The 61364-nt window shown below is 52.0% G+C and overlaps 2 protein-coding genes across 2 annotated transcripts; both read left to right on the top strand.

Annotated features, from left to right (window-relative positions):
• Window positions 1–696: 696 nt before the first annotated feature.
• ID3 (inhibitor of DNA binding 3) lies at window positions 697–2830 on the top strand. Its single transcript, XM_006111965.3, has 3 exons — window positions 697–1181; window positions 1340–1413; window positions 2071–2830. Exons 1-2 carry the CDS (start codon window positions 861–863, stop codon window positions 1394–1396), a joined length of 378 nt encoding a protein of 125 aa, XP_006112027.1. The 5' UTR covers window positions 697–860; the 3' UTR covers window positions 1397–1413; window positions 2071–2830.
• Window positions 2831–21143: 18313 nt separating this feature from the next.
• Window positions 21144–60220, top strand: CATSPER4 (cation channel sperm associated 4). Its single transcript, XM_025187644.2, has 12 exons — window positions 21144–21249; window positions 34791–35023; window positions 35372–35455; window positions 37571–37714; window positions 41522–41623; window positions 43772–43869; window positions 48492–48612; window positions 49693–49826; window positions 50555–50747; window positions 54579–54793; window positions 58563–58725; window positions 59010–60220. The coding sequence occupies exons 2-12, from the start codon at window positions 34892–34894 to the stop codon at window positions 59124–59126; spliced, it is 1503 nt and encodes a 500-aa protein (XP_025043429.1). The 5' UTR covers window positions 21144–21249; window positions 34791–34891; the 3' UTR covers window positions 59127–60220.
• Window positions 60221–61364: the final 1144 nt, after the last annotated feature.

Genomic DNA, 61364 nt, shown 5'->3' with positions numbered 1-61364 from the left:
ATATATATATTTATATTTATAAAATCCCACCCCCTAAAAAAATGTTTCTACAGTCAGAGTTGCTGACCCAAATCTGTTTTCTCCATGTAACCTCAGCTTTACCGCAATTAATTTTTTTTCTGGTCACAAGATAATTCCTGACGCCAGAAAGTCTGGAGGTCATATGAGCAGCAAATTGAGGAACAAGGCGCCACTAATTTCTTACAAGATCCCCCTGAAAAAAAAAACTAAAACATTTTTCTCTGCTGTTGGGGGATTTATGGCTTTTGTGGGTTCTGAAGGTTTAGGGGTTGCATCATGGGAATGTGCTTTGCAAACATGCACTTTTAAAGCGGAGACGAGATTTGTCTTTTCCATCCAAAGCTGCTGCTTTTTTTTTGTTTGTTTGTTTTTGTTATTTAAAGGGGACTGGAAAAAAAAAACTCTGGAAGGGGCAATAGGAACTAGACTTTGAATTTTAAAGCGTTTTACTTGAGTAACAAAAGGGGGAGAAAGGGGGAAGGTTTGTTTGATAGCTAGGCCCGCCCCATTTGTAATCAGAGCTTCCTCATTCCTTTCATGTCCTCTGCTCTTTGGTGTCAGCCAAAGCCAATGGAAACCTGCTTTGCCATTTAACCAGCTTGTAAATGCTCAATCCCACATTTGCACCGACTGTCACCAGAGGGAGAAGGAGGGGGCGTGGAAAGCGGCGCGGCTCGTTTGCATAGAAAGGGGCGGGGCTCCTGCAGGCTTATAAAAGGCCAGAGGGGCCGAGTCGCTAGCAGCGCGTCGCACGGAGCAGTCGGGGGTGGCAGCGCGAGGCAGCTGGGGGAGGGGGATTTGCGCTCCCGAGACGCCGGCATCCCCAGCCCAGCCTGACCATGAAAGCCATCAGCCCGGTGCGGTCCGTCAGGAGCTGCTACGAAGCGGTGTGCTGCCTGTCGGACCAGAGCCTGGCCATCGCCCGGGGCAGCCACAACAAGAGCCCGGCTCTGGAGGAGCCCATGAGCCTGCTGTACGATATGAACGATTGCTACTCCAAGCTGCGCGAGCTGGTGCCGGGCATCCCGCAGGGCAGCAAGCTGAGCCAGGTGGAAATCCTGCAGCACGTCATCGACTACATCTTCGACCTGCAGATCGTGCTGGAGGAGCAGGCGAAGGGCCAGGACTCGTCCTCCGACACCTCCCTCCTCTCCCGCAAGGTAAGAGCGGGGCGCCCCTGGGGAAAGGGCTCCGGGAGGGCGCCTCTCCCCAGCCGGCTAGAGCCCTGTGCTCGCAGCCTGGCCTGCTGTTGGCTCCCTCCTCCCGCCCCGCCGGGAAAAACCATCCCTTAAAACGCCGCTTCTCTCTCTTTCTGCAGGCCGCTGAATTCGCCTCCGAACTGTGCTCGAAAGACGAGAGGCGCTTGTGCCATTAATGTCTCCTCCCCACCAGGTAAGACTCGAACACGCGCGTCCCAGCCCAGCTCCCCTTGTCACCGGGAACGTGCCCTGAGCGGCTTCTGCCCCAGCCGTGGCCGGGTGGGTTTTTTTAATTATTTTTCCGCTCCCCTTCATTGCAAACCGGGACAGCAGTCGTAGTGAGTGGCCTGATGTGCAGCGCGCTCCAAAGCTATTGTCACTCCTGCCCGCGTCGCAGCCTCTTTGCATCTCCTGCAAATGGAGGCATGATTGTTTCAATGTCATTCTTTTCAGCGCCAACTCTGCAGCTGGTTTAGACAGTCCTGTTGGAATTAGGAGAATCAAGAGGCTTTTTTTAAACCAAAAAAGAGAAGAAAATGTTTTCAGGCAGGAAGCGCCCCCCCCCCCCCCCCATGCCTCCCTCGCTTTTAATCTGTAATTTTAGACCCATCTGTGGAGAGTTAGAAACAGAAGGGCTTGTCTCTTTTTCCCCCCCCCCCCCCTTTGGTGCCAATTAGCAAACATCCAGCATGAGTGTTGGTTCCTGATTCCTTATCAGCTGGAGGTAAATAGAAGTTTCCTCTCTGGCGCCAGGATGTCTGCAGAATGCAGACCTGCCTCTGATCTGCTCTGAAACTGACATGTCTCTTTCTCTCTCATCCCCCACCCCCTCCCCTCCACTCCTATTCAGACTGCAGGTGTGGGATCACAACACTTGGTTTTCTCCAAGGAAGAAAAGAGCAGAGAGACCTTGACTTGAAAAGGATCAGACTTTAACCCCATGCATTCCAATAATGGAGGGACCTCAGCCTTTATCTTCAAGATATTGTGTCTGGAGCATATGGCACAAGGCATTGGATGCTTGGTTGGTTTTTTAGTAACTGTTTCCACTTCCCACTCTGCTTCTCTTGCCTGAAAATAAAACTCAACAGGCCAGGAAAGAAGACTTGATTCCGCCCCTCCATCCCCCAACTAAGTGGATCTGATTGAACATTTGAATTTAACCGCCTCATTGCACAACAGCAAGAAAAACTGGGGACTTCAGACTTATCTGCACTGCTGTAAGATCTGTGTTAGTAAAATCCCGTGTGTTAGGCTGGTTCCCCAGTCATTATATAGATCTCTTTAAAAATGTGGCTGGCTATAAATGAGACCACAACATGCTTTTAAAACAGACTTGCAGAGATGCAGTTGTATGTATATTTTGGATTATAGTGTGACTTTTTTTTTTAAATCAAAGGGGGCTGGGTAGGGGGTAATGCGAACAAGAACTTCAAAACAGCTGTTCTGGGGCTGTTGCCTCATGTTTATTGTTGAACTCTATAATAGAGTATAATGTTTGTACCTTTTTGCAGGAAGGTGGATTTCTGCAATCATGCATTGTACTTGCTTTATAAACTTTTTATAAAAGTTAAAAGTTTTTACATAATAAAATTAAGTTTGTTTTTTAATAGTTCTTCCTTCCCTTTCCTCAAAATTCTGACACTTGCATTGGTGGCTAGTTCCCTGAAACTTGAAACTAGCTTTGGGGAGCAAAATAACTTTACAAAAAGCAAATTGCAATACAGAGTCTTCATGGCCATATTGTGTTCTGCCCATTTCACAATGCCTGGGAGAGGAATAATGCAAGAGTTAATGACTTGAATCAAGTTGAACTTGCAGTTCAAAAATATATTCGGGGTGGGGAACCTCAGTCCTGGATTGCCTAGAGCCAGCCCCAAAAGCTTCGCATGGGGGAAGTCTGTGATGGCATTCCAGCCACCCATCTGCAGGGTTGGACCACACCATTTATGTCTTTCATGCATGGGGGGGGGGAGCGTTTCTCTTCAGAAGCTTCTGATTTGTGAGGTCTCTGACTTTTTTTTTTTTTTTCTTCCTCCTGTGGGTCAGTGGCCCTGACCCAAAAGGTTCCAACCCTTAAATGTTCTTAATGGTACTATTTTCCTGTGTCTCCTAGAATCAACCCTGTTACTTTAGCCTTTCTCTTGCAGAACAGGGTTGAGTGAGCACCATGTCAAAGTCTCCGGTCATCTGAAGAAGTGGGTTATGCCCACAAAAGCTCATGATACTATCCACATATTTTTGTTAGTCTTTAAAGCACTTCTTTTCTGAGTTAATGGTAACAAATATTTCCTACTGTTTTCATTTTGGTGGTGTGATGTGGCTAATTCTTTTTCTCCCCTCTGGTGCTAGTATAATGGCTAATGGTATCCACAATGTCACAGAAAAGGACTTGTAGGACCCCCAAGATATGTTGCTTGTCAGTCATGGCAAAGGTGTGCAAAAGATAACTGCTGGACATGCCTTAAACTTGTCTGACCTAATGTGCCAGCCTGGTTCTGGATTTGGGTCTGAAGTGCTAACAAGGGCTTGGTGAAACTATATAAAAGCGTAAAGATGATGGGTAGTACTGTCAGTTTCTGGCAAAAGTCCTATGTCGGGTTTGGCCTACAGCTCACCCTGTTAACCTACAGCATGCTTCAGGGCTTTCTCTGCCTCCTTTTCCTTGGCAACAGTTGGTGAATTGACACACAGGCAGCCGGGCATACAAATAGACCTGAGCGCAGCCACAAGATGCATGGTATAGGAAGCCAGTTCCATTAATGGAACCCTCCTCTGGTAGTGGTTTGTTTGTCATGGTGATTAGCAGGCTACAGCCTGGTGGTTGGGGTATGATCTCCCAGCTGCTGCCAAGACAAGGAACCAGGATGAATCTGATCCAGTAGGGGTGTAGTATCTCTCAAACAAGGTGTTAACAAGGCAGTCCATTCCCATGCCACTGGGACTATCTGCTGCTACATTATTTCCTGCTGTAGGTGGTTTTTGCTTTTGCTAGGGATGTAGATAGGGTCATTCTTCCACATGTACCATCTCAAGGGGGGAAAATTCTAGCATGCTGAAGTATAGGTGCTATAAGTCTTCTCTAGGCAGAAGAGTCACTACATGGGAGGAGGGGTGGTAAATGTGCTGCTTGCTGGTGCTCTGGACCCTGTCTTCTCCAGTTTTTATTGAAGACACAGTGGGCTTGTGGTAGATTGGCCCTAGCCCTTTCAAGTCAGCAGGATACAAGGTTAATTCTGTGTTGGATGTTCCTGGATCATCATCAAGCTGTTTCCAACTAAAACTGAATCCGACACCTCATGCTCCTGCAGTCTTCCAAGGATCTTAGCCCTGGGACAAGGTCAGTAATATCGTGTCCAAGTTACAGAGATGACTTATCCAAGAGCATGGAGCAAGTGCCAGAGCTGGCTAAAGGACCCAGCAGCTCTTAGGTACCTAACAGACTTGCCTGTAGCTGTGAATAGAACCCAGGGGTTCAGACTTCAAATCTTACCTGTTCTCAACCCTAGACCCCTTTCCCCAGTTATGACTAGACCCCAGCAGCCTGCTCTTGCATATCCTGCTCTAATGAGTGGGCAGCATTTCCTTCTTTTACAAAACTACTCCGTGACAGCATGCTCTCTTGTGCTCTACACAGGAGGTGCTAGTTCCCCAGCAAACTTTGGCAGTTTTCTGTTAGCCTTGAGCAGAAGTGACTTAGCGAAGCTCACCTTGCAAATCAACATAGGTAGGGTGCCCAATAGCACATGCCAACTGTGCAGTCACTTGAATGCATCCACAGCTGTGCTGTAACTGGATCTCTGATTCAAAGGTGAGTGATGGGCCTGTCAGTGCGTGAACACGCTGCTTGATTGGAGTGCTGATCACCAAAGGCCTATGTGGTTGCATAGTTCCACCCTGTCCTTGATCTACCAGCCAAAGTTCCTCTATAGTCTTATGTTCATGCTGCTGTGAGCAGGGATGTAAAATCCCCATTCAATTAGTTAACTGGTTAAACATTAAGTTTAAATGGGGCTTGGTGGGTCTGCCTGCGTGGTTAACATCCTTAGCTGTGAGAATGAATCCTCTAGTTGCCCTCTATTCCTGATGGGAGAGTTCTGTTTACTGCTGTTCCTTGCTTCCTGAGGTCAGTGTAGCGCAGTGGCCGTGGTGACCTTAGCTAGTGGGGTGGAGGTTTTGGGTTGAGAATGCAGCCAGGAAGCAGCACAGGTTGGAGAAGACAGTATGGCTCAGAGGGGAAGGGCTGAGGTGGCCTGCGGGTTGTGTGTGCATGTAGGCTGTGAAATCTTTTGCCTTTCAATCAATAGTTGAAGCACAGCCTAGCCTGGAATTGTTTGGTGTATGTGAAATGAATGTGCGATCCCTCCCAGTTCCCTGTTGGTGTGTACAGGAGTTAGCACCACAAAGCCCGACAGGTGGCTGGAGTCTCTGCTTGTTGCTGTAATATGAATAGTAGTTGTGTTGGATCAAGGGGGAAGGAATTCCTATGGTTCCTCACCAAAAATGCCCTGCTGTCAGTCATCCCTCCTACCCCACAATTAACCCAGGTCAAGGGTTACCAGCTTGCCTGCCTGCCTCAGAAGCTGTGCAATCAAACCTAGCAGGAGCTGGTTGGTCTCAGAAAAGACCAAACCATTCAGGGCATCGTAAATGGAGAGCTTACTTTCCCCTTCCTGACCACAGCCCATGTGCATGTATGGACTTACTTCCTCAGGCCTGGTGTAATTCCACTGAAGTCAGGGTGATGCAGTAGGTAGGGGATTAATTTTGGATGCTATCTTTGACTTTGCCACTAATCTGCTGGCCTTGTCCCTTCCCACCTCAGTCTGCCCATCTATAATATGGGTACAATTATACTTCCCTCCCTACAGAAAGCATATTGCAATCCTCTGAGGAAAAGAGGATGAGTTTAGCATCATGACTGGAAACACAAGATCTGTTTTCTAGGAGATGCTGTTTAAGTTGACCCTTTCCATCACTTCACAGTCTAGGAAAGAGACTGAACTTGAAACCAGGAGCATTCAATGAAGGAAAACGCTCTGTGTGCATGTGTGTGTGTGTGCATGCACACATAAAAATACGGTCTTGCAGAAATCTGGGGAAAGCGTAAATGCAAGCCCTCAAGGTCACTGGTGAAGGGGCTCCTTCATGAGCCATTAAGAACATAAGAACGACCGTACTGGGTCAGACCAAAGGTCCATCCAGCCCAGTACCTTGTCGGCCGACAGTGGCCAATGCCAGGTATCCCAGAGGGAGTGAATCAAACAGGTAACGATCAAGCGATCTCTCTCCTGCCATCCATCTCCACCCTCTCTCCTGCCATCCATCTCCACCCTCTGACAAACAGAGGCTAGGAACACCGTTCCTTAACCATGCTGGCTAATAGCCATTTATGGACTTAACCTCCATGAATTTATCTATTTCTCTTTTAAACTCTATTATAGTCCTAGCCTTCACAACCTCCTCAGGCAAGGAGTTCCACAGATTGACAATGCGCTGTGTGAAGAAGAACTTCCTTGTATTTGTTTTAAACCTGCTGCCCATTAGTTTCATGTGGTGGCCCCTAGTTCTTATATTATGGGAACAAGTAAATAACTTTTCCTTATTCACTTTCTCCACACCGCTCATAATTTTATAGACCTCTATCATACCTCCCCTTAGTCTCCTCTTTTCTAAGCTGAAAAGTCCCAGTCGCTTTAATCTCTCCTCACATGGGATCTGTTCCAAACCCCTAATCATTTTAGTTGCCCTTCTCTGAACCTTTTCTAATACCAGTATATATCTTTTTTTGAGATGAGGAGACCACTCAGTATTTCAGAAGTGGGCATACTATGGATTTATATAAGGGCAATAAGATATTCGCTGTCTTATTCTCTATCCCTTTTTTAATGATTCCTAACATCCTGTTTGCTTTTTTGACTGCCACTGCACACTGCGTGGATGTCTTCAGAGAACTATCCACGATGACGCCAAGATCTCTTTCCTGATTCGTTGTAGCTAAATTAGCCCCCATCATATTATATGTATAGTTGGAGATATTTTTTCCAATATGCATTACTTTACATTTATCCACATTGTCACTTTAGTCTCCAGTGGGCTGCATGGATTTCCCGCAGTCATACCAGAGGCCGAGTGAGATGAGCTCCAGGGTAAAAAATTAGAACTAGCTCTGTCACTTAGGGCTGTGAAAACTTGAACCCCCCGTCTGCTGCAGTTAGGTTGAGCTAATCCCCAGTGAAGAAGCGGCGAGGTGAACAGCAGAATTCTTCCCTTGATCTGCCTGCTGTCCCTCAGAAAGGTGGAATAATTTCAATAGCAAACCCTTGACTGTGAACGTAGGGTCCGCCTATGCTATGGTGCTGCAGTGACGCGCTCTAAGACTGCAGCGACTGGATCCATCCAAGAAGCCGGAGCTCTGCATCTGCTGACGTGTTTCCTTTCTGCTCACGCCTGAGTCTCCATTCCTGATCCATCCAGTTTCAGGGCTGGTTCTTGCTACAAAGTTAGGTTGGCTTAACTGCATTGCTATGAACAACTGCCCCTCCCCACACCGGCCGATGTAGTTAAACCCTCCAATGCCCCAGAACTCTATCTTGACCTACTTACTGCCTCTCAGAGGTGCATTTACTACAGCAACGGGAACCCCTGCTGTCACTGTAATACAGGTCTGCGCGGATGCAGTGGCTGTACCATTCCTAGGGTAGATGTTCTCTCGGGGCATGGCATGACTGGCCCCTGTTGCCAGCTCAGCCCATTACTCTGATGTGTACAACATGTGCTCTGCCTTGGCCAGGCTGCGAAACCCTTCCCGTGTCTTCAAGCCCCAGGAGTGCTCAGATGAGGGACTCCTCACTACTGTGCTTAGGAGGGTCACAGCCAGGGCTGGAATACCCACTAGGCAGACTAAGCATGTGCTTAGGGCATCAGCAAAGCAGGGGCACGAAAACAATAAAATAAAAGAGATTTTACGGTATAGTATTGTTTTTATTTTGAATTACATATGGGGGTCACCATAATCTTTTCAATGCTTAGGAACTCGAAAGGTCTTAATCCGGCCCTTGTCATGGCGGTCTCTTTAAAACACGCAATCACGGCGCCTGGATGAACGTAACGCCCTCCTGTTCAAAGGGCACGCCAGGTCACTTCCCCCACCCCAGGCTGGATCACAGCCGCTGCAACACCTCCAAGCTGCAACCAGAAGTGAAGAAACATCCAATGGAAACTGCCAGGGAAGACTTTTAGTAGGGCCTAATATAACCCTCTCAGTGCTTGAATGTGCAAAAGTCTCTGCAGATACTTAATAAAGAATAAACCCTAATATAAATAAATACATCTCAAGCATCTGAGCAGTGAGCTCACCGTACCAGCGTTCCCAGGGTTCTCTGGCCATGGGAGGAGATGCGCTTGCATCACTATGCTATGACACATCTCACCCTGCACCTCCACTTCTCAGCCTCTTTATGGCTTTCCCTCCCACGCCTTGCTTGCTATTGGCCCTAGTCACGTGGGGAAGACGGGTGGGTGGGGCTGGAAGCGGTGAGACACTGTTCTCTGGGCCTGTGCCTGTCACAATAGATGCATTCAAAAAAGCCATTCTGGGCAGCTGCTCAGTGACTGTGTGGGTGGGAGAGCAAGGCTCCTGGTTCTAGTCCCTGTTCTGCCCCCAGCTTGTGACTGTGTAGGTCAAATCTGGTCACTTGATTAGGCCACTAATTGAGCAGCCAGGTTCCTGCACAGCACCTGCAGCTCCCATTGGCTTCTGTGGGGAAAAAGGAGGGCTCTTGCCTGATATTGGGGTCAAATTTGTAGTCAGGGGTCTGACTTCAAGCTGTAGATTTTCTGCCATTACCTCTCTGTACTGCAGGTTTCCCCTCATGTGTAAATCAGGGCCCTTCATGCTGACTGGGTGGGGGTTAATTCCATGGTTGTAAAGCCCATGGCAGGCACTAATACTAATGGAAAGCACTGAGCCCACAGAAAACACCCTTGTCATCATTCTGGGCAAAGTTATGGGCCCAAACTGCCCCAGTGCCTTTAGAAGGAGGTTATGGTCAAGCAAACAGCCTCTTTGTAGCGAGTTGCCCGCCCCGTGTGTCTTGAGTTGACAGCTCAGTTCCTAGGAACACCTCAGTAAATAGAGCGAGGAGACGTGTGCTGCGTCTGACAAAGTGGCTTTTACCCATGGAAGTTTATGCAAATTTGACACTATCAAATTTAGACATAAACAAAGACTGTGAATGTCCAGCCAACTACAGAAGCAGTTTCTCCTCTCTTGGTGCTCATACCTCCACATCAGCTGCTAGAAGTGGGCCTCATCTTCCCTGACTGAAGACCTCGTTATCTCCAGCCTAACTCTTGATTGGCACTCTTTTCTTATGCCTATATATTTATACCTGCCTCTGGAATTTCCACTACATGCATCTGACAAAGTGGGTCCTTGCCCAGGAAAGCTCATGCTCCAATAAATCTGTTAGTCTATACGGTGCCACAGGACTTATCGTTGATTACTCAATAGCACGGTTACTGCTTTTTTAAAAGCACCGGAGAGTGGCTGGGATGGGGTTAGGGAAGGCAGGGAGGACAGGATAGGGGAAGAGGCTGGAATTTGAGTTTCTCTGTCAACTTGTTCCCTCATGTGCAGAGCCATATTATGCACATAGGGTATGTCTACACTTGCCCCCAGTTCGAACTAGGGATGCAAATGTAGGCGACCGAAATTGCTAACGAAGCAGGGATTTAAATATCCCGCGCTTCATTAGCATGATCTTGCTGGCACGTTACTCTGCTCAATAGCTGATTCGAACCAGGAAGTGCGCTCCTGGACTTTTTTGTACTCATTTTTTGAGGAGTAACATTGGTTCGAACTACCGCGTCCAGGAGCGCACTTCCTCGTTCGAATCAGCTGTTGAGCAGAGTAACGCGCCGGCAAGATCATGCTAACGAAGCGCGGGATATTTAAATTCCCGCTTCATTAGCAAGTTCGGTCGGCTAAATTTGCATCCCTAGCTCGAACTGGGAGCAAGTGTAGACGTACCCTTAGGCAGGAGGAGGAGGAGCTACGTGCGATGGGGCCCAGTCCCACTGGCAGACAAAGGGCCCATGGTGAGAAGGAATGGTTGTGTCTATCACCAGTTTAGCGTGTGTCATGGGCAAGGTGGAAGCTGCTGCACTAACCCAGCTGCGTGCCTCTCTGAACTGTTGTGTGCGTATCTGGCCCAAATGCCAAGACCGCCTCCACTTTATTCTGTTGGGTATCTTTGCTCAAGTGATCCCAAGTGTTACCCCGTCGCCTTCAAAGGAGTTACAGGAGGGTTTTCCCTTGCTGTTTGGAGGGACAGGCAAGGGCATGAGTCCAACCTGTGCCCTATGGCATTAATCAGGGTTGTTATGCTAGGGCCTAAGAGCCCACCGAGATCAGGGGCCCATGGTCCTTGGTGCTGTACAAACACAGCAGGAAACAGTCCCTGTCCTCTAGTGGTGACTGGCTGAAAAGCTAGTGTAGCTCCATGTGGGCTGTTATTTACTGCTATCTGTAAACGTATGGTGCAGAGAACAGAGAAAACAGCCGTCTCTTCTGGACAAGCTGGTGATTTGAAGGGGCCTGGAGTTTTGGACACTGGACGCCTGATATCTTAAAGGGGGGGCTGATTGTGTGCCAAGGGCCCACCCTCTGAAAATCCTCTGGAGTGTATCAGATGGAACGCTGAGGCCTCCCAACCCCTTCCAAAACCACCGGTCCCTTCGGAGCATCCCTGTGACAGGCAGTAAACCCTTAAAAGAACAACAATCTCGGGAGATCTGCACCTGCAGAGCCCCGGGCTGAATTTGCCCCGCAGCTGACGGCGCAGCGAGCTCCTTGCTTGCTCAGGTTCCTTGGCCCCAGGTTTCTGAGAGCCGAGCAGCAGGGCAAGTTGTGCTGAGAAAAACCTGCGCTCGGCGTCCCCTGCCCCCAATACCTTGAGTAGAGCTCATCCCTGCCTGGGTGATCAGTGTGAGCAGCACACAGGTGGAGAAGGGCCTATAAGGAACCAGCTCTCCTAGGTGGGGTAGGGCAGGCTCTGGCACATGGGTCAGGAGGGGTCCCTGTGGGGTCGGCAGCTCTCTGGACTGTGCGTGCTCCTCTTCCCCGCTATTAGCAGGATGGCCCAGCTAACAGCTCCGCTCCCCGAAAGCGCCAGGGAGTCCAGCGCCGGGTCTTGAGGGACCAGGTTCGAGGAGAGGGCCAAGCAGAGCAAAGCAGGAGACGGGGGCGGAGAGCCCTTCTGAAGCTTGGATGCTCGGGCGTTGCAGGAGCCACAGAACAGACTTTGCTCCAGGAGCTTGGACCCGGCTTTTAGCCCCTGGCTTGTTCTGTAGCTTCTCGTCTCCCAGGCAGGGAGCACTTTGGACTGGCCAAGGGTGTGAGAGATGTAGGGTTAATTTACAAGCTGCCTGGGAAGCAGCCTCCTGCTGCACCTAAAGGAACAACAGCCTTGTGGGTAAGGCTCAGCTCCCTGCTCAGCCCCAGAGGCTCTCTGGAGCCTGCTCTAGGCCTCGGTTCTCCAGCTGCAAAACTGGGAACCCGCCCCTTCTCCCTTGCCTGTCGAGGCTGGCCAGGGGCGGCTCTCACCGCATGTTTGCACCGTGACCAGCACAAGGGGGCCTGGTCCCTGTCAAACTCCTGGGGGCAACACGTTGCAATTAACAATAGTCCCTTGAACACAGTGATCACGGTCAAAACGGCGTCTCCCCTCGTTCTCAGTCTCACCTGGCGCTGCGTGGGCCAGACCCAGGGAGCCCCTGTCAGCGGGAGTTTGTCTGTCCGGATTCTGGTACGGGCTCTTCTCAGATCTGGTGGTATGGCTGTCAGTGGAGCTTCCCTGGGGTGGGCATGAACCGGTGTTGCTGGTCCACGGTGGTGTTATTAGCAGCTTCTCTCTGGAGCTCATGGAACGGCTCAGAATTGTAGGAGTGACTTTCGGTGGGGAGGGAATTATTGCAAAAGACTGAGTGGAGCAAACTAAAATTCCTATTCAATCCAGAGAGGTCCAGCAGTGTCAAGGTCCCGTCTGCATTCCATGTGCACCCGTATCTCACATTAAAGGCGGTGGGAGTTTCGGGGGCAGAAGGGATATGGAACCTGGCTAGTTGTTGGATGGCCACCGAATTCTAGTAGCTCAAGCTTCCTCTTAGCAGTGGCCAGACAGAGCCAGTCAGAGCTGTGAAGGAACAAGCGGTAAGGTTTCTCAGTTCTCTCCGCCCCCCCGCGCCCCCAATCGACTCCTGTCACTGTGGCCTTGGCTTCTGGGGTGTGTCTGCCATAAATACAAAGGATCCCCACGGATTCCCATGGGCACCCACAAGCCCCAAAGAGCTGGTCTGTGCGTGGAAACTGACCAGCACAGCAATTGCGGGGTAAACGATTCCACAGCAGGTATTTTGGAGGAGCTTCACGTGTAGACACGCTGTTCTGGATTAGTTCCTCCACGTGGGAAAGCTGAACTGAGGCCTCCAACTGAGAACGTCTGCACAGAGGCTAAATCCGGTTTAATTAATTCAACTTAAAGTCATGCAAAGTCTAGGTCAGAGCTACTGAACTTTGGAAGCCCTGGGGGGCCACAATGATACTCACAGCACATGCCAAAGACTTCAACTTAAGTGTGGTTGCATATAAATGCAAATGTATGCAAATTACTTCTTTCACACTGATGGGCATGAATACAAAGACGAAGCCTTACGCCGCAGCGCCGGACCCAAACCCGGTCAGCATCCCTCAAGGTTCTGCCGACGAGGCTAAGCAGCCAGCACCTCCCACAATGCCCCGGCGCTCCGGGTACCTCTTCCCTGGGGGCTAGAAATGCCAACACTCTGCATCTGTGTGTTCCAGCCAGCCCGTCCGCTTGCGTCTTTCAATGCTCACCCCACCTGGGAGACGCCTCGCCGTTGTGGGGCGTGTTCCCAGTGGAGGCCACATTCAAAGGATCCCACCTGTGGGCTGCGTGTTGAGTAAACCCAAACTGCGCCGCGGGGCACAAACAAATGGGCCACGGGCCGCCCTGGTCTAGGTTGAGTTACCTGTGCAGACAAGCCCTAAGGAAATGGGGGTGAGGAATGTACAGTCTCTGACATCCTCTCAGCCCACCAAAGGAGAAGCAGACTCATGACCAGGCCCCAAGAAGAAGAAGCAACAATCTTTTGGGGGCAATAACCGATCCCACACCTCTTGTAAACAATGCCGGGTGTGGCGCGGCAGACAGTTAAGTGGGTGATTGATGGCTACCAGGGCAGGAGTGGGGGGGGGGAGCGGAACACTCCCTTCCAACCACCTGCTGAATGCGGCACTAGACATTTGCCAGTCAGGGCAGAAAAAATTTTTGGTGACACCTCTCAGTGGCCAAGAAAAGACCCACAGAAGCACTGGCCAGTCAGCAACGCTGGTCTCCAGGGTGATTTCCTTGCCATTGGCCACCTGGCTGCAAAGGCAAATTCCAGGCACTCAAGGAAAAGGGGAGCAAGGCATTAACTACCCAGGAGGGGCAGGTGGAAAGGGTAGGTCAGCATTAGAATGGGCACACCGTGGGCAGGTGGCTGCTCCAGCCCGGCCAGGCCCACTGCACCGCGAGCCTGCATCCGCGTGGGGCTGGGAGTCAGCAGCCGGCAGCCCCACGGTTAACGTGTAACCGATAGAATGTGTATCTGTCACATCGTTAATATTTGTACGTCTCTTTGACTTCCCCCGTCAGTGTGGTTCTTTCTAGCCCTGGGCTGTGTCTAGACTGGCCAATTTTTCCGGAAAATCAGCCGCTTTTCTGGAAAAACTTGCCAGCTGTCTACACTGGCCGCTTGAATTTCTGCAAAAGCACTGACTTCCTACTGTAAGAAATCAGTGCTTTTTGCGGAAATACTATACTGCTCCCGTTCAGGCAAAAGTCCCTTTTGCGCAAAACTTTTGCGCAAAAGGGCCAGTGTAGACAGCTTAGATTTGTTTTCCGCAAAAAAGCCCCAATTGCGAAAATGGCGATCAGGGCTTTTTTGCGCAAAAGCGCGTCTAGATTGGCACGGACACTTTTCTGCAAAAAGTGCTTTTGCGGAAAAGCGTCCGTGCCAATGTAGACGTTCTGTTCCAAAAATGCTTTTAACGGAAAACTTTTCCGTTAAAAGCATTTGCGGAAAATCATGCCAGTCTAGACGTAGCCCTGGTGAGGAGGGGAGGGGAAGGGAAGGTGGCAAGAATGACCTCATGGTGCTATTGTCCAGTTTGCTGTTCCTTTCCCTGGTGTCACTGCCTTGACATCCCTGGGGCGACAGCAGATGCTGTCTCGGTGCTCTCCAGGTTGCATCCTTGCTGCGCCCCTCGGAGGCCCTCGTCTGCTGCTCCCCCAGCCTGGGGACCTGAGGCACAGGGTGGATTAAGTATCTTGCTTGATATCTTAGGCAGAGCCAGCAACTGACCCTAGGTCTCCTGAGTCTCCCATCTTGTGTGGGATCCCCCTGGGCCCATTCCTCACCGTGCCCCCGTATCTCCAGGGCTCAGCCCCAGGTGTGGCTAAACAAGCTGCTTCTCCGCCATGCTGACCCCCCCAGAGGGAGGCAGCCCCCAGGTTACCCTGCCTCCCAGCACCGTTCGAGAGCCAGCGTGACCCCAGAATGGATCTGCAACAAGCTGGCCTGCAGCATGTTCCCCGCTGGCCTGCAGCCCCAGGCCAGCCCATGATCTCAGGAGGGGCGAGGCAGCTAAGACCCAGCTGCCTCCCAAACAGCAGAGAGGAGATTCCAGCCAGGCAGAGCAGCTGAGAAGAAGCAGATCCCAAAGACAGGAGCACAATGAACAAAGGCAGCAAAACTTCCACCCTTTATCCCTGCGTTTCCTCCCCTCCCACTGCGCCACATATTCACCCCCTGGCCCTGGGGCCGAACCATGGGGCTGCCACGGCTTCCCCACAGCCGCCTGCTGTCCCTGGGCACCAGCAGGGAGAGCTGCTGAATGCCTGTGGTGTGAATCAGGCTGGCAGAAATGTACCCAAGGGAGGGAGCTGGGGGGGGGGGGGGGAGAAGGGAGGAGAGGTGGACGATTGTAGGGCTAGTGGCAGGGTAGGGGGGTTACAGCTGGAAATGATTGAGGGAGGGCAGGCAGAGAACCATCAGGTAGGACTGCACTGTGCTCTCCCCCGGTGGCACTAGAGCAGTGCTTCGCAACCTTTTTTTAATGCCGTACCCTTTAAAGAAATTATAAGTACCCCCAAAGCAAGGCAATCCAGCCCCCCCACTCTAACCCCTCCCCCAGAGCCAGGCACCCCCATACCGCTGCTCTAACCCAATGCACACACCCCTCCCCTAGAGCCAGGCTCCCCCAGACCCCTGCTCTAACCCAATGCACCCCCTCCCAGAGCCAGGCAATCCCAGCCCCCCACTCTAACCCTTCCCCCAGAGCCAGGCACCTCCAGACCCCCACTCTAACCCAATGCACCCACCCTTCCCCTTGTTCGGAGCCCCGTTGTTGGGAGCCCCGCTCTTGAGCCGTCCCCGCAGCACGGCCATCACCCTCACTCTAACCCAATGCACCCCCTCCCAGAGCCAGGCACCCCTAGACCTCCGCTCTAACCCAATGCACCCACCCCTCCCCCAGAGCCAGGCATCCCCAGAACCCCGCTCTAACCCAATGCACCCCCTCCCAGAGCCAGGCACCCCTAGACCTCCGCTCTAACCCAATGCACCCACCCCTCCCAGAGCCAGGCATCCCCAGACCCCCACTCTAACCCAATGCACCCCCTCCCAGAGCCAGGCACCCCCAGACCTCCGCTCTAACCCAATGCACCCACCCCTCCCAGAGCCAGGCATCCCCAGACCCTCACTCTAACCCAATGCACCCACCCTTCCCCTTGTTCGGAGCCCCGTTGTTGGGAGCCCCGCTCTTGAGCCGTCCCCGCAGCACGGCCATCACCCTCACTCTAACCCAATGCACCCCCTCCCAGAGCCAGGCACCCCTAGACCTCCGCTCTAACCCAATGCACCCACCCCTCCCCCAGAGCCAGGCATCCCCAGAACCCCGCTCTAACCCAATGCACCCCCTCCCAGAGCCAGGCACCCCTAGACCTCCGCTCTAACCCAATGCACCCACCCCTCCCCCAGAGCCAGGCATCCCCAGAACCCCGCTCTAACCCAATGCACCCCCTCCCAGAGCCAGGCACCCCCAGACCTCCGCTCTAACCCAATGCACCCACCCCTCCCAGAGCCAGGCATCCCCAGACCCTCACTCTAACCCAATGCACCCCCTCCCAGAGCCAGGCATCCCCAGACCCCCACTCTAACCCCTCCCCTAGAGCCAGGCACCCCCAGACCCCCACTCTAACCCAATGCACCCACCCCTCCCCCAGAGCCAGGCACCCCCAGACCCCCGCTCTAACCCAATGCACCCACCCCTCCCCCAGAGCCAGGCACCCCCAGACCCCCACTCTAACCCAATGCACCCACCCCTTCTCCAGAGCCAGGCACCCCCAGACCCTCACTCTAACCCAATCCACCCACCCCTCCCCCAGAGCCAGGCACCCCCAGACCCCCACTCTAACCCAATGCACCCACCCCTCCTCCAGAGCCAGGCACCCCCAGACCCCCGCTCTAACCCAATGCACCCACCCCTCCCCCAGAGCCAGGCACCCCCAGATCCCCACTCTAACCCAATGCACCCACCCCTCCCCCAGAGCCAGGCACCCCCAGACCCCCGCTCCAACCCAATGCACCCACCCCTCCTCCAGAGCCAGGCACCCCCAGACCCTCACTCTAACCCAATGCACCCACCCCTCCCCTAGAGCCAGGCACCCCCAGACCCTCACTCTAACCCAATGCACTCACCCTTCCCCCACATCCAGGCATCCCCAGACCCCCACTCTAACCCCTCCCCTAGAGCCAGGCACCCCCAGACCCTCACTCTAACCTAATGCACCCACCCCTCCCCCAGAGCCAGGCACCCCCAGACCCCCACTCTAACCCAATGCACCCACCCCTCCCCTAGAGCCAGGCACCCCCAGACGCCCACTCTAACCCAATGCACCCACCCCTCCCCCAGAGCCAGGCGCTGTATGTATTATAACCCTACCTTTGAAGTGACCCTCGGCGGCTTGTCTGCAGGGAACAAGTGGTCCCCCAGCGCCGGGTTCACTGCATGGGGCTGTGCACTCCCACCCCAGCCTGGCACTCTGCTAGTGTGGCACCCTGGGGCAACTGCCTCCCCCACCCTCTTCACTACACCACCGATGCGGGGGGGGGGGGGGTGTCCTTTCAAGCAAAGCTTATTGTGCCACTGCACCATCTTTTAGCTCCTCCCCGCAGCGCCACGGGGAAGGGGTGATGGGGACGTGTTGTACTGAGCTGCTGGTGGGGGCGGGGGGGAGTAACGCGTGTCTCCGGGTTCAGCCGCACTCCCCACTGGAGCACCCGGGGAGGCTGCCGGAAAGGAAACGAACAAGGGGCGGCCGTGGAAGTGATTTTTTTTCACCCCGCCCAAGCCTGCCCCCCCCGACTTGGAACTGCCCTGGGTCTCACCGGTGCCGCCGCCACGCGCTTTTCCCGCTAGGTACTGGGGCGCGTGCGCAGAGCAGCTGTTAGCGTCTGGGCACGTGGCTCTGAACGTTCCAGTTGACAGACACAAGCCACCGCCCCCTTCCTGATCCCCTTTCCTGGACAAAATCCCCGACATTTTTTGCCAAATGTCACTTGTGTTGAGGTATCCCCAGACTTCCCTCGTGTACCCACATACCACTGATTGAGAAACACTGCGCTAGAGCATGAGACACTGCAGGGCTGGCACCCGGGGCTGTGCTGGGCACTGAGGGGCACAGGCGGCAGCCGGCCTTGGACGCAGGTAGCAGACGCTGAGTAGCAGACACTGGTGTCAGCTCCCTCTGTGCTCCATGGGACGCAGCTTCACGGGTGTGTGGATCCGCCATGGCCTCCCACAGATCATGTGGTGCAGGGCCAGTGGGAGCTCGGCCACGGGGCTCCAGGAAGTGCCGGACGGTCCAGTCTGGAGCGAGCACGGAGAGGGTCCATCGCTGCCCCCCCCCACGGGACACGTCTCCTGTCCTCCCAGGCTGGGAGTGCCCCGGAGCTGTCTGCACCAGGCTGTTTGGGAAAGGGGCATTTGCGATGGTTCCATGGCGCCCCGGAGGGCGGGGTTTGCCCCAGCTGACCCCCAAAGCACTTTGCTAGCGAGGAAGGTTGCTGTCTAGTAGAGGTGCCTGCCCGAGGACCGCCAAAGGGCACTGCTCCCGAGCGACTTTGCTGGCACTTGGTGCTCAATGCCTCTGAAGATCAGGCGGAACCTTAGGCTGCCCCAATGTGGATTTCACCCCCTCTCCTTGGGCCCCCACATTGGAAGAGCGTTGCTGAGGCCTGCAAAGGAATCGGTTCATCCGCCAGTGACGTGCTGCTGGCTCGGGGTGGACCAGGTTGGCCATTTGGAGCAGGATGAGGCGCGCGTGCTGGTCGATGCAGGGGCGGTCGTCATGCCACAGGAGAGACGCTTCCTGCAGCAACGGAAGGGGCTTCTCCGGCGAGAGGCTCATCCACCCGTCTGAGTGGTGAGCGCGCTCAGTCAGTGGAAAGATTCTCCCACGGACGAAGACCTGTCTCTGCTGGGGGTGAAGCTGGAGTAGCTACAATGCTGGGTGTGCGTGTCTGGCATAGTGACAGTGCTGGGTGTGTGTGTGCATGTGTGTGTCTGGCGTAGCGACAGTGGTGTGTGTGTGTGTGTGTGTGTGTGGCATAGTGACAGTGCGGTGTGCGTGTGTGTGTCTGGCGTAGTGACTGCTTTGTGTGTGTGTCTGGCATAGTGACAGTGCTGTATATGTGTGTGTGTGTCTGGCATAGCAACAGTGCTGTGTGTGTGTGTGTGTGGCGTAGCGACAGTGCGGTGTGTGTGTCTGGTGTAGCTACAGTGCTGGGGGTGGGTGTGTGTCTGGCGTAGTGACTGCTGTGTGTGTGTGTGTGTCTGGTGTAGTGACAGTGGTGTGTGTGTGGGTGGGTGTGTGTGTGTGTGTGTGTGATCCAACTGGCTCTGAAGCAGTAGTCACTACAGTGCGAACTAGCCACACTCAACCAGACAAATAGCCACCTGTGGCTAGTGGCTGCTAGCGTGTTGGACACCAAGGCTCTAGACACTAGATAGACTGAACACAAAAAGCATTTATCATCTGCCACCCCCTCTGGCGCCCTTGTAGGTTCTGTTGACCTCAGTTTTCCATGAGTGGAGGAACACCATTTCCCTGAGTGACAGTCTCCAGGGGTGACAAAAGTGGTGCATAAACAAGGGGTTAAGTCAGTGTAGCTGCATTGCTCAGGAATAGGTGGTTTGTCACACCCCCAGTGATGTAGCTACCTCCAGCTAGTTGAAGTATAGGCTCCTCCTGGCTCACTGTGTGACTGTTAGGCAAGTCATTGCCCTCTCCCTGCCTTGTCAGTGCCTCAGTTTCCCCATGCCTAAGGACTCCTTAATGTGTTCCCCCACTCCCCCAGAGCAAACTGCATGGATGAAGTGCAGTCACTTCTGGGGTAGCACATGGCAGCTATTTAACAGTGCTACACACTTCAGGACAGGAAAGCAAGGAGGGACGTTCACTTGCTGGTAAATCCAACAGGATATTCAACTGTGTGGGATGTTATCAACCAACCTGGAATTACGCCAGGCGGCTGGGACTCACATGGCAAGGAAAACTGGGAGAAGAGGGAACACGGGATTTTTGAAAGATCCCATTTGGATTGAGAAAGACACCCTGCCCGACACTTCGGGGTCCACGCCATCAGATCAGAATCCAGAGTTCAAATATGTGGGGGAGCTGGGCGGTGGGTTAAGTCGCTCCCGGAGCAATCACACGTTCTGCTGAAGACCAGGCAAACTTTCCGCACACACCGGCTTCTGACCCCCCCAGTGGGAAAACGCCAGACCCCAGGAAGACGGCTTAGGCATGGAAATGGGGCTGACCCCCATACTTGTTGGGGGGGGGGGGTTGGCCTGATTTGCATATAAGGCTCAAAGCGAATTCTCCAGCTATTTAATGTTTGAAAGTTCTTTGGAACAGAGCAACACAGCGAGACCCCCCGCATCCACCCCCCCCCCCCCACGGCAGGAATTTGCCCGGGATTGCATTTCAAGCGTAATGGATGGGGCTTGGCGCAGGGCTGGAAAGTGTTACCGGCTCTGGGCCCTGGGCTTGTTTGCAGACGTGTGAATGGGAGAGGGAGGCGCTAAGTGGACTTGGAATTGGAAAGCCAGAGCTCCGGGGGAGGCGGGGCGGGGGAAGGAGCCGGGCCGGGAGCTCAGACAGCCTGGCGCCAGCAAACACCTGCAAAGAGCTCACAGGAACACAATGGCAAACACAGGTGGGGGAGCGCTGTCATCCCCAGCCGCTCCCCTCGGTTAATCACAGCTGATTGCATCAGTTTCCAGGCCCTGCCAAGACCCCCCCAGCGGCGGCAGGAACTGGCCGGGGTTACTCGCGGTGTCAGGCGCTTGCTTATTTAAAGCAACTTTGCATGAGTTCCCCGCTGCAGCATAAAGGGGGCGGGGGCTTAAAAGCAGGTGGGGGCGACTAGAGTAGCCCTATGGCTGCCAAGCCTGGCTTGGGAGTCAAAGCAGCCCCCATTGGCGTGGGGAGGCTTTGCCTGGCCCGGGACAATGGAAAGGGGAGGCTAGACAAAGGCCTGCTTCTGTGGCTCTCTTGCTGTCAAGTCAGGCCCAGAGGGAGGGAGCCCAGAATCCAGGCCTAGCGGGTCTGGCAGGGTCCCGGCTGGTACTTAGCCCTGGCCTGTGCTAAGCCTTCTCCCGAGGTGCCCGGGGGACAGCGAGGAGCTGTCGGGGGGGGAGACCGAGTGGCTTGTCCCCCCTCCCCCCTCCGAGGAGGAGGCGGCCGAAACCAGTGGCCGCGGCGCATGGCTGGAAAGCGTTTCCGTTCGTTCCGGGAAACGTTGCGGAGCCCTCGGGGGAAGGAGCAAAATGGAGCCCTGCCCTGGGACACTGAAGTGCTTTGCGCAGGATGCAGCAGGCGCCGTTCCAAAGGTTTGCTCTTCTGAATTGCGGCGCCCTCGGGAGCCAGCACCTCTGGCTGGGAGCCAGAAAGGGATTACGTCCCTGCTGCATTGGCGTTCAGCCTGCGTGCCAGGGGGGTGGCTGCTGGATGGGGAACCGGCGCGTTTGCAGCGTCGTCTCCCTTCATCACCCGAAGACCTTTGCGCTCCGCTAGAGGGGACCTCTTGAGATATGGCGGAGAGGCTGTTTGGCCCACCGCTGCAATGCAGCCAGCTCTGGAGTGGAGCATGGGGGATGTGTGAACAGCCCAGCACGGCGGTTCAGGGCAGGAAGTGAACAGGTTTGCTGTATCCAGCTTTTCAGTGGGAGAGAACGTTGTGATTAACCAAGTGGGAATTTGGCCCCATTCTAGGGATATGGCCACAGCTCTTGCAAAAGGAGCCGTGTGGTTTTGGAATGACCCTCTGCGGTCAGGCCCTTGTTTCACTGTATCCCCTGGGACCACGCTGAGGCCCTTGCGCCAGCTGTTTTTCAGAGGGGAAAGTAACCTCAGCCATGGTCTGCTGCTCAGCTGGCTTTCGTGGCAGCACGGAGCATCACTCAGCCCCCCAATGTTACTGAAGCTGGTGAGATTAGATGAGATCACAGCTGGGGGCGGAACCAGTCCAGGAGGCAATAACTGTCATAAAAGGGAATTGTCACCCACAGCATCTCCCGCCCCCACAGGTCATGCACTGGGAGTGTCTAGGGCTGTTATCTCAGCGCAACCCTCCTGATTCAACACCTGGGCCCAAGGTGACGTGGCTCTCCTGAGTTCCTAGCAGTTCACTGGCAATAGGATTTCCAAGCTCAGTAATAATTAGGGCTCCTTTCATGCCTGATATGGGGACTCTCCAAGCACTTTTCTAGTGCTACGGAGCATCACAACCGAGAGAGGTGATGTTGTCCCTATTTAATAGATGGGGAAACTGAGGCACGGAAGTGGCATGCCTAGCAACACCTATTCAGGCTGGATTTTGCACAAGCTGGAGGAATGAGCCACTGATGAGTGGTGGTCAGCACACACCCTGGCTGTGTCTAGACTGGCCAGTTTTTCCAGAAAATCAGCCGCTTTTCCGGAAAAACTTGCCAGCTGTCTACACTGGCCGCTTGAATTTCCGCAAAAGCACTGACTTCCTACTGTAAGAAATCAGTGCTTTTTGCGGAAATATTATGCTGCTCCCGTTCGGGCAAAAGTCCCTTTTGCGCAAAAGAACCAGTGTAGACAGCTGGGATTTGTTTTCCGCAAAAAAGCCCCGATTGCAAAAATGGCGATCGGGGCTTTTTTGCGCAAAAACGCGTCTAGATTGGCTACAGACGCTTTGCTGCAAAAAGTGCTTTTACGGAAAAGCGTCCTGCCAATCTAGACGCTCTGTTCCGAAAATGCTTTTAATGGAAAACTTTTCCGTTAAAAGCATTTCCGGAAAATCATGCCAGTCTAGACGTAGCCCCTTTGCCTAGGGGGTCAAAGTGGTTGGGCTGCTACGGGAGACAGGTCCCCGTTGGTTTCAGTTCAAACACTGGGCAATCTGCCAAGAAGGCTGTGGCACTACTGGACACGCGTGTAATCGGCTGCCCAAAAGGGACACGCACAATCTGGTCTCCACTGGGCTGTGCAGCCACGTAGAAATCGCACCCAGAGTCTCTGCCCCAAAGAGGTTACAATGTAACATGCTCGTGCCCTTCGTTAGGTAGGACTTTTGGCCTCTTGAGTCTTTCTAGTTACTGTACAGATGCCATGCTGTGCATGTGCCATTCTACACTGATGCCCCTCCCTAGGCCTGGCCTGGGCTCAAAGGTTGCAACTCAGCTGATGTGCTGCTCAGGCTAATTAAACTGGATTCTTTAGTCAAGTAAACTCAAACACTGCCATCTTGGCTTGTTCTTCCCTTCCAGCTGTAGAGGGCCCTCTAGTGTTGGCAGGTGTGTATTGCACTTGCCTGCTCCTTTTTTCCTTATTGGTATTTGATCCAAACCTTTGGTATTTTAAGGCCTGGAAAGATATTTTTGTCATCTCACAGCTTTCGCTTTCCTGCATTCTGAGCAGAACGGGCACAGGGGCTGAGAGGTAGTAACTACCTCCGATCAGCCACCTTGCTCAAAGCAATTTGCACTTATCCCAGTATTCCCATTTTTGCAGATGGGGAAAATGGGGAAATAGTTGCTCCCCCCTACCTGCCTCAAGCACATGGTATTTGGCCAAGATGGGGATGGAACACAGGTCTCCTAGCCTGCCGGCCTGTGCCACACCCACTAGACCACGCTGCCTTTCAAGCATGGCCAGGTATGGAGGAAAAGGGCAGTCTTTTCTCTGGCCCCTTTGTCAGTGAGGGTATGTCTACACTACAGAGTTTTGTCGGAAAAACAGCTGTTTTTCTGACAACTTGAGGAATGTCCACACTGCAATTGCATTCTTCCGCAAGAAAATCAAAAGAACAGAGGGTTTTTTCCGGCATTGGTAATCCTCATTCTATGAGGAAGAAGCCTTTTGGCGAAAGAGCTCTTTTGGAAAAAGGCGTGTGGGGATGGGGAAGAGGGAGTTCTTTCAGAAGAAGAGGAAAAAGCACAAATTGGTGGCCATTCCATCCATAGCAATCCCAGCATTCAGTCTGGATGCTCTCTTTCAAAAAATCAGATGGCTTTTTCGAGGCGCTTTTGCAGTGTGGACGCTCTCTTTCAGAAGTTTTTTTGGAAGATCTCTTCTGGAAAAGCTTCTTCTGAAAGAAGCCTGCAGTCTAGACAGAGCCTCTGTGTAACCCTCCTCTGGCCCTGGCCTCCCCCTGCAGTTGCTAGCCTCCACCTTCATGAGACACATTCCTGACTCACCAGCTGCATGGGGCGTGGCAGTGTGTTGCTCTGGTCCTGGCCTCCCTGTAGTGCTGTTCTGTCGGGTGCGGCTTATGATCCGTGTGCGGCCGGGCCGGAGCTGATGACAATGCGCAGTCACAGGCCTCCTGGATGTTTCCCCTGTAACTCTAGCAGACAGCGAATCTGAGCCCCTCATGAATTATTCCCGGTGGCTGGGAGCATCCTCGCTCTGCCTGGGGTTGCGGGTGAGTGAGCCGGTCCTGAGAGCCTTGAGTGGATCCCGGGAGATGGCCAACAACAGGGCTTCCCCATTGTGGGCTCCGTCCTCCGGCTCTGACTGCGGGTGGCGAAGGGGGGCGGTTTCCATCCACTGGGCACTGACATCCTATACGACAGCCAAAGCAGCTCCCCCCACCCCTCCGTTTAGTCATTCTGTAGGGTTACTAAGCCTTGTACCAGCACCTTCCACCAGGAAATCTCCATGCACCCCGCAGGCACCTTGGGCTTCATTGCAAGGTGCCCACTGCTCCCTTGAGCCGTGGCTGGCGTTGTGGGGACTCAGCATCTCTGAAAATCAGGGCAGCCCTCCATGTTAGCTCCCTGCAAGGGTGGTGAGAATGGGGAAACCGAGGCCCAGCAAGGTGATGTACCTTGCCCAGGGTCGCACCCAAGAGGTCAGTGACAGAGGAGTGGATGGAGCAGAGGAGTTCCAGCTCCCAGTCCCCACGCTCCTCTCCGGTCCCCTAGGCTGTCACTTTGGCCAGAACACACACCCACCTGCCGCTCACTGGCAGCATCGCCAGCCCAGCTATTCGTTTGCCTGCTCTTGGCTCCCTCGAGCTGTCTCTGCCAGCTCCAAGGGGCAGAGTGGGGTGGTGCCAGGGGCAAAAGCTCAGAGCAGCTCATGCCAACCTCTTGTTTCTTCCTGCTCCCCATAGCCGTGGGCCAGGCACGGAGTCCTGCTCCTACAGAGCCAGCTCTCCTGTGGCAGCGGCAGCCTCTCTCTAGACTTCTCAGCAGGGCTCAACATTCACCCCCTGGGGAGGGCCCTGCAGCAAGACCTGCCAGTGGGGAGTAGGGATGTTAAATATCAGTTAATTGAATAGTCGAGGAATTCTTATCAGTTACTGACTATTCTGTAGTCCCCAGCAGTGGGGCCGGCAGCCAGTGCACCCTGGCCTCACTCCTGGGGAGCCCCCTGCCACTCCATGCTGCTACCTCTGTATCAGATGCAGCAGCACATGTTCGGCGGAGTCGGACCTGAGCCAGGCTGCCTGGCTCCTAATACACTTTAAATGTAGAGCTTTAGCAGGGGTAGGTCTTGGACCCGGCACAAGCGAGATATGAGCCAGGCTGCTGGCCAGCCTGCTAAAAAATGTACTGGTAAGGTGTGTTTGTGGGGGATGCGTGTAGTCTAATCGGTCAATTGACTACCCTGTTACATACCTAGTGGGGAGTGAGCAAAACTGGGGAGAGCTTGGTTCTGCCCACATGGACTGATCCCAGCTAGTGGCTCTGCTCTGAGGACACCCCGCTCTGTGCCTCATTGACTCCTGCCCTTGACTTCACCCTCCACCCCATCTGCTTCCCCCAAGTCTCCTGGACCCATCTGCGCTGCCCTATTGCAAAACCTCTCCGACCTTGTCACGTAAGAACCAAACCCCGGCAGTCCTGCACCCTTCCATACAGATTTACTTACAAGCTGTCACTACATTGCTATGTACAGCCTTGGGTACGCCCCCCGTCCTGCCCTGCCACGTGCCTCAGTTTCCCTGTCTCGAGCAGGAATGATGGTACTTCCCTGCATTCCATGGGGGCTGCCAGGCTCAGCTCTTTACTGTGCATAAAATACTGTGAGAGCCAAAGGTGGCAGGCCCAAAGTACTCCCCAGCACCATGGGCCCTGATCTCGCAGTGTTGTCAGCTCATCAGATGTTTTTCCCGAAACTCTCCATATTTGCTCTTTATTAAAACCCTAGTTCCCGGATGCAACGTTCCAGCCCCGCCAGAAACTGCCCCCTGTGCCGTCCTTCTCTGGCTGCCGTGGCTCAGCTGCCGTCGATATTCGCCACCTGTATCAATCTTGTAACCACGGTTACGTGGGCAAGACAATTAATTGCCCCTTCAATATGCAGCTGCGGGTCTTGTTAACGTAGCCCCGGCAGGGGAGGAATTAGATATAATTATATGCCTGGGTGGTGTCCCAGCTGCAGTGCAGGGGGGAGGAGAGGGAGCACTGTGGGAGCCAGCGGTCTGTGGGCATTTCCCAGCTTGTCATGAAACATCTTTGGCCTGGGCTGAAGCTGGGGAAGTGTGGCTCAGTGGGGAGATCAGCTTCCTGGGGGAGGCATAAACCGGTCTGGGGAGAGGGGCGTAGCAGGGAGTGGCAAGAACATTGGAGTCCTTCCTGGCGAGGTGTGGCAAAGCTGAAGTCTGCCAGAGCTGGAGCCAAAGCACTTGGCAGCATCCCGTTGACCTCCAAGGACCTTGAACCAGGTCCATAAGGATGAGTCAGGACTAGAGGGGTTTGTGTGTGTGTGGGGGGGGGGGGGGGGGGCTCCCTTGAGTAGCTTTAAGGCAGGTAATAGGAGCTGGCTTGAAAACATGGGGCCTTTGTGATTCCAGGACTCAGAGCAATGCTAGTTTCCCACAGAGCCAGTGTGACTCAGCCCTGCCCTCTAGTGGAGAGAAAAGGCATAGGTGCGGGGACTGGGAAGGCTGCCTATTCCGGGAATAGTGATAGAGATGTAGCTGTGTTAGTCTGGGGTAGTTGAAGCAAAATGCAGGACAATGTAGCACTTTAAAGACTAACAAGATGGTTTATTAGATGATGAGCTTTCGTGGGCCAGACCCACTTCCTCAGATCAAATAGTGGAAGAAAATAGTCACAACCATATATACCAAAGGATACAATTAAAAAAATGAACAAATATGAAAAGGACAAATCACATTGCAGAACAGGAGGGGGATGCAGGGCGGGGGGGAGAGGAAGGAAGGTAAGTGTCTGTGAATTGATGATATTAGAGGTAGGGAGAGTGGGATGTTTGTGAGTTAATGGTGTTAGAGGTGATAATTGGGGAAACTATCTTGGTAATGGGTGAGATAGTTCAAATGTTTGTTAAGTCCTTGTTGGAAAGTGTCGAATTTTAACATGAATGACAGTTCATCTATTCCGGGAATGAAATGGTTTGTGTCGCTCACGGGGTTACGGTTTGGTTCCGTGGCTCTCTGGGGCTACGTCTACACTATACTGACCTATCAGAAAAAGGTATGCAAATGGCGCTTCGCAATTCACGTACCTTTTCCCGATAGATTTTTTCGGAAGAGGCTTTTCCGAAATTTGGTCCGTCTACACTGGGCCAAATGTCAGAAAAGCCTCCTCTTTTGGAAGAGCCCTTCTTCCTCGTGGGAGGAGGAAGACAGGGCTTCCAAAAGAGTGCATCTGCTCTTCCACACAAAAAAGCGGAAGCGCACACGTGTTCCCTGGATGCGGCGGAGTTTTCCAGGATACCTGTATCCCGGAAAACTGTAGACATAGCCTGACACCTACATTTTCTAGCCCCCTGGAGAACGGAGTTTGCTCTCAAGACCCTTTCAGACCATCTGCTGGGACTGCCACCCATGCAGCTATCTCGCCTGCTCTGATCCTGCCTGAATTCCACCATTTCACACAGGAAGGTTCCTCTCGCCCAGTATCCTGTCTTGTGACAATGGCCAGTGCCAGATGCCCTGGAGGAAGTGAACAGAACAGGGAATCAAGCGATCCCTCTCTTGTCATCCATTTCCAGCCTCTGACAAACAGAGGCCAGGGACACCATCCATACTAGTCATTGATGGACCTAATCTCCGTGAATCTATCCAGTTCTTTTTGAACCCTGTTAAAGTCCTGGTCTTCACAACATCCTCTGGCATGGAGTTCCAGAGGTTAACTGTGCATAAACCTGCTATCTATACCAATGCCCCCTAAACTTTTCTATCCAAATAAATTTTGTCACGTGCACCACCAGAAGAATCACATGCTTCTGGCTCTGGGGACTTAGGGCACTCTGCTAATGAGCTGGGCGTCATTTGAATCTCTCTTGGGTATCCGCACAAGCACTCAGCTTACAGGGAACACTGTTGGTGACCCCTAGTTCTTATGTTATGGTAACAAGTAAATAACTGTTCTTTATTCACTTTCTCCATACCTGTCATGATTTTATAGACCTCTATCATATTCCCACTTAATCTCCGTCTCGACTGCAGGCTTCTTTCGGAAGAAGCTTTTTCGGAAGAGATCTTCTGAAAAAACTTCTTCCGAAAGAGAGCGTCCACACTGCCAAAGTGCATCGAAAAAGCCATCTGCTTTTTTGAAAGAGAGTGTCCACGCTGAATGGACGCTATCTCGCATTTAAGCTGTGATTACTATGGATGGAGTGGCCACCAGGGCACCTGTGCTTTTTCCTCTTTCCTCTTCTTTTGAAAGAACTTCCTCTTCCCCGTCCACACACACCTTCTTCCGAAAGAGCTCTTTTGGAAAAAGGTTTCTTCCTTGTAGAAAAAGTTTTACCAATGTCGGAAAAAACCCTCTTTTCTTTAGAATTTTTTTTTCAAAAGAATGCAATTGCAGTGTGGACGTAAGTGATGTTTTTTTTAAAAAATGGCCATTTTTCCAAAAAAACTCTGTAGTGTAGACATAGCCTTAATCTATTCTTTTCTAAGATGAAAAGTCCCAGTCTTTTAATCTCTCTTCATATGGGACCCATTCCAAACCCCTCATCATTTTTGCTGCCCTTTTTGGATCCTTTTCCAATGCCAATATATCTTTTTGAGATGATGCAACCACATCCGTGTGCAGTATTCAAGATGTGGGCGTACTATGGTTTTATATAGAAGCAATAAAATATTCTCTGTCTTAATATCTATCCCTTTTTTAATGATTCCTAACGTTCTGTTTGCTTTTTTGACTGCTGCTGCACACTGAGTAGATGTTTTCAGAGAACTATCCACAATGACTCCAAGATCTCTCTCTTAAGTGGTTATAGCTAAATTAGTCCCCATCAAAGAGCAAAATCTTTCCCTGGGTTGGAGCTGACTCAGCAATCAGGCAAGGAAAGAACTTTGTCACTATTTTCCCGAGCCATGCTCCAGTCTCTCTGCATCCAGTAGGCAATTCCTGGTTGGCCAAGATTCAAGGAGAAATGACCCCAGCACCAAAGAACATTGATGGCCTTTCTCCGTGCAAAGAAAACGCGTCCTGGACCCTGATCCCTAAAGCCCTGTTATGGGTGCTGGCGTAAATGTGATTCCTTTCCAGACCAAGATTCAAATGCAAAAATCAGTGTGTGCATTGAATGAAGCCAATTTTCTTACCTCAGAGCAGCTGACTTGGTGTTGGACATGGTGCGTTTGGTCTATGACACAAGACAAAAACCATCTGCAGTGTCTTTAGGCGGCTTTACGCTCTCCTTTACTGCCCCCTAGAGGAATTCTGGCTTGAGCTAAAAGGGAAGGTATATAAGGATTTTTTGTTGAGCAAAAAACCCCCAAAAAAACCCAAAAGGGTCCGGGGGGAAGTTATTGAGAAGAAAAAAAAGTCACCTGCCCCTTTAAGGGCAGCCATTTTTAATTCTGTTGTTCGCCGCAGCACACCTCCGACTGCCTTGCGGCATACTGGTGTGCCACGGAACACAGTTTAAGAAACACTGGGCTAGACTGTGGGTTTTTTTGGAGATACCAAAAAACTTCCGCCCCATCGAAGCAACACATTTGCTCTTCCGATTTTTTTTGCGGAAGAGCAAGCCCTGTATTCCTTGTTCCACAAGGAAGAAGGGGGCTTTCGAAAGAGGGCTTTTTTTCCCAAAATTTGGCCCAGTCTAGACAATCCTATTAGTTCTCCAGGCCTCTGTGGAGTGTTCCTGGGCCGGGGAGAGTGTGTGAGAAAAGGGGGCCTTCTCCTCCTGTCCTTACCCCTCCCCTTGCCTGGTCTTTGGGGATTTGACTCTCCATGCAAGGTTGGCTGGTTCCGGACTAGAGATGTAACAGTGTAACCAGGGGCGGCCTGTGAGCCTAGGCAGACTAGGCAGTTGCCTAGGGCACCGCCGGCCCGGGCGCCCCGTGATTACGTCATGGCCATTGACTGCCGAGCAGGCGGGGGCGCCGATCGCGCCTTCCGCCTAGGGTGCCAGCTGCCGCAGCCGGCCTCAAACTGCTCCTGAGTGTAACCGATTAACTGATAAGCAAAAGCTTATTGGTTAATGCTATAGACTACACGCATTTCCCTCCCCCTCACCCCGTCACCAGTAAATTTTTTTAGCAGGCTGGCTAGCAGCCTGGCTCAGTCCTGGCTTGTGCTGGGTCCAGGACATACCCCTGCGGTGGCTCTGCATTTAAAGTGTATTAGGAGCCAGGTGGGCAGGCAGCCTGGCTCAGTTCTGGCTCGCGCCGGGTCCGGGAACTCAGGATACCCTCCCCCCCTTTATCAGAGGCAGCAGCACAGGGCGACAGGCAGCTGATCCACAAGGAGAGCTGGTTTTTAAACTGGCTCCCCTCACGGACCAGCTCCCATGTGGCACCCCGAGGCAGAGGCAGCAGTACAGAGTGGCAGAGGGCTCCGTAGGAGTGAGGCCGGAGCACACTGGCTGCCACATGGGGACTATGGAATAGCTGACTCACTGATAAGAATGAATGAGGTTACTCGACTATTCAATTAACCGATATTTAACCTCCCTATTCCGGACTCAGGGCAAGTTCACTCAGGCCCATTCAGGGTCAGCCCAATGGCCCATCTGTCCCTGCTCTGTTACCCACACAGCACATGAGCCAGTGCCACCCGTGGTCAAGTTCTCAGCTATCTCTCCACCATGCTCCACCATCCAGGACCAGCCTCCTGATCCGCCGGGTTGGAGCGCTGTTTGGCCCAGCCGCAAATCGGTCTGGCTGGAGGCATGTCCGGGCCAGATTTGAGTCCCCAGGGCCAGGTTGCAACACCACTAATGCAATGTGGCCTGGCCACCCTCCATCTGCAGGGAGGAGTAGATGGGTGGTGTTTCGGTGGCATTGGGATGCTCTGACAATGCAGCAGCTGTTCTGAGTTACGACAGGACCACGGCTGAACAGTGTTGGACCAACCCCCTCCCGGCTCCATGACCAATGCAAGTGCAAAACCTGAGGGGGGGGCTTTGCTCCCCCTAATTAGCACAATTACCTTCCGCCTTTCCCGTCTGCTGCTCCAGGGTGAAAGCACCGGGGAGGACCTCAGGGAGCTAAAAGCAAGCAGGAGAGGGTCTTTAGTGGCACTGCTGGTTCCTGATGCACCAGCAGGGACTGTACCAGAGCTGGGATGGGAACCAGCTGTGCCCTGTTCCTCAGCCTTCCACTGACCTCTGGTGGGATAAAGGTGCAATTGTAGGCCCACGAAAAACAAATGTGAACATGATCAGAAAAACTAGGGGGCTGCACCCCCTGCACACTACACTCCCCAAACCCCCCCAGGGGGTAGGCAGTCCTGGCTCTCCCCCGCCCCACCACTGCCAGGGAGGGCCTGGCCGAGGCGTGACAGCCCTGGCCAGTCCCAGCTATCCCCCATCCGGCCTCCGGGCAGGGCGGAAGCTGCGCCAGTCCCAGCTCTCCTCCTTCCCCCTCACAGGCCTTGGGAGCCATGGCTCTCTCCCCTCTGCCACCAGGGAGGGGAGGTCTGGGCCTCGCCAGGCCAGGCCCAGTCACCGGAGGAGGAAGAGCACCAGGCCTGGTTCTCTCCCCCTGGCTGCCATGGGGGGGGGGGGGGGGGGGAAGGGATGCACAAGGCCAGGCTAGCCTCGGCCCTACCCCTTTGCCCCCTCCCTAGCCTCAGCAGCGATGGCTCTTTCCCCCCCTGCCACTGGGGGCCAGGCCAAGGCCTCTTCTCAGCAGGTCTGGCTCTCTCCCCCTGCCGCTGGGGGGTTGGCCTGGGCTGAAGCCATGGCATGGTGGGCTCGGCTAGAGTCTGTGCGAATCCTGCCTACCCCCGCCCCATTCCCGAGCACAGGGAGACCCCATGGCTCGCGGCTTCCTGGGGGATGGGGGAGGCCACGGAGCTGAGGGCAGAGGGAGGGGCTGCGGGACGCAGAGTGACACGTGATGTCACTCCCTCATGCCTCAGGAAACTTTTTTTTATAAATCGAAAGAGATCAGAATAAAGGCAAATGACCTAATGGCTGAGGTTTGGCCAGTGGAGCCGACAGCCTTGCTGGGCCCCTGGGCCAGGTGTGGGGCCCTGGCTGTGTGCTGCCCAAGGGCCGGAGCCAGGGCAGCTAGGACCCGCAGCCTCCTAGAGCGCATGGCGTGGTGCTCCCGTGGCGATTAAAGGGCCCAGGGCCAGTGTGCACTCTCATTTTTCCCATCCATGTGCAAAAAAAAAAACCAAAACAACGAGGCGTGTGTGGAAGTGCACCACCAGTAGAAGCACACGCTGCCGGCTGTGGGCGCTCTGCTAATCAGCTGGGCGGCATTCGAATTTCTCATGGGTGGCTGCCCAAGCGCCCAGTTTACAGGGAACATCGCCCAGGGCTCTGTGTGCTGACACCCTTTAGAACTGCCAGGCCGCAGGGCAGTTGCCTCCTTTACCACCCCCCACCCCTCCTTGGCAGGCCTGATTTCAACCGCCCCAAGGGACTAGATCCTGCTGGGGCATTGGAACAATTCGTACAGTGGGGGTGCTGAGAGCCATTGAAGCAAACTGTAAACCCTGTACAGAATGGAAACCACTTCAAGCCGGCAGCCCCACCAATTCCAGCCTAATTCCGGCGGTCCTGGGAGCTGAATTAGAGGTGTAGCGGGGGTTGGGGTGAGGTGTAGATGTTGGGGGACATCAGAGGGCAGGCTGGAAGGGGGTGAAACGGACACAAGGGTGGGACAGATTCACAGACTTTAAGGCCAGAAGGGGCTGTTATCACCCATGGTACCTCCTCTGGTGGTTTCATGCCTGTGACTTCTGGAGGGGCCAGCTATGCATCACACCCAGGTGATGGCTCGGGAGTGGGTTCGAAGGGAAGGTGCCCCCAGCTGTACCACTGGCACCAACCAGGTATTCCGTGGTGGCCAGTCTTATGGAATCTGGCAAGGTCACACCTGGGGGTGCAGGGCCGTGGGCCCCAGCTCTTCTGTCGGCATGTGGCAATATGCTAAGGGCCGAATTTAGGAAGCCACTTATATGACACTGAATGCAAACGATGCCATGAGGGTGGGACTCCAGCCCTCCACCCCAGGCTTACCTGGGATTGGTCCTGCCCAGAGCAGGGGGCTGGACTTGAGGTCTCTTCCAGCTCTATGATTCTATGATTCTCCTGAGGCGGATGCTTTATCCGTTACCCCATCTTCCCATATTCAGGGGCTCCTTGATCCTTCCTACCTTCCAATGGTGCCACCTCCAGCATGTGACCTGTCATTTTATTTTTTATTTTTTTAAAAGGTGGGGGTGTATTGCTGGGGAAGTGCTTCAGCTGACAGCTCCGAGCTGGGCTTCTCAGTTCATTTTCAGACCCTGTTTGATGTGACCTTCACTGAGTCTCTCCCCCCTAAGTCTCCCATTCATTCTGCCCCATCCTCAGACCCCCTCCCCTCTGCATTTTCTCCATCAGCCTCAGCTCCTTTCATTCACCAGGAGGAAAATCAAGAGAACCCCAAATTCTAGTTTTAAAAATCTCATTTTTAAGCCAATCTGATGATTTGGGGGGTTCTGACATGGTTTTTGGATGCTTGGGCTTGATGGTCATAAAACCAGGTAGAATGAATAAAATCCTCACCGTGTATAATCCCATCCTAGAGCCAGCTCCTTCTAGATCCTTGTAAATATCTTAGATGCGTGATGTTCCATAAAACAGTTGCCAGAAAAGTTACTCACAGCAGGAGAAGGCTGGCCTCATGGTCTAGGACTTGGAGACCTGAGTTCAAGTCCCTCTTGTACTGCAGACTTCCTGTGTGATGTTGGGCAAGTCACTTAGCTGCTCTGTGCCTCAGTTTCCCCATGGGGGAAATAGCACTACCCTGTTTCCTGGGTGGTGTGACTGCAGATTGTGAGGTGCTCAGGTACCAGGGTAATGGCAGCAAAACCTGGCACATTCCCTTGATTTAGTGACACAAATAAAAATCTGCCTTGACCTTGGGCCTCATTCTGTCCAATGTTTGTTTCCAAATCAGCAGCACTTCTTAACGCCGTGTGAAGCCACACAAGCTGGCCTGCTTCAATGAGCTTGTGATAGCAGCCCTAGTGTGGACACAGTTGCACTGGTATAAATGTGGATACAGTTGCACTGGTATAAATGTGCACTGGTTAACCCTAACCCTAACCCTGCACCTGCTTCTGGCTCCACCACTCCTGGCAGAGTTGTTGACTCAAGTCCCACGACTTGAACTCGAGTCCGACTTAAGTCGCCTAGGTGACTGGACTTGAGACTTGACTCGGGTTCATTGTTTGTGACTTGAGACTCGATTTGTGACTTGCTAATTTTGTTAAATCGACTTGGTGAAAAAATTGTCCGAAAATGCCGATATTGCTGGCTTGTACAAAAGTGACTTGACATTTTTAAAATTAAGACTTGAGACTCGACTTGGGACTTGACTCGAAAGTGACTCTAGGGACTCGAGACTCGACTTGAGACTTGAATTGTAGTGACTTGAGACTCAGCTTGGACTTGACAATGACGACTTGAAGACAACACTGACTCCTGGTGTTTGTTTTCTGATCTTCCTGCACCTCTCGTACTCTAGCCCCAGCTGCCAGCTCCAGCCTCCGACCTCTCTCCGAAGCCGGTTCGCTTATGTCCCACCTGCCCCCCTGAGCGGACGCAGAGACCCAGGTTGCTGATGACATGCTTGGCAGGAGGCTTCCATTGGGTTGGAGCCATGATGTCATAATGCAGGTGGCTGACATCAGGCAACTAGGTGCAACTCCATGGTGCCGTGCTGGAGCCGAGATGGCTGCTTATCTGGGGTCCCAGCTGGTGAGAGAAAGGGGCTGGTGTCCTCAGACTGGGGAGGGGAGCCGAGGAGTTTGCAGCCTGTCCCCTTAGGGGTCAGCATTCTGGCCACCCCTCATACCATCCCTCTTGTGCTTGGGACTACAGAGGCCCTGCTCCTCCAGATGAGTCCTTTTCCTGCATATTACAGATGTGCACAGCTGGAACCCCACACTGGACCCCGTGCTCACTGCCCCCCATGGCTGGCTGTGTAACCCCTGGGGGAGGGCAAGCTAGGATGGGCTAGTGGGCATGAAGGGTGACTGGGGTGAAGCAGCTTCTGCTTGGTAATGGGACGGAAGCATCTGTGTGTGACCATATGTCTCCTGCCAGTGGAAGCGCCACTCCATACATGTGGAGAAGGAAGCCAAGAAAACAGAGCAGAAGATCAATTTCAAAGACATCATAAGCATCCAGGTACGGGCTGCTCCCTTCCCCTGCAGGACTCTGAATGCCACATGGGTCTCTCAGGGCTGGATCCAAAGCACTACACTGGATTGGGCCCACAGACGCAGGACTGGGAGACATCCTGGTCTCGCTGCTCTCCACCTTCTGTGGCTCTGATAGCTCCTGGTGGTGATTAACTGTCTGTGCCTTCAGTGGTCCCCAACGCGGTGCCCGGGGGTGCCATGGCACCCGCCGGGGCATTTATATGCACTCACCAAGTGACCAGGACCAGCCCAAGCCATTCTCACAGGTGCGGTGCCGGCCTCAGGCGTGTGGTGCAGGTGTGGCCCCGCCACTGGGTGCGTGGTGCCCTGCCCCCATGCGCCCGGCATCCCCCAAAGGTTGGGGACCACTGCGTCTAGCCCCTTTTGCCTGTGAACCTTCAATCCCTCCCAGAGGTGGGACACCCCCATTTTACAAATGGGAAAACTGAGGTCCAGAGGTTAGAAAGTGACTTGGCCGAGGTCATTTATCAAATCAGTTGCAGAGCTGGGAATGGAAGCCAGGCCTCCCAGCTTCCAGGCTCTGCTGTAATCAGTACATCAGCTTGCCTTCCGTGCCGGTGTTTAATGTCGGTGGCAAGTTGAGCACGTCCATCGTTCACAAGGGCTGGGATGTGCCAAGGAGCCAGTGAGTGGCAGAAGACTCTGTAGGTGGGTTCATCTGGGCTTTATCCTGATCCTGCATTGGTGCTGCCAAAGGGGCCCACTCACCATGTGGGGCCACATCTCCATATGCCCACAGCGGGAGCCAGGCTGTTAAAGGAGCTCAGTGCACTGAGTGCTTTGGGGGTCCAGGCCGTTGCCTGCCTGCGGGGCTTGATGCCAGAGGCTGCTCCATGATACTCAGTAAAAGCCTCACAAACCTCTACGTGGTCCAGCCACTATTGAGCAGAAAAGAGTCTCAGTGTTCGTGAGGGGCTGACCACTTGAGCTGGGGGGAGGGGGAAAGAAACTTGGAGTGAACCATATTCCATGCAGTTCTGTCCACTTCGGGGCAAGTTTGCTAGAATTTCATAGCGGAAGAAAACTGGGGGGGGGGGGGGGGGGCGGACAGGGGAAGTTTCTGAACAAAATGTTTCGATTTGTCCTTTTGAGACAAATTTTCATTTTGAATATTTCGATGTTGGTATTAATATAATGTGGGGAGGTGGGGAGTGACCCTGAGCTAGCGCCTGACTGAACTGCATGTGGTGGTGAGGCAGTGCTGTGCGAGGCTCCAGCCAATCTTCAAGCCAGGAGCTAGTCAGGTGACCTTCAGGGCAGGTATATAAGACTCACTGAAGAAAGCTGCTCAGTTTGCCTGTGGCATTGAACGGGTCCTTGCCTTATAGTGGTGACAGACTCCACAGGTCCCGGTCTGCTCTGGTGCCAGCTTCAGTGTCGTTCCCAGGCCTTGCCCTTGCGCCAATCCATCGCCCAGCCATGGAGAAGGAATAACAGGCGGGTATAATAGGCAGGGGAAGGCAATGCCAGCCTGGCTCTGCCCCCCTTCAAAGCATCTCCCCAGGGCTGTCTGAGTTTCAGCCCTGCTGGGGCTGGGGAGGCTGGGGCCATGCGCAGCATGCTCTCCCACCGTGCTCCAGCTGGGGAAGGCTGGGGCTGCGTGTCGTCCACTTTCTCTCCTCCCATGCTCCCAGCCTTACACTTTGTCTTGTTCTGACCTGACTCTGGTTCCCGGACTGACTGCCGTCACACTGACCACTAGGCCCAATTTCCACTGCTCCAACCACTAGGCCTTGTCCATCCAAGTCTTCCTTTCTGAGAGGAGAGTTCTGCAATTCACCATTGTTGAACGCTTGAAATCAAAATAATTGGGTCACAACAACATTTTGATCGACCCAACATGATTTTTCTTAATGTGGATTTTTTTTCTCTTGTGGAGAATATTGAAATGTTCAGGTTCTGTTGCGATGAGCAACCCTTTGTGAAATGGAACAGCTGAACTGACTCCCTTTTGTTCCCCACCTGTAACGTGGGAGGAAAGAAGAGGCACCCAGAACGGGGGCTGGAATGTCTTTCTGCAGATGGCTGGCTCAGCCCACTTGCACTCTGGCGGTGACGCAGCTCTCTGATTTCCCCCCAGGATAACTGGGACATGGAGGAGTTTGTCTCAAAGGTGTGCATGGGCAGGTTTCTCAATCACCCCGCCTTTAAAGTCACGCTGGCTGCGCTCATCATCGGGAATGCGTTCATCATCGCTAGCCGGACGGAGGTGAAGATCGAAGAGGTACGTTTGCAGTGTCTCAATTGGTCAAACATGCAGCAAACTCTGAGCAAAGGGAAAGTTTAAACTCAGACTCTGCCCACTCAGGACCGAGTTTGGAGCCCTCTTGTGCTAGGTGCTGTACATACAACATTGTGAGCGCTGCTGCCCCCAAGAGCTATTTTCATTTCCACCCCTCGTCCCCCCTTTTATTTTTCTCCTGTTCTTCTCCCCATGCTGGTAATGTTTAGTGCTTTGCTAAAGGCCTTAGGGCCATGCTACTTAGAGATGGAAAAGATCTAGGGGTCATGGAGCTTCCACTGGCCACTGGCAGCTGTGGGGGCTGGTGCTGATGGACAGTCAATGTCAACAAAATGTCTCTCAGCCCACACTCAGATTACTGTGATGGGCTGCAAGCTGTTCTAGACCAGTGTGTGTCAATATTTTTTATAAAGTACTCCTTTAAAAAAAAATTATAAGTACCCCCAGTACCTATAGTTTTCAGACACACTTTTTTTTTCTACCATTGCAACACATTTGTTTAAACAACTTAAAAGTACAAAAATAACAAAGCGCTGTAAAATTTCAGTTGTGTTGACGTACTCCCCAGACTTCTCTTGAGTACCTCTGAGGGTACTCGTATCACAGGTTGAGAAACACGGTTCTAGACCATCCTGACAGGTGCTTGCGTAACTTGCTGTAAAGGCTGTTCCCCACTCTGGCACTTTGAGTGCATAAGGTGAGGTCCTGCAAAGACTTTAAATATACAGTAAACTTCCGATAATCCGGCACCTTTAGGACCCAGGGGGTGCCGGATTATCAGATATGTCAGACTATCAGAAGGGGGGGCTATGAGGGGTCTGGAGTGGGGTGAGAGGGGATGCCACCCCAGACCCTTCATAGCCCCCCCTTACGATAGTCCAGCTCTGGCCCAGGTGTCCCTGATTTAGCCGCTGCTGGTCAGTTTTAGCAGCAGCTGAATCGGGGATGCCTGCAATAGAGCAACTGGGGTGCTGCTGGGTTGGTCCCACAGCGCCGAGGGGCGGCGCTACGAGACCAACCCCGCAGCACCCCAGCTGCTTTGCCCCAGGTGTCCGGATTCAGCCTGCTGGTGAAACTGACGCTGCTGGTCAGTTTCAGCAGCGGCTGAATCCGGACACCTGGGGCAAAGCAGCTGGGGTGCTGCCGGGTTGGTCCCGCAGCCCCGAGGGGCAGCGCTACGAGACCAACCCGGCAGCACCCCAGCTGCTCTGCTCCTGGCTTCCCCTATTCAGCTGCTGGTCAGTTTCAGCAGCAGCTGAATGGGGGAAGCCTGTCCGGCTGCCCCAACACTTCCGGGTTCCTGATGGTGCCGGACCATCAGGAGTCCCGGAGCATTGGATGCTGGACTAATGGTGTTTTACTGTACCTTGCCTCTACTGGCTCTGGTCACAAAAACTCCCCCATAGTCACAGACTCACTGACTTTGAGAGGGGTTGCTGCCACCATCAAGTGATTTTATCTCTAAAACTGGGGGCGAACACTTGAATTCTCCCCCAGAGGTATCCCAAGCTCTTTTGCCCCAAAAGAGCTTGAGAAAAACAAGCTGTAGCTGACCTCTTCATCTGTGGCAGGCAGACACACAGACGGACAAACCTCCTGTACTTTCCAGGACACAAGAATCAAATCATCACCTTAAAAATGATTTTTATTACAAAACAAAAGATATACTTGATAAAGCATATTTGGTTGCTAGATGTTACAGAGCAACTGGCTAAGTAGCAGTTCAGCAGAAAAGGACCTGGGGATTACAGTGGATGAGAAACTAGGTATGAGTCAACAGTGTGCCCTTGTAGCCAATAAGGCTAATGGCATATTGGGGTGTATTAGGAGGAGAATTTCCAGCAGATCCAGAGAAGTGATTATTCCCCTTTATTCGGCTCTGGTGAGGCCACATCTGGAGTATTGCGTCCAGTTCTGGGGCCCCCATACAGAAAGGATGTGGACACATTGGAGAGGGTCCAGCAGATGGCAACCAAAATGATTAGGGGGTTGGAGCATATGACCTACAAAGATAGACTGAGGGATTTGGGCTTATTTAGTCTGCAGGAGAGAAGAGTGAGGGGGGATTTGATAGCAGCCTTCAACTTACTGAAGGGAGGTTCCAAAGAGGATGGAGAGAGGCTGTTCTCAGTAGTGACAGATGGCAGAACAAGGAGAAATGGTCTCAGGTTGCAGTGGGGGAGGTCTAGGTTGAATATTAGGAAAAACTATTTCCCTAGGAGGATGGTGAAGCACTGGGCTGGGTTCCCTAGAGAGGTGGTGGAATCGCTATCCCTAGAGGTTTTTAAGTCCTGGCTTGACAAAGCCCTGGCTGGGATGATTTAGTTAGGATTGGTCTTGCTTTTAGCAGAGGGTTGGACTCCAAAGCACTTGGCAACCCCTCCCAGCTTGGTATCATCTGCATGCTTTGTAAGTGTGCTGTCTCTGCCATTACCTAAATCACTGATGAAAATACCGAACAGACCCAGAACTGATCCCTGCAGGTCTCCCCCTGATAAGAACCCCTGCTAACCACTTTCTGGGAACAGTTGTTTTGACCTGCTTTCTCTTTTTCTGGCTTCTTTTTTTTAAACGAATCCGTTGCCTTTTCTATCCCCAGAGGCTTTCCCTCCCTTTAATTTTTTTCCCTCTCCTTTTACTATTACTTTTCTTCAATTGACTGCAGCACTTTTCCTTGTCTCTCCATTATACTTCTGTCCGTTATCCCCACCCCTCTGTCCATATCTCTCCTCCTTCCCCTGATTCAGCCAACCACTTACGCACGTAAGTCATAGAATCCTAGAATCCTAGGCCTTGAATAGACCTCAGGAGTCATCGAGTCCAACCCCCTGCTACAAGCAAGACCAGTCCTAACTAAATCATCCCAGCCAGGGCTTTATCAAGCCGGGACTTAAAAGCCTCTAGGGATGGAGATTCCACCACCTCCCTAGGGAACCCATCCCAGTGCTTCCCCACCCTCCTAGGGAAATCGTTTTTCCTAATATCCAACCTAGATCTCCCCGACTTGAGACCATTGCTCCTTGTTCTGCCATCCGTCACCACTGAAAACAGCCTCTCTCCATCCTCTTTGGAACCTTCCTCTAGGAAATTGAAGGCTGCTATCAAATCCCCCCTCACTCTTCTCTTCTGCAGACTAAACAAGCCTGAATCCCTCAGCCTCTCCTCATAAGTCATGTGCTCCAGCTCCCTAATCATTTTGGTTGCCCACCATTGGACTCTCTCCAATGCGTCCACATCCTTTCTGTAGTGGGGGACCCAGAATTGGACACAACGCTCCAGAAGTGGCCTCACCAGTCCCCTACATCTGCTGGCAGCGTCATCCTAATGCACCCCAATATGCCATTAGCCTTCTTGGCTACAGGGGCACACTCTTGTCTCACACTGTCATCCATTGCAATCCCCAGGTCCTTTTCTGCCAAACTGCTACTGAGCCAGTCTGTCCGCAGCCTGTAACAATGCTTGGGATTCTTCCATCCCAAGTGCAGGACTCTGCACTGTCCTTGTGGAACCTCATGAGATTTCTTTTGGCCCAACTCTCCAATGTGTCTAGGTTACTCTGGTCTCTCTATTCCACTGACGTGTGGGCTGCACTTTAAGCATGTGCGCAAACCCCACTGAATGCAAACACACCCCTAAGCGCTTTGCTGAACTGAAGCCTCCATCTCACCTCGAGCGAGGACTGACTTTGGTGCTGATGGCACTGGAACAGCGACGCAGCGTGAACAGGATGGGAGCAAAGTCCCCCGGGGACACTGTCGAGTTTGGTTTTTCTTCTATTTTCTATTGTAGAAATTCTATGGGTTGTTCTCTGCCATAGATAACATTGTCCTGACTGTCCTTACCTGTGAGGTGCTGCTCAACTGGTACTATGGATTCTGGATGTACTGGAAGGTGAGTGCTGAGTCTGGCTGTTCAGATCCAATATTGCTTGGGCCATTCTTGTTATGCTATTACCCCATTCCCATGATCAGGGTCCCAGTGCAACTCTTCCCCTTGCTCCTCTCCAAAGCCTACAATGCTGTTTCTTGGATTGTACCTCTTATTCTCGCTGCCATGCCAGGCTCTGCACAGGTCATAGGCATCTCATCATCCTGTATTTAATTGGATCATATGTGTCAATCAAAGTATCCAAAGCAGGGGACATGCTGTTTAGACTGGAGTGAGTAAATACTGGCCAATGGGAACTGTGGGAAGCAGTGTCCCGGTCCAAGCCACTTCCTGCATTTCCCATTGGCCAGGAGCAGTGCTGCATGGCCAACAGGAGCTGCTATCGCTGGTACCTGTGGAGGCATAGGTAAATACACCGCTGGCAGCCCACTGGCATTAAAACGGCAGCACATCACCAGGGTTAGCCTCTGGTGGGCCACCAGTGGTATATTAACCTGTGCCTCTGCGGGTATCAGCGATGGCAGCTCTCATTGGCCACGAAGTGCTGCTCCCGGCCAATGGGAGATGCAGGAAGTGGCTTGGACTGGAACATTGCTTCTTCCTGCATCTCCCATTGGCTGGGAGCAGCACTCCATAGCCAATGAGAGTTGTGATCGCTGGTACCCGCAGAGGCACAGGTTAATATACCACTGGTGGCCCACCAGAAGCTAACCCTGGTGATTTTCTGCTGTTTTAACACCAGTGGGCCGCCAGCGGTGTATTTACCTATGCCTCCGCGGGAACCAGTGATAGCAGCTCCTGTTGGCCATGCAGCACTGCTCCCGGCCAACGGGAGATGCAGAAGTGACTTGGACTGGGCCACCACTTCCTGCAGCTCCCATTGGCCAATATTTGCCCACCCCGATCCAGATGCTAAAGGAGCAAATCAGGAGTTAGGATTCCTGGGTTCGATTCTTGGTTATTGAATCGCTAAGACCTTGGACAAGATAGTTTGTCTTTCTGTGACTCAGTTTCCCTGTCTATTAACCCTTACCTACTTCAGAGGGGGTTTGTTTGGTTTAGTTATGTTTTGGGATGAAAGGAACAATATAAGCACTAAGTAAATGCAATATCATTACTTGATCATATAAGGGAGCATATATTTCAGATGCTTTGCAATAGAACTAATACAGATTAAGGGCTTGCTCCCCCTTCTCTTAAAGTCCCGTGAATGTTGCCATTGATTTTAAGAGTTAAATGACTAAAAGCCTGCTTGACAGGCTATTCAGATCCATGCGGAACCATGAATAATGTCTATGGGCCGTGCCAAGAGCATCCTGGAACAGAATTGGCTTCAAAAGGAGCAAAACTAGTCCAGGTTTGAAAACTAGAAATATACTTACCTAGGGCCCGATTCTGCATTGCAAAGCAGGTGTGGCAGCCAGACCACTCTGAGTCAGTGGTGTCTGACATCCACTTTGCACTGACAGAAAGGACTCTTAGCATGTGTAAGACAGCAGAGAATTTGGTTCTACATATTTTTTACCCATCATAGCTGAGAACACTGAAAAAAGGATCAATGTAATGGCTGGGGAAACTGAAGCCACAGTGAGAGTCTTGTCCAGCTGGGCTTGGTATAGAACACAGAACCTTTCACACTCTTGATCTTGTGGTGAGTGGTAAAATCATCTCTGAAATCTGACTGGATGGGCCATATCCTCTGCTGGTGTAAGACTGATTTCAATAGAGTGATGCTGATTCACACCTGCTGAGGACGTGGCCGGTTTCAAGCTGAAAGGCACCTCCTCCATGATGACCAGGGCTGGACAAATCAGTGAATCTACTAGCTCCTGGCAAGTAGATTTCAGCTGGTCGCCCCGTTCACTGGCGGCGCGCACATGCGCAATGTGGGTCTGGCACATGCACAGTGCGGGGCTGGTGAGTAGATTTCGCCACAGTTTGTCAAGCCCTGATGATGACCATGTATTATATGAATTACGATAGCACCTAGACACCCCAAGCTGAGATCACAGCCCCATTGTGTTAAGTGCTGGCAAAAATACAGTCCCTGCCCCCAGCTTACAGTGTCATTGTCCCTAGGTCCTGTACTGAGCAGCCCTGCTCCGAAAGCTCATCCTCTGTTCCTCAGGGTGGGGTTTTCTCTTCCTGCAGGACGGTTGGAACGTTGTCAATTTTTGTATCGTGGTGTATCTCTGCGTGGGGCCTTTCATCCCTGTGCTGAACAACCAAAAGATTTTTCGAGTTGTCAGGTAGGATTTTCAAATCCACAGGTCGGACTAAAACTTGCTGTTCTGATTTGTTCATTGACAGGATCTTGATAAAACAAAAGTCAGGGCCCCGTTGTGCTAGGTGCTGCAAGTATTCATCGAGTGCACCTACACTGCAATTAGCGGTGTAGCTGCAGCACACGTAGCTGTTCCTAGTGATTCAATGGTGCACCCAATTGTTTGACTACTAGGGTAGCCAGGTGTCTGGTATTGACCAGGACAGTCCGATATTTTCACCTCCTGTCCAGTAAAAAATTCAGAAAATACTGGACACCTGAAATGTCCCGTATTTTCTGATTTTTTTCCCTGCCAAGAGGCAAAAATACCGGACACCTGGCAACCCTACAACACACTCGGCAACTGGGCCTCCCCACTGTATTGCTGCCCCCGGACTCCCCGCTTTCCTGGTTCCCCAGGGAAGCTGAGTTCTGGCTCCATCAAGAAAACAAAATGGCCACCGGCAAAAAGCCTAAAGAACTGAAGCAAGGGGAAGCAATGCTTTCCCTGGGTCTTAGTGCTCAACCTCTCCTCTCTTGCTATCCCTATTCTGACTCTGCATGCACTTAAAGGGACCATGCTGTTTTAATGCTGTTTTATTGTATTTTTTTTTTTTTTTTTGCTTAATAACTCTTGGCGTCCTTTTTTTTTTCTTAACAACCTTGGTCTACCCCTTGTTTCTCCCCCCCCAACAGAATTTTTCCCCGGTGGTTTTTTTTGGGGGGGGAGGTGTTCGGTATTTTTGGTTAAACCATCTGGCAACCCTATGGGTGAACAGAATTGTGGGAAAAGCAGAATACTTAACCTAACTGCCCAACACATATACTCATTCTGGCTACGTCTACACTGGCCCCTTTTACGAAAGGGGCATGCTAATTTTAAACTTCGTAATAGGGAAATCCGTGGGGGATTTAAATATCCCTCGCGGGATTTAAATAAAGATGTCCGCCGCTTTTTTCCGGCTTGGGGAAAAGCTGGAAAAAAGCGTCTAGACTGGCCCGATCCTCCAGAATAAAGCCCTTTTCCGGAGGATCTCTTATTCCTACTTCAAAGTAGACGCTTTTTTCCGGCTTTTCCCCAAGCCGGAAAAAAGCGGCGGACATCTTTATTTAAATCCCACGGGGGATATTTAAATCCCCCGCGGATTTCCCTATTACGAAGTTTAAAATTAGCATGCCCCTTTCGTAAAAGGGGCCAGTGTAGACGTAGCCTCTGGGTATGTCTATGCTACAGAGAAGCTCAAGTCTGCCAGTGTTGATCTTCCAGGATTTGAATTAGTGGGCCTAGTGAAGATAGGTAATTCGAACTGAGAGGGGAGCTCTGGTTGTTGCCAGTAGTCCTGCTTCCACAAGGAGTAAGGGAAGTCGAAGGGAGAGTGTTCTCCCATTGACTTCCTGCAGTGTGAACAGCGCCAAAAGCCAAGTTAAGGCACTTTGACTTCAGCTATGCAATTAACATAGCTGAAGTTGCGTATCTTAATTCGACCTTGTCATAGTACCTGTGAACCTGGTGTATACTACACCTGATATACCTGCCTTGACTGACATACCCTGGCTAGATTTGATCTCGCCACCTCCAGTAACAATAGCAATGATACAGCAGCCGCAGGGATTGCACAATGCAACTCAGGAGGTGTAATCAAATGGTCAGCCCATGCTATCACTTGTGCTGGTGCCACTCCACTGCTGTTTTGTAAGGTAGCTAAATCAAAGCTAGCTCATGGATGTTTACTATGCTGCAGCCACACCTCTGACATATTCTAGTAAGAGACAGTCTCTGCCCCAAAGAGCTTACAGTTAAAATAAGTCAGACAAAAGGTGGGAGGGTAACGAACATAAGAACGGCCATATTGGGTCAGACCAAAGATCCATCTAGCCCAGCATCCTGTCTTCTGACAGTGGCCAATGCCAGGTGCTCCAGAGGGAATGAACAAAACAGGGAATCACCAAGTGATTTACCTCCTGTCACCCATTTCCAACCTCTAACAAATAGAGGGAAGAGACACCATCACTTCCCATCCTGGCTAATAGCCATTGATGGACCTACCCTCCATGAATGTATCTAGTTCTTTTCTGAACCCTGTTATAGTCTTGGCCTTCACAACATCCTCTGGCAGGGAGTTCCACAGATTGACTGTGTGTTATGTGAAGAAATGCTTCTTTTTGTTTGTTTTAAACCTGCTACCTATTAATTTCATTTGGTGCCCCCTAGTTCTTGTGTTATTGAAAGGAGCAAATAATTCTTCTTTATTTACTTTCCCCACAGCAGTTATGATTTTATAGACCTCCATCATATCCTCCTTTTGTCATCTCTTTTCCAAGCTGAAAAGTCACCGTTTTATTAATCTCTCCTCATATGGCAGCCATTGTATACCGCTAATTATTTACCTTTTCAAATTCCAATATACCTTTTTTTTGGGATGAGGTGACCAGTCGGTGGTGGAACTGTGAGCTTCTGAATGCATTGCTGGTTGGGACTTGTTCAACAAATTGTTTTTGAAAAGGTGAAAAATGCCGATTTGTCAAGATGGAAACAGTTTGCAGAACAGGATTGGGTTTGGCGCATTTCCTGACTTGACCAAATGTGGAGAAAATATTTCAGAATTGTGGGAATGTTTCATCTCAATGTTTTCAAACAGTTTTCTGGTTCAGAACAGTATTTCAGAATTTAAGCTTATTAGTCTGAAAAAATATTTAAAGAGAGCGAAGGTGAAAAGAAGGTTGAAATCAAAACCAAATGTTTCAAAAATACTGGAGAAAGAAAGTTTTCAACTGACCCAATCGGGGTAGAGGGGAAATGTTTCTTCACTTCACAAACTTCATTGGCTGCGTCTAGACTGGCAAGTTTTTCCGCAAAAGAAAAACTTTTGTGGAAAAACTTGCCAGCTGTCTACACTGGCCGCTTGATTTTGCGCAAAAACACTGACGTTCTACTGTCCGAAATCAGTGCTTCTTGCACAAATGCTTTGACGTTCCCATTTGTGCAAAAGCCCTTTTCCGGAAATGCTTTTGCACAAAAGGGCCAGTGTAAACAGCTGAAAACTGTTTGGCCTAGAGGTGGGGGAGCGTGCCAAGCCTCTTCCAGGGCATGGGTGCCTAGTGGGAAGGGGGGGGACAAAGGGGCTCCCTCACCCCCAGACCAATCATGGTCTGGGGGTGGGGTAGCCCTGCCCCTTCCCATTTAGGCCCCACCCCTTCCGGGGTGGCCCCCGAGCCAAAAATATTGTCCACTCCTGAGCTAAAGGGAGCTAGCTGCCTGCTTGAACTGAGGAGCTCTGAGAGGTGCAAAAAGGGAGATAAGGAGGATTAGTGGCTGGAGGGATGGAGAGGAAGGAAGGAAGGAAGGAAGGAAGGAAGGAAGGAAGTAGCTGGTTGATGAGGCGTCATAGGGGAGGGGAGATTCCAGCATCCCTCTGCAGGAGGAGAGAGAGGCAGAAACTCAGCACTCTCAAGCCTCCTGGGAAGGGGGAGATAAGGGGCTGACTGCATGGGGTAGGTGGGGGAAAGGGTGGGTGGGTGGCGGGTGCTGGCATCTGTGCAGTGAGGTGGGGGCAGTTTGTTTGGGGGGTCTGACTAGCTGCAGTCCTCTCTGTCTGACTGGGTGGAGGCGGGGGTAGAGCAGGCTGCATGGGGCGTGTGTGTGCACCTGGACATTTGCACGATGGCATTTCAAACAAAGTTTGCATGAGGTGTTAAAGGCTTAAGAGAGAAAAAGATTCTTTTATCAGCATGTTTTGGGAGTGTTGCAGATCTAACACACTGAACTGATTTGTAAAAAAAAAGTTGCTACTAATTAATACATGGTAACTTCGAAGTAGGAATAAGAGCCTCCGGAAAAGGGCGCTTTTTCCGGAGGATCGGGGCCAGTGTAGACGCTCTTTTCCGGCTTTTTTAAAAGCCGGAAAAAAGCGGCGGACATTTTTATTTAAATACCGCGGGGGATATTTAAATCCCCCGCGGATTTCCCTACGACGACTCATGAAATTTACATGCCCCTTCCGGAAAAGGGGCCAGTGTAGACGTAGCCACCATGTATGGCATTAGGGCCAGATCTTTGCTATTTGGCAGAGTTCTGGCTCTTATGAATTAGATGTAGCATGTACTAGCTTGAGCTGTTAGAAAGGTTGATACATGTACTCTCCAGGGGTGTAGTGTACATTTTCTTTTTTATTTGATTTCATATTAAATATCGTATGCATTGCTCCTTGCTAAATATCCCTCGTTCAATATATTTTCTAACACACATATGATTTAAAATCATGTGGGTGTCTTTTGTTTGTATAGGTGGTGCACGGCCTCCTACACACTAGGTGCACATAAAAAATTTCAACCCGCCCATAAGAAAAATCAACTCGCCCAAGGATAGAAAATGTTAGAGGGAACACTGGCGTGGACCCGAGAAATCCTGGCTAGCCGGCGTCTCCTCTCACTCCAAGAGGACGCTCCTGGCTTGAGCTGTGATCTTCTGGCTGGGCCGAGCAGAAGGGGCAGCTGCTTGGAATCTGGCAGCCCCAAAAGATTCTTCTAACAGTTTTTCTTCTGAGTCACATGGGCCTCACACCATCTCTTGCCCAGCACACGCTGCTCACCACTCCTGTCTCCTCCCAGGGTGATGAGGCTGATGCAAATCTGCACTCTGGTCGAGGGGCTGGCCAGGATGATCCGAGTGATCCTCAAATCCATCCCAGACATGGCCAACATCATGGTCCTGCTCTTTACCATCATGCTGGTGAGACAGTCGAGCCCTTTGGGTGGGGCGGTGTTGCCTGGTATAGAACAGGAGTTCTCCCTCCCCTTTCCCCTGCCCTTCTCCTGTCTTGTCTTCTGCCTGCCCTCTTCTCCTCCTCCTTCTTCCCTTCCTCCTGTTTCCTTTCTCCTCAATGGCCCTTCTGGCTGGAAAGCAGCCGACCTCCCAGCAGGGGTGCTCAAACAGAGGTGGGAGCTGGCCTGTTTGGCTATGTCTACACTGCACGATTATTTTGGAAGAAGCTATTCCAGAAGCAATACTCTGAAATAGTGCGTCTACACTGCAGGGAAGCCTGGACATTAGTCCGAGGCATTAGTCCCTAATATGGATGCACCAGCTCGATTTGGAGCCCCGGGAAGCACTGGGGAGTAATTACTTTGAATGGCCTGGAGGAGCTATTTCAAAAATTGCAACAGTGGAGTGTCCACACTGCGGCTGTTCCGAAATAGCTAAGGGTATGTCCACACTACCCCGCTAGTTTGAACTGGCGGGGGTAATGTAGTCATCCGCAATTGCAAATGAAGCCCGGGATTTGAATTTCCCGGGCTTCATTTGCATGAAGCCGGCCGGCGCCATTTTTAAATGCCGGCTAGTTCGAACCCCGTGCCACGCGGCTACACGCGGCACGGAGTAGCTAGTTCGGATTAAGCTTCTAATCCGAACTAGCTGTACTCCTCGTGGAATAATGGGTATTATTCCAAAATAACGCTGCTGTGTAGACGTACCCTTTGTGAATGGCATAAAGAGCCTTCCCCCTAATCCAGAGGAGTAAATGGGAGTGCTCTTTTGGGATCTCTTTGAGCGGCCTTTGGTCTCTACCAGGGATTGTTAGAGCAAGATACCGGCTGGATGGGGCTCCTCCTAGCTCAAGCCTGGAATCCAAGAAGAGAGAGAAGAACCTAGTTCCGGAAGTGCCCCCCTGCTTCCGAGCCCTAGCCTATGAGGGGTTTGTTTTATGGTTGATTTGGGGGGACATGGCTGCTTGTATTAGCTGGCCGAGGCTGACTGTGGGTTTTGGGTGGGAGCTGGCCAGAGCTTCCGGCCAGCGCTGTCTCTCTGCAGGTTTTCTCTGTGTTCGGCGTGACGTTCTTTGGAAATCTGGTCCCGATGTACTTTGGAAATCTAGGGGTGGCTTTGTATTCGCTCTTCATCTGCCTCACGCAGGACGGGTGGCTGAACATTTACCAGAGCTTTGTGTGAGTGAACCGATTGGGTTTCTGATACTCCCCCCACCTCCAGCATAGGGCAACAAGCCCCTCCCTCAGCCTGCTGTAGCTCACCATAGGAGTGCACCCCCATTGCCACAGGCACAACCGAACAGCGCCACGCTCCTCCCTGCAATGCACAAACACACCCAGAGACAGCGAACATGTGCCCACGCAGCCACACCCACAATCAGGCGATGTAGCCTATGCTAGGAAGGTGAGGGTGGGTCTTATTCCACCTCAGAGGAGAAGAGCCTCCTCCAAGTACCACCTCACAACTTTCCTTCCTGAGCTCTGGCAGTAGAAACGATGCCATTCATGCTAAAGATCTGGGTCTGCTCTGCTGGTGACCCACGGCAGTGGATTGTTCCGTAGACACAAGCAATCAAACTCTGCGATCAAACCTTTTCTGTTGGAAATATTTCGAGCCAATTTAAGAGGGTCTTTAACTGTGATATTGCCTGATATTTGGGCAAAAGTGAGAAGTCTGACCCCACACTTGGGGCCTCGGATGGCAACAGCAGCTGCTTTTCCTTCCACATGGGGGGTGAAAGGGAAATTGGGGAGGTTTCCCCTATTGGCAGCACTACTCTCCTTCCCCCAATTTGTCACTCGGAGGGCGAATTGGCAGGGCTCAAGTCTCTGATGGCTTTATAGAAACTCTTGCCGAGTCTCCCTGTTGCTTATCCCCATGAATTGGTTCCTTCTGTCCCTCCCAGGGATGAAGGAATCACCATGAAAATAGGGGGAAGCCTTTACTTTTTCATCTTCATCACGGGCGGGGCCTTCATCTGCACCAACCTGCTGGTGGCCGTGCTGACGTCCAACCTGGAGCAGACAATGGTTGCCTACACTGAGGAGAAGCAGAAAAGAGACCAGCTCCTCCACCCTGACAAGTATGCGGACTGGGAGGTGAGTGCCTGGCACAGCCATTGGGAGGGCTGTATCCTGATGCTTTGGCTCACACTAGGGGTATGTCTAGACTACAGGGTTTTGTCGACAGAAGTTTTGTCGACAGATACTGTCGACAAAGCTTCTGTCGACAAAGAGCGTCTAGACTACATCCAGTTCTGTCAACAAAACAAGCCGCTTTGTCGACATGACAGTGTGGACGCAAAGGACAGTTTAGATGCAATAATGCCTTCTGTCAACAGAACTCTGTCAACAAAAGGCGTTATTCCTCATAAAATGAGGTTTACCAGCGTCGACAGAACTCAGCGGTAGTGTAGACGCAGGGTTAGTTTTGTCGACAAAAGTCCACTTTTGTCGACAAAACCCTGTAGTCTAGACACACCCTAGGAGTTACACCTGAACAAGGACAGTGTGAACACTGATGGAGGAAGAACCTCAAGATCCGGCCCGACGGGGTGACTTTTGGAAATCAACATTTGGAAATGCTGCCACGGGGCCTCATGGGAGTTGTAGTCCAGTTGCTGTATGTGCTCATTCATTTCCATGGATTGGGATCCGCAGCAAGACTACATCTTCCATGATTGTCAGGGCCGTTCCTCACTCTGGCACTTCAAGTGCAGAAGGTGGGGGCCCACAAAGACTTTAAATAGACCCTGCCTCTGCGGGCACTGGTTACAAAAACTCCCCTAGAGTCACAGATTCACTGACTTTGGGGGAGGGGAGTAGCTGCCGCCATCAAGTGATTTTATCCCTAAAACCAGGGGTGAACCCTTGAATTCTCCCCAAGCTCTTTTGCCCCAAAAGAACTTGAAAAAAGGAAAGAGAAAAACAAGCTTCAGACTCTGGTAGCTGACCTCTTAGTCTGAGGCATGCAGACACAGACAGGCAGACAGACAGACCTCCTGTACTTTCCAGGACACAAGAATCAAATCATCACCTTAAAGTGATTTTTATTACAAAACAAAATATATACTTGATAAAGCATACTTGGCTGCCAGATGTTACAGAGCAACTAAGGAAAACAAATCCAAACACAATTTTAATCTCTGGGAACAATTCTGAGATAGTCAATGGGGAGGGGAGGCTTGGGGTACGTCTAGACTACCGGGTTTTGTCGACGGAAGTTTTGTCGACAGTATCTGTCGACAAAACTTCCATCGACAAAGAGCGTCCAGACACATTGAGTTCTGTCGACAAAGCAAGCTGCTTTGTCGACAGAACCCCGTAGTCTGAACGCAACCTACAGGCAATAACACCTTCTGTCGACAGAACTCTGTCGACAGAAGGTGTTATGCCTCGTAAAATGAGGTTTACCCGCATCGACAAAACTGCTGAGTTCTGTCGACGTTATGTCAACAGAACTCAGCGGTAGTGTAGACGCTGGTATAGTTTTGTCGACAAAATTCCACTTTTGTCGACAAAACTCGGTAGTCTAGACACACCCATAGATTCCCACAGCATTTCAAACTAAACCACAAAAATAAGAAAAATAACCTGATTGTGACTAGATTCACTTTCCCCCCTTTATTTACTCATGATCTTCTCTTTGTTCAGTCCACTTCCATGCCCTAAATTCCTTGGAGGTATGCTAGTCCCGTCTGGGTTTAAATCATTCTGTCTCTCTCAATTCCTACTGTAGCTCTCCCACACAAAGAAAGCAGGCAAGGTATCTATCTATATTCAATTCAAATTTCAGTACTCTAACTTGATTGGTTCTCCAAGGTCCCTTGCCAACCTCCTTGCCAGCTACCTGAGTTTAACCCCTTAGTCACCAGATTCCGGCCAGCACTCCTATCCATTACAATGATGCACTGCTTTTTCTCACCAATAGGAGAGGCTGTGGTGCATCATGGGAGGTTTAGTCTGACCAGGAAGCCCCTTTTTTGTCCAGTTCTATTACAGACTCCTGTTGGAGGTCTAGGCTCCCCTTTGATACCATGTAAGATCTGTCTTAGAGGGTTGAGGGTACGTTTACACTACCAGATTCCTGGTGGAGCTAAATCCTGAGGCTATGTCTATACTACAAGGCTACGTCTACACTGGCCCCTTCTTCGGAAGGGGCATGCTAATTTTGAACTTGGGAATAGGGAAATCCGCAGGGGATTTAAATATCCCCCGCGGGATTTAAATAAACATGGCTGCCGCTTTTTTTCCGGCTTGGGGAAAAGCCGGAAAAAAGCATCTAGACTGGCGCGATCCTCCGGAATAAAGCCCTTTTCCGGAGGATCTCTATTCCTACTTTGACGCTCAACAGGGGTTTCTTGCGCAAAAAGAGCCTATCACAAAAAGCACAAGTGCTCTGATGGCCATTCTGTGAATGGCCATCAGAGCTTTCTTGCGCAAGAGCGTCCATGCAGTGTGGACGCTCTCTTGCGCAAAAGCACATCACTTTTGCAATGCACTTTTGAGGTGTGAATGCGCTTTTGTGCAAGAAGCTTTTGCAGAAGATCTCTTCTGCAAAAAGCTTCTTGCGCAAAAACCCTGCAGTGCAGACAGAGCCTGAATGACTCCCGTGATATTCCACAACGCTGTTTCAGTGAGCCCAGTCCATTGGAGAGAATATGCCACAAAAGGGAGGGACCGTTTAATGTTGAAATTGATTAAAAAAGAATCATTTCATTCAATAAAATGAAACACTCTGATTTGGGCAACAAAATGGCAAATGAAATTTAATGTGGATAAGTGTAAAGTAATGCACATTGGGAAAAATAACCCCAACTATACGTACAGTATGATGGGGGCTAATTTGGCTATGACAAAACAGGAAAGAGATCTTGGAGTTATCGTGGACAGTTCTCTGAAAACTTCCACGCAGTGTGCAGCGACAGTCAAAAAGGCAAATAGGATGCTAGGAATTATTAGGAAAGGGATAGAAAATAAGACACAGAATATCTTACTGCCCCTGTATAAAACTATGGTACGCCCACATCTTGAATACTGTGTACAGATGTGGTCTCCTCACCTCATAAAAGTTATTTGGCCTTGGAAAGGGTTCAGAAAAGGGCAACTAAAATGATTAGGGGTTTGGAACGGGTCCCATATGAGGAGAGGTTAAAGCAACTGGGATTTTTCAGTTTAGAAAAGAGGAGACTGAGGGGGGATATGATAGAGGTCTATAAAATCATGAGTGGTGTGGAGAGGGCCGATAAAGAAAAGTTATTTATTAGTTCCCTAAATAGAAGAACTAGAGGACACCAAGTGAAATTAATGGGTAGCAGATTTAAAACTAATAAAAGAAAGTTCTTCTTCACACAGCGTGTAGTCAACCTGTGGAACTCCTTGCCAGAGGAGGCTGTGAAGGCTAGGACTATAATAGAGTTTAAAGAGAAGCTAGATAATTTCATGGAGGTTAGGTCCATAAAAGGCTATTAGCCAGGGGATAAAATGGTGTCCTTGGCCTCTGTTTGTCAGAGGCTGGAGAGAGATGGCAGGAGACAAATCGCTTGATTATTGTCTTCGGTCCACCCTCTCTGGGGCACCTGGTGCTGGCCACTGTCGGCAGACAGGCTACTGGGCTAGAAGGACCTTTGGTCTGACCCAGTACGGCCATTCTTATGTTCTTATGGGTTGTACCAACCTGGAACAAAATATTTTGTTTTGATTTTCCTGACAAAATTTAAAAATACAACAAAATTGACATTTTCCTGGGGGAAATTTTGATTTTTAGGGAAATGGCATTTTCTATTGGGAAATTCCATGGGTGCCAGGGGATAGGTCACTTGTTCTGCTCATTCGCTCTGGAGCACTCGGCATTCGCAGCTGTTGGAAGACTGGGCTAGATGGGCCTCCAGTCTGACCCAGAGTGGCCGTTCTTGTGTTATTTTCCTTCAGTCAGATGTTGGGGGTGACGACATGTCTCCCGAGCTGAACCTGGTGCATTTGAAGGAAGTGATCCAGGATAGCGCCACGACGAATCGCCAGACGCCGCTGAGCTACGGCAGCCTGGGCAACCTCACCGAAGCTACCTGTGACGATTTCTGTCTGGTCTTGGAAGGCATCCAAGAGAACCTGAAAAGATACAAAGAGATCCGGAATGAGCTTAATGCGTAGGTCTTTCCATGCACACCCCCTCTCCTATGCTGAGTTGGGGTCTCCCCAGTGGGCAGGGTAGGGTCAGCTCTGGTATATTTCACTTTGTCAAAGCAACACAGGGCAGATGCAGTCACCATACTCCAGAGAGGGAAACCTGGGGGGAGCTGAGTCCATGTGCCCGGGGGGAGCTGAGTCCATGTGCCCGGGGGGAGCTGAGTCCATGTGCCTGGGGGGAGCTGAGTCCATGTGCCCGGGGGGAGCTGAGTCCATGTGCCTGGGGGGAGCTGAGTCCATGTGCCCGGGGGGAGCTGAGTCCATGTGCCCGGGGGGAGCTGAGTCCATGTGCCTGGGGGGAGCTGAGTTCATGTGCCTGGGGGGAGCTGAGTCCATGTGCCCGGGGGGAGCTGAGTCCATGTGCCTGGGGGGAGCTGAGTCCATGTGCCCGGGGGGAGCTGAGTCCATGTGCCTGGGGGGAGCTGAGTCCATGTGCCTGGGGGGAACTGAGTCCATGTGCCTGGGGGGAGCTGAGTCCATGTGCCCGGGGGGAGCTGAGTCCATGTGCCCGGGGGGAGCTGAGTCCATGTGCCCGGGGGGAGCTGAGCCCATGATCCTGTGGGTGGTTGGGTGGGGTTTATGGCTCTAAGCCAGGGGTGGGCAATAATTTTTGACTGAAATTCAAAAATTTCTGAAGTGGCCCCAGGCTACCCCAGAAGGGGCAGAGCCAGGACGCTTCCATGCTTCCCTGCCCACAGATCCTGATTGGTCTGTGGGTGGAGGAGCACGTGAAGTCTTTGCCCCCACCCCACCCAGAGAGAACCGCCAGGTGTTCAGAACAGCCGGAGGTTGCCTCTAGGCACCTGTGCCCGTGGCAGTGGGAGGAGACTTCATGCGCTCCTTCCCGACCCCAGGTTAATTGGAGCTTAACTCTAAGGGTACGTCTAGACTACATGGCTCCATCGACGGAGCCATGTAGATTTGTTTGTTCGGCAAAGGGAAATGAAGCCGCGATTTAAATAATCGCAGCTTCATTTAAATTTAAATGGCTGCCCTGCCCTGCCGATCCGCTGTTTGTCGGCAGATCGGGGCAGTCTGGACGTTCCCCTGCCGACATGAAAGCCCTTTATCGACCTCCCCGGTAAACCTCATCCTACGAGGCATAACGGGGAGGTCGATAAAGGGCTTTCAGGACGGTGCGGGAGCGTCCAGACTAGCGCGCTGAGCCGACAAACAGCTGATCAGCGCGGCAGCCATTTACATTTAAATCGCGGCTTTATTATTTAAATTGCGGCTTCATTTCTTTCTGCTGATCAGCCGAATCTACATGGCTCCATCGACGGAGCCATGTAGGTTAGACACCCTAAGTGCTGAGCCCCTTGCAAGGCGGAAGGAGATGTCGTGTGCTCCTCTTGCCGCTGATTGGCCTGGGGGCGGGGCAGCAGTTGGATCAAACCACTTGGCGGGTCGCACCCAGGCAGTCGAGGCTCTTTTGCCCACCCCTGGGCTATCAGCACTGGGGTGTGGGCTATTGTCGGCTTGGTGCAAGAATGTAGTAACTTCCTCAGGCTGCTCTCTGCCAGCAGCGACTCTTGTGCATTGCAAGGGTGGAACGCTGCTGCTGTGCCCCTGCCCCCTCCCACAGAGCTGGAGCTGGGGGAAACCAACTTTTAAGCCAGATTCCCGCCTCCCAGTATCCCTTCCTCCCCTCCCCCCCACTTGCTGCCTCTTTCTGATAGAGGGAGCAGATGGAGGGGGGAAGCGACCTTCAAGGAATTCAGCCTCCATGGTCCATCCAGTCCTAGGCCTCGTCACTGGCCCACGTAATGCACATTGCTCTTTGTTTTGGACATTTTCGCCACTAAACCCTGGACCAGGACCACCAAGCTCCTGTCATGCAGCATCCCAGGGAAACACGTTTTTCGGTCACTCCGAGCCTAGGGTCAATGCAGACCTGCCAGGCAGAGGCACAGAGCTGCATTGCTACTCCTGAGCCGTCTGCATCTCAGGCGGACCAGTACTTGATGAGGGGAGATTGTAGCCTCGGGAGCAGAACTCCTTGGGTGACAGTTCTTGGTGCCAATAACATGGAGGGGACAGGACGTCAGCGTCTAGCCTGGGAGCCTAGTTTGAAAGGAGGTGGCCTGATCCAGAGCCCAGTGGAAAGCTGCCCAGAAGTTTCAGTGCGACGTGGTTCAAGCCTGTACTACTTTAATGGTTGAAACTTACTGTCTTGGGGGCCAGGAAAGAGAGTTTGGGGCACAGGGCTGCGGCGTTTCCTAGGGAAGGAGACTCTAAAAGGGTGATCTTAAGGTCCCACTTCCTGCTGCCTTGAGGATGGCAGAGTGGAAGACCAAACCACTTGGGAGTGGAAGCCCTGAAGTGGAGACTTGGAGATGAGTGTGTTTGGTGATAGGGATGTTAAAATTAGATTAATCAATTAATTGAATAGTCGACGGAATTTCCATCAACTATTCGATTAGTTGATAAGGGCGCTGTTGCTTGGAAATGTAGCAAGAGCCTGCCAGGCTGTTGCTACCTTTCAAAGGCAGAAGTGCCACCTGGCGTTCTGCCTTTGAAATGTACAAGAGCCCCAGCAGGGACTCTTGTGCATTTCAAAGGTGGAACGCCGCTGCTGTGTGCTCCTGCCCCCTCCCACAGAGCTGGAGCTGGGGGAAACCAACTTTTAAGCTGGATACCCCCCCTCAGCATACTTTCCTCTCCCCCCCCCTTGCTGCCTCTTTCTGATAGAGGGAGCGGATGGAGGGGAGAAGCGACTAGTCAACTAGTCTGTCTGCTATCCAATAAGCTTTTGCTTATCGGGTAGTTGGCTACTCGATTAGTCACTTACATCCCTATTTGGTGGTAGATGCAGATGTTCTCAGGACTGTGTGGCTGTGTCTAGACTGGCAAGATTTTCCGCAAAATCATCTGATTTTGCGGAAAAACTTGCCAGCTGTCTACACTGGCCGCTTGAATTTCCGGAAAAGCACTGACGATCTCCTGTAAAATCATCAGTGCTTTTCCGGAAATACTATGCTGCTCCCATTCGGGCAAAAGTCTTTTTCCGAAAGACTTTTGCGTGAAAGGGCCAGTGTAGGCAGCATAGTATTGTTTTCCGCAAAAAAGCCCCGATCGCGAAAATGGCGATCGGGGCTTTTTTGCAGAAAACCGCGTCTAGGTTGGCCACGGACGCTTTTCCACAAAAAGTGCTTTTGCAGAAAAGCATCCTGCCAATCTAGACGTGCTTTTCCGAAAATGCTTTTAACGGAAAACTTTTCCGTTAAAAGCATTTTCGGAAATTCATGCCAGTGTAGACGTAGCCAGAGGGTACGTCTACACTCTACACTTCGGAATAAGCTATTCTGGAAGAAATACTCCAAAATATCTTATTTCAAAATTGCGCCTCTACACTACAGGGAAGCCTTGGAATTAGTCCGAGGCAGGCTCCCCTAATGTGGATGCGCTACCTCGATTTAGAGCCTCAGGAAGCACTGGGGAGTAGTTACTTTGAATGGCCCAGGGGAAGGGCTATTTTGAAATAGCAGCAGTGGAGCATCCACACTATAGCTATTTCGAAATAGCAGTTTCGGAAGAGGCATTATTCCTCGTGGAATGAGGTCTACAGAATAAGCCGTCCGTTATTTTGAAATAACAGAATTGCTGTATAGATGCTCGCATTGTTCTTCCGGAACAACACTGCTGTGTAGACACTCCTGGGAGAAGAACTGGGGAGGAAGGTCCTCGGTGGCAGACACCGCTAACTTTTTCCCGGATTGGTCCCCACAGAATAGTCAAGGAGGTGAGGGCCATCGAGTTCAATAAAGAACAGGAGGAGGAGAGGGTGCTGCGAAATGTCCAGAACAGCACGATCTCCGAAGGCCTGCTTTCTAACGAGGTGGCTGCCGGGAGGTCTGGAGATATCCTGTCCACACTGATGACTCTGGAGAAGGTACAGTGCAGGGGCCAGGTCCTCAGTGGCTGTTAAAGGAAGTCAGTGGTGCCTACAGCTAGTGCTGTCTCTGCACCGAATTTCACGCCCTGTGCAGTGCTGTGCACCTCCCGCTCCCACTGCCTTCCCCTGCAATTGAAAGTACCTTGACCCCTTTGCCTGCTAGCGTGAGATCCATGGAGGAGGGCAAGAGACCGGAGGGGTAAAGGCGGCTGCGGTCTGTTTCCTGCGCCAGCACAGAACTGACCTGTGCTCATCAACCTCTTTCCTTTTCCCTGTGGCAGGCAAACATGATTGACCCCGAGGATGCTACGTCATCTGGATACCACAAGGGGGCAGTGAGGATGGCTTTCCTGAAAGCCCGACACCAGTCGCTTCTTAACCAGTCACTCCCACCGTAGCCAGGCTGGACTGGGACTGCAGAGCTGCGAGTGGGAATCTCCCCCAAAGCGTGGAGCTGAGAGTGGACGGGCGGTGTCAATGCTTCCTTTGATGCTTCTGTCTTTGGAACAGCGCATGGGACCCAGGGCTCAGCACTCCAAGGAGCTCTCACCATGAAACACCAGCTTCTCGGTGGAGACAGCCAGCACGAGAGCAGTGGCAGGAGGAGGAGGTGGCTTGGCTCCATGCCAGGTGGCCCATGTTTGCTGGGTCCGTTTGGGTGACTGATGTGGTTTGGATTGTCTGCGGTTTGGATGCCATGTCCAGAGGGTTCGTGGTTTGGTGCCTTCAAACAAAGAACATCAGAGAGAAGAGTTGCCGCAGAGTCTGTGGTCAGAGCATCAGCTCACGTCCTTTCCCCCAGAGCACCCGGGCATGTGTCTGTGTAGGCCTTGGGAGACTTCACCGGTGGGTATATTGGGAACAGAACCCCCCCGGCAGGAGGAGCAGGATGAAGCAATGCTGCCCTGGGCACCTAAAAGGGGCTTCCCTTGCAGTGAAAAGAGTGGACACGATGTCTAAATCTGGGGGGAGCAGAAGACGTGTTCTCACGTTGTCCTAGCTGATGTCTCCGGGAGACTCTCCCGCCAGCTACAGGGAAGTCCAGGCCGAGTTTGCACAGCCTGCGCAGGGAGTGGGAAAGGGCTGATGACATTTTCCGCTGTTCATACCAAGTCCTGCCTCAAGTTCTCTGCTCCGGCTGCCCACGATGGTGAGTGACAACCCGATGAAGTGCTGACGCCTCCCCGGGTGGGATCATTTCACTGTCCAAAGCCAAGAGGTGCCCCCATCTCACACTTGCGTTTCCCACCCAGAGCCCTCCCCATGCCGGCTGCAGAAGGTGATTGCCCTGCTTCAGCTGTGGCAGCCCCAGCGTTTGCTGGAGTGGATGCACTTGGGGAGCAGGGTGTTGAAATGAGCAGGGTCTGGGGAAAGTAGCTGGTGTCAGCATGGCATATTTGAGACTAATGCTCATCAAGAAGAGCGTGTGTCGTATCGACCGTGCTTGAGCGGATCTCGGGTGAGCGATCGTAATAAAGAACCCTGAGCTGTGTTTCTGTGGCTGCTCTGTTCCTAGTTCACTGTTTGAGCCGGAGGGATGTCTACGCTGCAGTCACAGGGTGTGACCACAGGCTTGATCTAACCTGCTTGGGTTCTGGAGGAGGAGAACTGTGGCAGCATGGGCTTCAGGCTAGCCCTGTGAATAATTACCCAGGCCCTGGTGGGTTTCAGCCACAGCGTCACAGCTACTGGTGCTCATGTAAACTAGCTTTCATCTAGCTAACATCTGTCTAAATGAGCTGCAGTCACACCCTATCATTGCACTGCAGCCAGGTCCTTTTGTTGTTTGAGGAGGATGGGAAAGTAGAGCTATTGGTCACTCCAGCCCCTGACAAAAGTTGAGTGTGACAAGCCACATGGGAACCTGCCCCATCACCTTGCTGTCAGGGAGCCCCTTATGCCTCCTGCCCTGGGGCTGCCTGGCTTTTGGCTGGCCTGGCCTGGGGGAGGCAGGACTTGAATCCATGACCCTGTCCTCCCCAGATGGGTGCCTGAGCCCCTAGGCCAGGTGGGAACCCACCCCACCACCTTACTGTTAGAACGCCCCTTATCCCTCCTGCCCCAGGGCAGCCGATGGACAATCTGCTTGCCCGCTTTGCAGATGTGTTGTGTGAGGAAGTTGGTTGAGTCCATTAGCATGTGAATTGAATTTGTGGATGAACTGGGATTCCAGGGCTTCTCTGAGTATTTGGCTTGTAGAGCTGGTTTGTGACAAGCCAGCTACTTGCAGGTGCACAGGAGTGTTTAACAAAGCACAGAACCCCCCCCCCCCCCCCCGCACCCCAGCCACCTGCCTTTCCAGATTTGGCGGGGAGGGAAATCTCCACATTTGTCCTGTAGCACTACACTGGGCAAACCAGTGAATAGACACAAAACAAGCCTATGCCCATGCAACAGCAAACTCCAGATCTGGCTGCTCTGCCCCGCCGCCCCAGCAGCCCAAACCCTCTGCCCCTTGGACACCTGTTCCATCTCCTGGCTCCGGCGTCTGAATCACCCATCCCCTCCCCAACTCTGTCTACCAGTCCAGGTGTCCAAATCCTCCGGCTCTGACTGTGCCCCCTGGTTCTGGTGGCCCCAATCCGCTGGCCCCTTGTTCTACCTACTAGCACCAGCAACCCCAGTCCCCAAACCCC

Source organism: Pelodiscus sinensis, chromosome 25 (genome assembly GCF_049634645.1).
Source record: "Pelodiscus sinensis isolate JC-2024 chromosome 25, ASM4963464v1, whole genome shotgun sequence".
NCBI lineage: Eukaryota > Metazoa > Chordata > Testudines > Trionychidae > Pelodiscus > Pelodiscus sinensis.
This window is presented reverse-complemented; position numbering and strand designations above follow the sequence as displayed.

Coding starts and splice junctions, on each gene's coding strand:
- ID3 (XM_006111965.3), top strand. CDS start 861: ATGAAAGCCATCAGCCCGGTGCGGTCCGTCAGGAGCTGCTACGAAGCG. Junction 1,182..1,339: donor CCTCCCTCCTCTCCCGCAAG/GTAAGAGCGGGG, acceptor CTCTTTCTGCAG/GCCGCTGAATTCGCCTCCGA.
- CATSPER4 (XM_025187644.2), top strand. CDS start 34,892: ATGCTTGGCAGGAGGCTTCCATTGGGTTGGAGCCATGATGTCATAATG. Junction 35,456..37,570: donor AAGACATCATAAGCATCCAG/GTACGGGCTGCT, acceptor ATTTCCCCCCAG/GATAACTGGGACATGGAGGA. Junction 48,613..49,692: donor TGCTCTTTACCATCATGCTG/GTGAGACAGTCG, acceptor GTCTCTCTGCAG/GTTTTCTCTGTGTTCGGCGT.